Source organism: Acanthochromis polyacanthus, chromosome 5, assembly GCF_021347895.1.
Source record: "Acanthochromis polyacanthus isolate Apoly-LR-REF ecotype Palm Island chromosome 5, KAUST_Apoly_ChrSc, whole genome shotgun sequence".
Lineage (NCBI taxonomy): Eukaryota > Metazoa > Chordata > Actinopteri > Pomacentridae > Acanthochromis > Acanthochromis polyacanthus.
The window spans coordinates 41673852-41735904 of NC_067117.1; the positions used below are offsets into that span (position 1 = coordinate 41673852).

Consider the following 62053-nt stretch of genomic DNA (forward strand, 5'->3'; position numbering starts at 1 on the left):
GACTGCTCCACAAATTCCACCAGCATGTAAAGTGTGCTACCAGGGCAGATAACACACTGGACAAGGTCTACTCAAACATAAAACTGGGCTTCAGGGCTAAACAGCTACCACATTTGGGCCAGTCTGACCACATGTCTATTGCTCATCATACCAGCATACACCCCCTCAGAAAAAGTGCCCCAACCACATCCAGAACTGTTAAAACCTGGCCTGATAATTCCTCTTAACATCAGCAGGAGTGTTTGGAGTCAACAAACTGGGATGTTTTTGAACACCACAACCTGGAGCAGTAGACCACAGCTGTCCTGGGATGCATCAGATTCTGCACAGACCTCATCACCATGGACAAGCACATCCAGGTTTATCCCAACACCAAGCCTTGGATGACTAAAGAGGTGCAGAACCTGCTCTGGGAGAGGAACACTCTCTTCAGGTTGGCTCTGGTGCTGTACAGGACTGCCAGAGCCAACCTGGAGAAAGCATCAGAGAGGCCACCAAGGCTGCATGTAGAAGGAGGATCGAGGACTGCTTTCAGAGCAACAATTCCAGGAAGGTGTGGCAGGGCGTCCAGCACATCACCAACTACAGACCCAGCAGCCTGACATGGGGCACCATGGGGGCGCCTCATTAGCGGAAGAGCTCAACACCTTCTTTGTCCGCTTTGAGGTGCAGCCATCAGAGATGGATGTCCTACACTCACCAGCCCACAGCAGCCATGTCCTGATGTTGGACGAGCAGCAGGTGAGGCGGGTGTTGAGAGCCATGAACCCGAGGAAGGCCGTGGGTCCTGATGGCATCTCAGGACAGGTGCTGAGGGACTGTGCAGATCAGCTGGCTGGGGTCTTTACCACCATCTCAACCGGCCCCTATGCCAGGCTACTGTCCCTCCCTGCCTGAAGTCCTCCACTATCGTCCCCCTCCCTAAGAAACACCATTAGTGGATGAACAGCTATCGCCTGGTGACACTTACACCCATAGCTATGAAGTGCTTTGAAAAACTGGTCTGGGCTCACATCAGTTCCTGTCTCCCCTCTCTGTTTGACCCTCACCAGTTTGTCTATCGAGCTAACAGGTCCCTGGAGGATGCTGTACCTACAGCTCTCCTCTCTGCTCTGTACCACCTGGAGCAGCAGGGGAGCTACACCCAGCTGCTCTTTGTGGACTTTAACTCTTCATTTAACACCATCCTCCCCAGCAGACTGGTAGCTGAATTGTCAGGCCTGGGAGTGTCTCTCTCGATCTGCCTCTGGATTTTGGATTTCCTGATGGACTGCTCCCAGAGGGTGAAAGTGTTCCCCCACCTCTCCTCGGCCATCAGCCTCAGCACCGGCTCCCCCCAGGACTGTATGCCGAGCCCCCTGCTATTCACCCTTTTACTCACGATTGTGCTCCCCTCCACCACAGTAACAGCATCTTGAAATTTACAGATGGCACATGTGGTGGGGCTATCTCTGGGGAGATGAGACTGCACCTCCGGGATCAGGTGAGTCGACTGTCAGTGTGGTGTCAACAGGACAACCCGATCCTGAAACACAACCAAAACAAAGGAGAAAACAAAGGCATTATTGTGGACTATAGAAGGAAGAACACTGACATTCATCCACTGTCATCCATGGCACTCTGTGCAGAGGGTTTCCTGAAATTGGCTCTTTTGATGTGCACATTAAGGACAACCTGACCTGGACTGCAAACACAGCAACCACTCTGAAGAAAGCACAGCAGAGATTGCACTTCCTGAGGGTCCTCAGGAGCAACAACCTGCCGAAAGAGACTGCTGGTGGGCCTTCTATCGCCTGCTTCCATAGAGAGCATTTCCTGGACCTACTGCGTTGCAATGGCGATTTTAGGGGAGGCCTGGGGTGGCCGGGGGCCACCCCTGAAATCTCATTGGCCACCCCTGCGGCCACCCCAGATCTGATAGGTAGTTGGTCACATGGCGTAACGGAGCGGGGTACGCATGGGACATGTCCCCCGCACTTTCCACATCTGTCCCCTCTGTCCCCCGCACTTTGTTCAGCCGTTACAACAGCTAAACCCGTTATTAAGCATCCAGTAACGTGTTTTCCGAGCCGGTCTTTGAATGCACCATGAGCGCATGCTAACGCAGGTGTTCCACAGGAGACGTGTGCTGTGCTGAAGCAGTGCTGAACGTGCGTCCTGGAGTAATGTTAGCAAACCAGCCAGAGCCAGCAAGAAGCAAAAAACTTTACACAGTTCTTTCCAAACAAACCGTGTAAGTGTGTGTGACCTTGTTGGATGCAAACAATGTTAGACTTGTTAGCTCAATGATTGACAAGGTAAACGTGGCAATATATCAATATGGTTTAAGCTAGTTAATAATTAAATGTGGTTGCCTCTGTTATATTACTTGCTAATTAGTTATTCTTGGAATAAACCCAGTCCTCTTCATTTCTGGGCAGATGAATGTGCTCACAATTGCTCTCCATGTATTAAGTCTTTGGTCCCAAAAGAGGAGAGTCAGGGAGGAGAAAAGAATAGGCTATCTATGGTATAAATTTACAACTATTTTTTACTCCTTCTCTTCTAATTCTATCTCAGAATTTTGATTTCAGATTTTTTAATGATTATTTCCATAACAAAGAGCAGAGTCAGGCAGGAGATGGACCAGAGGCCAGCAGTAATGTTGACCATGCAGGGTCTGCAGAGATGAAAAAAATATGTATCTATGGGTTAAAGTGATTTTGAGGTTAAATTCTACTGCAATTTTTACTCTTCCTAATGCTATTTCAGAATTTTTCTTACCACATTTTTTATGTTTATTGCCATAACAGAAAGAGCAGAGTCAGGGAGGAGATGGATCAGAGGCCAGCAGCAGGGACAAGGATGTAGGGTCTTTACAGGTAAGGAGAGATTATAACGTCCTGAAAATAAGATATCTATTGCAGGGAGAAACCAGGCAGTACTGATCATTTCATGTTCAGTGTTTGGCACCTTTGGCTACTCGTCCAGTTCAAGGGACATTGTTGTCAACTCAACTAGAGTTTGGCCACTAAAACTTTAGATTTTATAGTTTAAAGTTTTATACTTTATAGTTTAAAGAACTAGCCTAGTTGGTCCCCTGGTATTGCACTGTGGTTGTTAGGGATTATGTGGTTCTTTAGCCACTAAGGACGGTGCAATTAAATGTAAGAGAATGATAAATCGCTCTGAAAAATTTGTCCCGCTCACTTCTGAGATGGTGGTTACGCCCATGGTTGGTCAAGTTCGTCAACACGAGAAACAAGAGAAATTCTGTCAATCAATGATAGAAACGTCACACGTGCAGCTACTACACAAGGTGCTCGGATATTTTTTTACAATGCTGGTTTTGCCACTCAACACTTAGATGCCGGACTTCTGTTCAGCCTATGGATGCTCTAATGAGAGCTGTAAGGAAACAAGAGCTCATGGAATTACTTTTCACATGTAAGATGTATGTAAGGAATAATATATTGTTAGCAGGTTGTCATAGCTAGAGTGAAATAAACGCCGACAAGACGGATAGAACCCCATCAGCTCCGTGTCTGGCTTCTACCCATGATCTAACAGCTCTCTACATCATACTGTGTATTACACAGCTGCTTACCGGTGAAATAACTAATCTGAGACAATTTTTTGTTTAAAATTCGATGTTATGAATCTAGCGTTCCTAGCAACTTACTGCAGTAATTGGTACAAGATGGCGCTTCAGTTAGTAAAGCAACAATACAGGTGACACAGCTGATGAGCTGATGACTGATAATGTTATTCTACAGGATGAGTTGAGAGCAGTTGAGTTTTGCTAATCTAATCTAATTTGTGAAGAGATGAGGACTTTAATCCAAGGAAATGGCTCTTAGAAAATTTGTACCCTATCCTGAACATATTTTACTGATTTAGAGTAGTTAAAATAACCAGATATAATTGCGGACTGTAATAATGGGAAATGGAATTTAAAAATAAACCAGAATAGACACCTTTATTCAACACTTATGAGACAGGAAATCATGGGAGAAAGAGGGGATGTCACATGCAGCAAAGTACTGGGATTTGAACTGTGGTCGGCTGCGTACATGACATTAAACTCCGCTATGCCATAGCCACCCCACACTAGCTTTGTGTCCCATCAAGGCCACCCCGGCAAAAAAGTCCTGGATACGCCACTGACTGCATGTGTGTTTGGTTTGCCAGCTGCACAATAGCAGACAGGAAGTCTCTCCAGAGGCTCATCAATATGGCCCAGAAAATCACCAGTTATCCTCTGCCCTCCCTCGATGAACTGTACAGCTCTCGCTGCCTCAGAAAGGCACAAAATATAATCAGAAACCCCTCACACCCTGGACACTACCTGTTTGAACTTCTGCCGTCAGGCAGACGTTACAGAGCATTGGAAAAAGAAAATAAACAGACTCAGAAAGAGTTTCTATGCAAATGCCATTTATGTACTGAACTCAGGACACATTAAATAACTCGAGTCTTTAGCGGGTTTTATTGGTGGTATGAATGTTTTTTAGGAATGTTTTTATATTGATAGTCTGACATGATTTTTTGGTTGATTTTGTTATGTTATGTATTTTATTTTATTTATTTTATTATGTACTTTAAGGACTGCACCTTCAATTTCGTGGTTCTCATCCAATGACAATAAAAACATTCTGACATTCTGATAGGTCAAATTCCAATATTATGTATTAGAGTACTTTCACACTGAAAAATTCCACCCTTTAATCTGATGTAATCTGATATTCAGTGCAGCACGGACTTTACTCTTGTCTGGACTCACTGTACACAGCAGATACTTTTTCAAATACTCTTTAAATGTCTTATCTCGTAGCCCGTACACTATTGGACTGATCAGCCTGGGGAGAATCTGGATGATGATATAGCAAACAAAGAGTACTTGCACATAATGCTGAGGGAACCAGGACACCAAACCCTTTCTGATCTCATGAGCCATGTAGGTTAACATACACAGCAGCAGCTGAAAGCCGTGAAGCAGGATCGTGTTCCTGGCCTTCTTTGTGTCTCCTCCTGCTGGCTTTGCTGTTTTAGCTGATTTGGCAGCAAAGAAGATCCTGAAGTAGATGAAGAAGAGGGTGAGCCAAACACCAATCAGGCACACTGTATAAGAAACGTCCCTCTTTTTAAGACTTACTGGGTGTCGGAAGAGGTTATTCCTTTCGCAAAATATTGTGGAATGAAATAAGCGTACAGGCTCTGTTGCCAGAGTGATAAAGACGTCTGGCAGAGCTGTGACTGCAGCCATAACCCAAATCCACCCTATCAGGACATATGTACTTCTGATGGTGCAGAGCTCAGCATGTCGCAGTGGGAAACAAATAGCAATGTAGCACTCAACTGCCATGGCGGCTAAATTTAATGGAGTGTTGAAGGTAGTGAAGACAGCAAAGGTAATAATAAGGCAGCAGATGGAAGCGTGGATTTTGTAGAAGACATAACTAAAGACAAACAGACTGATTGTTGTAGTGAGCTGGATCATGTCGTTTACCACCATGTGGATGAACAGGATGTAACGAGGATTCACATAAAATACCTGAAAGAGAGCAGAAACAGCTCGTCTTTCCATCTGTTCCTTCTTACTGCTGATAGTGCAATAATTTGGGTGCAACAACAAACACTGACCTGGTGTTTTCTAAAGGTGTGAATCAGCGTGCCGTTGATATAACTGATTGTAAGACCAAGAGCCACAACGATCACATTTTTGATCACAGCCGTGCTTGATGAGTCTCGATAGGTCAGACTGGTCGACACATTGGAATCAGGAGCCGAGGAATTCATGGAGATGATTGATTCTGATGCAGAACAGAGAATATATATGAATAACTTATATACACTATCAGTCATTTTTTATTTATTTGTATTATTTTCGACATTGTACATTAATCCCGAAGATTAGCACTTTATAGTTTTGATATCTTCAGTATTAATCTACAATGTAGAAAATAATTAAATAAAAACTACTGAATGAGAAGGTGTGTCCAAACTTTTGACTGCTAGTGTACATATATACTACCATTCAAAAGTTTGGGGTCACTCAGACAATTTCATGTTCTCCATGAAAACTTCCACTTTTATCCATGTGCTAACATAACTGCACAAGGGTTTTCTAATCATCAATGAGCCTTTCAACACCATTAGCTAACACAATGTAGCATTAGAACACAGGAGTGATGGTTGCTGGAAATGTTCCTCTGTACCCCTATGGAGATATTCCATTAAAAATCAGCAGCTAGAACAGGCATTTACCACATTAACAATGTCTACACTGGATTTATCATTCATTTAATGGTATCATCATTAGAAAAAAAAATGCTTTTCTTTCAAAAATAAGGACATTTCTAAGTGACCTCAAACTTTTGAACGGCGGTGTTTGTACAGGGTGTCCCAAAAACATGTATACAGCTTTTAGCAGCTGATAACTAACTAACCTCACACCATTAGACTTTTTTTATGGTGATGCCTAAAAGACAAAGTTTACGCAATGAGACCTGCAACAGTCACTGAACTGAGAGCAGCCATTGAACGTGAATGCATGCAGATACCAAAGGAACTGTTTCATGATGTGTGCTATTCCATCGCTTCACGTTGTCGGCAGTGTCTGGACCAGAACAGACATCAGTGTGAGAACAGGTGGTGACAAAACAATAGAATGATGTTTGTAAATTGTTTTACATGTTGAAAATTAAACGAATTATAATAAACACCGAGTTTACATTTATTTAAAGTGTGTATACATTTTTTTTTGGGACACCCTGTATGTATATGTAGTATACAACATGTACAGACAGTCAAGTGAAATCATTTATCTATCCTAAAAGTACTTTTGCAGTGATCTTATCTTTCACAGTCTTTTTGAAAAGCTTTGCTATAGCAGCAGTCCCTGTTTTTGTCTATGGTACATAACTGAGACTGTCACACTCTACTACCAAACAAATGGCTTATGTGACAAAAACAGAACATTCTTCTTATAAGTTTATTTTATTGTTATTCAAGTTCAAAAGTAGATTAAAAATGTATTACATATTTTAAAATTTAATTTGAAAAGTTTGATTCAGCTAAATTGAATCCAAAATTAAAAAATTCTAGAAATAGTGCATCCATGTAATACTGGATAAAGGATTACAGCAAGTTTAAGACGAGTAATTTAGTTCTCACACACGCGGTGGCTCGTTGAATTGTTTTAGAGGTGCCTAATTGAGGTTCTGATCACACTTACAGAAAGAAGCAATACATGCACATAAAAGGGACAAGATAATAGTACAGTAATATATTGTGACAGTAGAGAGGGATGAATTAGAAGGATAGAAAACTTGCCTACCTCAGATTGTACACTTCAATATTAACTTCTGCCAGTCACATGAGTGTGAATTGTGTGTGAGTGTATTTTTGTAAACTGGTATTGCATTGCCCCTCCTTGATTTCCATCTGTGGGCCAAACGGGGCAAAACAACATGGGACAAAAACAAATGAATTGTGATTTCAATAGATTATCTCTCATGCATGCATTCAATAAAAATAAATCATTGGTTTTTATGATCTAAATTTGCAGTAAAATGTTGCAAATAATACAAGAACTGCATGTTCTGCAAAACTTTTATGAATACACATATTTGTAAAATGAAGAATTTTTTTTAATTTTTTAAAAAGAACTGCCACTACCAGACGCTCTAACTAATGTATGCAGTTTGAGCACATTCAGAAACTGAAAGCTACTCATTTGTGCAACCAGTGAGTTAACACCAGATTATCAGTCAGTCATGTTTATTCAATTTTTGAAATTTTACACACATTTTGAGTTGGTGTTCAAGAAGTAGAAACTTTGGCATTGATGGCTTCATTCATGTTGCTTAGAATAAACATGTTGCTGCTCAAAATGTGGGACCTGCTAACAGAAAGTGAAAAGAATTTCTGCTCCGTACCATGTGGATGCTTCTAACTTTGTCCACCTTTATCATGCACAAAAACATCACTGTAACACAGTGATGAAACAGAAACTCAAAATCATACTATAGACTATAGAGGGCCTTTTCTGACCTTCTATCTTGTGTGTTTGTGATTATTTTGAGACTCTCCCTGTGGCAGGCCGCATGTTTGACACCCTGTAAACTGGTCTGCAGAGCTGATTAAGAACGTCTGAAAGACACGAGAAGTGTCACCATTAGCTATAGTCATGGAAAAAATGATTAGACCATCCTTGTTTTCTTCAATTTCTTGTTCATTTTAATGGCTGGTACCACTAAAGGTTTATTACCTGAAGAGTAACAATGAACACAACCAAAAAGGCAGCTGATTCCATCAAACTTTATGTCCTGTCTGACATGCTTCAGTTTCATTCTATTCCAGGGTATATAAGAGGACATTTCATTTCATAAGCAGCACTGCACATGTAAAGGTCTAGAATGGTTTCCTGCTGACATTCAAGTCGTAGCACAACTCAGAAGTTGTCAGCTCTCACATAACGCCTAAAACTAAAGAATTATGTGAAGACACAAAGACAGCCATCTTGGTACTGCTGGAAATTGGTCTGAGTGAGAGACAGGTAGCCAAAAAACTGAAGATCTCCAAGACAATCGTTCATTACACCAAGAAAAAACAAGCTGAGCATGGTTTTACCAAACTGCTAGTGTTGAAGAATGGTAAATGAACTGGTGAAAAAATGGTGAATTAAAATTAAAATTAAACTGCTACACTGCAGTAAGGAAAGAATTAAAACTGTGCCACAGCTCGAATTAAAACTGCGCCACAGCTCGAATTAAAACTGCGCCACAGCTCGAATTAAAACTGTGCCACAGCTCGAATTAAAACTGTGCCACAGCTCAAGTTTCAGAACTAGAGATAAAACTGTTAAATTAGAAGTAAAGTGTTACATAGTAGTGACCCAGCAGAATTCTGTGAGAATGATCAGGTTGATTATCTGGATGTCAGAGGGCAGTCTGCCAAAGCACATGGTGCTTACCGACAAAAACTGGTAAAAACTGGTTTTAGCTGGCTGTAACAGTGTGTCAGGCGAGGTCATGTCGGGGGGGGGGGGGGGGGGGGGGTTGTTACATGTATTTGCTGAAGTGTAAAGAGTAAAAGAACTGATCTGTTGAGGTTCCTCGTGGTAATTAAAGGCTCTGATTGGTTGGGCAGTGAGACAGTGGGAGGGATTTGGCACACCACCTGGTGGATCTGATCAACTTTTGATTTTTGTAGGAAAGCATCAGGAAATCAGATACTATTAATAACAGAATAAATGATGTAATGGTGTCAGACAAGTCCCAACTTGTCCCAAAAAAGAAGGATGGACCTGGGGCGTGGAACCCCAGAGCCAAAATGTATAAAAGACAGGCCATCAGAAGGCATAGTCAGATTTACCCCGGGGTATCTCTGAGTGTTTTGATCTGTGCACAAAATAAACACTTTATTTTTTTAATCTGAAGACGGCTTCAAGACTCTTCTCTGTTTTTTTCCTTGGTGAGACTACTACAACTATTATTTTTAACTGAGTATATTTTTCATTGATTTGGAACCTAAAATTGTGACAATAGATATAATTTGAGAAGATTCGGGATACACTACACTAGCTGGTCAGGAAACATCTTTCTACCCACCAGATGACCGTCACTCATCTGTTCCTGTGTCAGAAATCAGCATCAGATCTCCAGGGACCTTAAAAATGAGTGGACACTGTGGATAAATCTGACTTGTTTGGCAAGGACAGTTGGAAAGCAACTTGTTGAAGCTGGTCTGAAGTCACACAGGGCAGGAAGAAGCCCTTCATCAAGGAAAGGCAGAGGAAAGCCCGGTTACTCTTTGCTGGGATCACAAGGATTGGACTGTTGATGATTGGGCTAAGGTTCTCTTCAGGGATGAATCCAGTTTTCAGTTGATGTTCACTCCAGACAACTTACTGGTTAGGAGGAAGCCTGGAGAAGCTACAAACCAGACTGTCTGCCCCTACAGTAAAACATGGGGGTGGATCAGTGACCATCTGGGGTAGTTTCAGTCTGGGTGGAACATGGCCAATGAACCAGGTCATGAACAGGACTACTCTTGAAAACAGCCTTCTTCCATCAGCTGGAAAACTCTTTCCTGCCTCCAATGACTGGATTTTCCAAAAAGACAAGGTCAGTTAAAGCCTGGATGGAGAACCAGAACATTGGAACCATGCCTTGGCTGCTCAATCACCAGATCTAAATCCAACTGAAAACCTGTGAGAAACCATCAAACACTAAATGGAGAACCACAAACTCCAAAAACAAAGCAGATTAGTTAGAATTAGTGCAACAGGAATGGTCTGCTGTGATCAGAAGCTGGTAGAGAGCATGCCAAGACGCATGGCTGCAGTCATCAGAAACAATGGTTATGAATCAGTACTAACTCCTGTGTGGATCATGGGATTAAAACAGACAGAAAAGAAAACATGGAATCCTAAAAGCTGTTTTTGGCAGAACAATGCCATAGCTACTGATGGAAGAACTGAAGTGACTATAATTATTATCAAGAGAAACATAGAAAATGTCTGATATCAGCTCTGAAGTTAAATTCATGAGATATTTTTGTTGTTATCATTATATTTGTCCAAAGCAATGTACCTTTAGTTGTACCAGGCATTAAAATGAACAAGAAATTAAAGAAAATATGGGTGGTCTAATCATTTAATCCATGACGTACATTGTAATAAATTATTCTATAAATTCCAGTCATTTCACCAAAATTCAGTCAAATGCTATTTAAACAAGAATGGCCATTAACAGCAGGTTTCCATAAAAACTGATGGTGTGAATGCTGTATTTTTGTTTTTAGAATAACAGTCAGCCACATGCAACAGCTGACAGTTATCCTTCCTCCTGAAAAATATAAACCTAAACGGCAAATGTGTTGCTGAGTTTATGAGCTAGCTTTAATTCATGCTAACTTGACATCATCCTGGCAAGCATCAAGTCGTACACAAGGACGCATTTTCACATTTTAGAATTTGATTTTATTTCTGGCTCATACAGATGAAGGACACATTGTTATTTATGGTTTGTGTCTGCAGTTAAGAAAACTTTGGAATTCAATTTAAAACAATAAAATGTTGTAATTAGCAGTTAATTACAGTTATGATTAATTAAAGTGGCAACACTATGTAAATACAACATTTTACCTGAAAGTCTAGATACAATATTAAATGGTAAACTTCAGATTCCACTCTAGACTATTAATTACAATAAATTTATTGATTACACAGTAATTAACTGTTTTTAACCGTATTTTGCTTTAATTTTACAATTTTATGATTGACTAAGCTTTTCATTCTACAGTACAGTTCAGTAATACAGTCAGCTGTTTAAATCAATGTCACTGATAAGGCTGTAAAATAACATACAGTAATTACAACAAAATGTGAATTCACAAGAAATTTGTCACTTTATTCTGTCAGGAAAATTCTTCAGAGGAGTCCAAATTCTTCTCCAAATTAATACTCAGAGTCGTGTCTCAAGTCAAAGTGAATGTTTTACTGGCACAAAGAATCAGTCTGCACAGAACACAGTCTGGGCAAGTGACTGGCAATATGAAGAAACAGTTTGGCTTTTCTACAGGCACAGACACACGTTACATTACCATGAGTTAGAGGACGTTTGTGGTATGATCAGTAACTAACAAAGTTAATCATGTAAATTTACTGAGTACATTGGGTTCAGTGAGGTCACAGTCACAAAATTATGCAGTTGTTTGAAATCAGAAATAGCATTTACTCATTACATTATCATAATTTCATAATATATTCATACTAATAAAGACCTGTGGGTTATAAATAATTAGTAAATAATAATACACCTCGTGTCTGGTTTCTCCACGTAGTTTAGTCTCGCTAGAAATCTGTGAATTTGGATCTAAATTGAACCACTCTAACCTGTATTAAAGCTGTGGTGGGGGAAAAAATCTATTAGATGCTTTTATTTTTATTTTTGTGAACATTGCAATAGCTTGTCTTACAGCACAGCTGCTGTGTCCGGCAGGTTGGAGAAGCTGTGGTTATTATTCAGATACGTCCAGCTCTACGATGATGTGAACCTACGGTGCTTCTGTGGCCGTTATGTTACCAATGCACCACCAGAGTTCAGGAATAAAGTAACTTATAGACAATGACCAGCCGTCACTGTGTTTTACAACCCCTTAGAGCAAATGTGCCACAGCTACAAGTGTAACAACCCAAACCATAGTGACAGCTATGCTACCACAACACCTCATAATCTATAGTCCATGTCAGTGACGGCAGGTCAGAATATTTTTTCTAACTCTCCTGAAGGCAAACTGACTCTTGCTGTCATAACTGGTGGCAGTGTACTACATAATATATAACACAAACTACTGTATATTATGATAAAGTTCAGCCTTTCTTGATGGGTCAGTGGAAACACAAAAGTTAATGGGAAGTAACAAAAATATTTTTGCAAAAGGAGTCCAGAAATAAGCTGCCACCTCCATACATTACAGTTCAAGGACAGACACACTTAGTACTGTGCTGTGATTAACCACTGACCCCATTTTACATTGTTTATGGTTGTGAAGCTCCTGGATTCTGAGGTCTTCTTTGACCTTTTTCAACACTTCCAGTCAAAAGTTTGGGGTCACTCAGACAATGTCATGTTTTCCATGAAAACTGAGCCTGAACTAATAATGTGTAGTGTATAGCTGACCAAAAACTTGACCAAATCTAAGGTTAGAATCAAGACATTTCAGGGTGGATAAGCAGGTGTCCCATATGTCAGGGCTACATTCCTGGAGCATGGCTTGGGTTTTGGTTCATGGTGATGTGCTGCATGTCGTCCCTTCACTCTCCTCCCTCCTTCTGTGTCTCTCTAAAGCTCTAAAAAAATAAATTAAATAATCATTAGAAAATAAAACATGAGTTTTTTTTTTATCACATCCCTTTATTCTAAATATCTAAATTTCTTCTAAAAATAACCATTTGCACCAGATCCAACAGTCACATGGACTGTTTGGATGAACTGCATCTGACCACATGTACAGAGAGCAGAGGTAAGTGTGGAAACAAATTACAGAGAGTGAAAAAAAAAAGACAGACAGTCAACACAACAGATGCTGCATGATTCAAAAACTGCATCAAATGGAGCCAGCTGTTGGAAGAAACATTCAGCATGAAATATACTTCTGGAGTGGATGTATGAGTGCACAGTGTGTAGAGGCTGTAAAAATGTACGTCTTAAACATCTGTGGGCACTAATAGGATGTTAAGAATGGGAAAAATGTTTTTCGACTGATTTATGGCATCATGACTCTTTTACATTGCACAATAAACATGTCTGAGTTCCAGTCATTTCCACAGAGTTACAGGACTTTATGCTGAAGTGAAAAATGAGCCCACAGTGAGAACGTGAGAAAAAAAATCGATGAAAGCGCTTGTAGCTCAGAGGTTTAAGACGTCTTCGGTGCTGTCTTTGAATGGCTGTTAAATGTACACAGATACCTTTTCAAATACTTTTTGAAGTGCTTGTCGCGTAGCCCATAGATGATGGGATTTGCAAAGCGTGGAAGAATTTGGTGTATGATAAAATTAAAAAAGTATATGTACCGTGTCCCTTTAGGGAAGGAGTACGTGAGAACCCGAGTCAACATTGGCTGCACATAGACCGTCATGCACAACACAAGCTGAAATCCGTGGAGCACGATGGTGTTTCTTGCCTTTTTAGCATCTGCATTAACAGTTTTGGCCACAAACAAAATTCTAAAGTAACAGTAGAACAGCGAGAGCCAAACCACCACCAGTAACAGGATGTAAGACACGTCCCTCTTGGATTTACTGTAGCTGCTCCTGAATGTAGTGTCCCTGATGCAGAACACTCTGGTGTGAAAGAACTCCATCTGTTCAGTGGCAAACATTAAGAAGACATCTGGCAGGACAGAAGCAGAACTTATAGCCCAGATTATGCCAATTACAATATATGTTCTTTTGACAGTGCATATGTAGTCGTAGCGGAGGGGCATGCAGACAGAAATGCAGCACTCTGCTGCCATAAAAGCGAGGTTCAGAGGAGTGTTATTTGTGGTGATGATGGCTGGCAGGATGACCAGCAAACAGACGGTGACAACAATGGTGCCGAAGGCGTAGGAACAGATGAAAAGGGTAATGCTGGTGGTCAGCTGGATCATGTTGTTCAGCACTAGGTGGACGAAAAGGATGTAGCGAGGGTTCTGCTTGAAGATCTGAAGAGAACGCCAGAATTGGGGGGTTAGATGACAATAAATGACACATCTTTACCTGCATTCAGAGAACTATCATAGACCTAGTAATGACCATTATCCCTCTTTGTTTCCTGCAGTGACCTCAACATCTGTTGTACAATTAGTCATATGTTAGTTTTTAAAATCTTAAACCACAGTAATAGTGCCATGAAAAACACATCCAGAATTACATATGAAAGGAAGAAAGTGGTAGTTCCAATATCAGTGTTGTTTCACGTTTTTTTCTTATTTTCATTTATTTTATGATAAAAAAAATGTAAATAACAGAGCCAATTTTAGCATTTGAACCAGCAGAGGTTGTGTTACAGAATCAGAGTAACACTTTATCAGTTTGTAATTTCACATACTAGTCTTTAATGATTTAACAGTTATTATGCTGACTAGAATTTGACCACAGTTGTGAACTCTATAGAACCAAGGTTAGGAACAGTAGATACGAAAGAAGCATCACACATATTCTGCACTAATATCTGCTTCACACACATCATGCCTGGTGAACGTGCAGATCATGGCGGCGCTGATGTAGTTGATGGTGATGCCCAGGACCACAACGGTCACGTTCATGCTGACAGCTTGAACAAAGTCCCGATGATTCCAGACCTTTGTCACATTTCTGTCCCCAGGAGTAAAATTCATGCCAGCATCTGATGAACACATGTCAAAGGCAGCAAACAGAGAAAATATAACAAAATGCAGCAAATATCATATAAAAAACACTTTGCTTGCATGTTGTGTTTTTTTCAATAGAGCAGCTGAATACTGACCGATCTGATGTGGAGCTGAATCTGCCTCTGTGTGACTGTACTGATGTGAGCAGAGGACTTCTCATCTTATAGTCCCACTATGTGTGTGTGTGTGTGTGTGTCTTGCTATCATTGTGGGGACATACCATTGACTCCCATTCATATCTAACTCCTAACCCTAACCCTAACCCTAACCAAACCCTAACCCTAACTAAAACAATGGCTAACCCTAAAGAAACGTTTTTGCACTTTTACTTTTTTCAGTAACAACAACATGGCCAAGAAAACACTGTTTAAACTTGTGGGGACCGAAATGAGGTCCCCACAAGTGACATAGTTTTCGGTTTTCCTACAGTTGTGGGGACATTTGGTCCCCACAATATCGCAAAAACATGGGCACACACACACACTCACACACACACACACGTACGTGTGTGTGTGTGTGTGAGTGTGTGTGTTCTCAAGTCAACAAACACATTTTTCAGGTATATATTTTTAATAAATCAAAAATCCTTAGGAAAGTGATTTAGTGCAGAAATATTTGATTGAGAATTACAAATAAGCAACACTGCCTACTATGCTTACATTTATTTATTTATTTATTTTACAGATGTAGGAACATATTTGAAAGAAATACCAAGGCATTAACAGGATGTCAGTGTTAGCTCCTCTTATGCAGACTTGATCATGGTTCTGGTAGCCTTGGCAGAGTAAGGTGCAGGACATCTCCAAGTGCACCAGTAGAGGCCTGAAGCCCAGCCGATGTGTTGACCGGTGGGGTGGTAGTCGCCATTTCGGTTGGCAGAGCCACCCTTTCTGTCCCACCAGCCACCACCACCTTCTGAAGAGGAACAGTCACTATCATGTCACCCACGGTACATGGGGAGCACCCATCGTTTTCACAGTCAGTGGTGCTGAAGCCATTGCCATTCTGGTCAATACTTTGATGAATGCCACAGATGGCGTCACCTTTGGACAGAGGTGGAAACAAAGAAAGTTTTAGAATTCAGAGTTTTGCTATCGTTTTCATATTTACATCTGTCATGTGAAGCACAAATGAGAAATCTATCAGTCTCTTGCTGCTCTACATTTGAGGTTGGATTTGAAGCTGCTGGATTGCTTTGCAGTGCATAAAAGGAAGAGGGTGCTGTTGTTCCTGAGAAAAACACAGATACATACAAGTCTGTACTGACCAATGGTGGTGGTTCTAACATTACTGACAGAGCAAAGATCTTCCAGAGAAAACCAGCATTATCACTGGGGCCTGATAAAAGCAGCTTGGCCTTTTATAAAAATATGTTTCAACAAGTAACAGCAAATCTCCATCATATCAAGACTTAAAGTTGATTTGATAATGATACTGTGATGTTTCGAATTTCTGCACTGAACAGCTTTAATTTACATTTATGGAAACAATAAGTACAATTAAAAGTGAAAACAGACTGGTTTTAAAAGTATAGATCCAATGCATAGACACAGACTAACATTAGTGTGTGTATTAAAAGCAAAGGAAAAAGTAATATTTAAAAGAAAACTTCAGTACCTGCGTTTCCACTGTACGTCTCATCTTGCAGTTTTAAATCTGCTTTCTCATTTCCAGTCAGAAGTTCTTGTACTCTGCGAAAGCAGTCCCACCTTCATGGTCCCACAGATCCACCCTCATTGTCCACATTTTGGATTTGTTCTTAGAAAGAAAACCAAGCCAGTGGTCCTCTAAAGGAATCAACAGAGCACAAAGAAAAGGACTGACTTTTTTCTGACATCTCTGCACAGTCTGCACCAATCAACAGAAATAAATCAATTCATTCTTCAGTCCATTAAGCTATTTGATAGATATTTTAAAACTCAAAACACCTTTCCAAGCCTTTTTGGGGTAGTGCTTAACAAACTAATCCAGTTTCTCTCTTTTATAGTTACACACACAGCAGTTATCAGGGTATTTACTCATGGTCAGGGCTCCAAAACTGTTTGTGTGTGCATGGGTGGCTGTTTTAGGTTTTTATTGTCGTCTGTGCTGTTTTTCTAGGTGTTGTTGGTCCTTTGACTACTTTCACTTAAAAGCCCAACCAGTGACAGGAGTTGAAAATTAGCTCAGTGCGATACACTCTATATGTAATGCATCAGTCCTATGATAATTGCATGGTCCCTGATCAAATAAATGAATGAATAAATAAATTAAATGCTAAAAATTAAATATATTTTACCAAGGTAAAGTGAAATATGTGCAGTTTATGAGAATATCAGTGTTATATCTGCTTATGGATGTTAATGCCTGTCTCTGTGTTTCTATCAGGAGGTAATGAGATCAGAGATTTCACCGTGGAAGTCACAGAGATAATCTACCTTTGTGTGTTTAGCTTTTATTTTCATGTAATGTTTTTGTATAAAATAAATATAAATCTGCCTCCAGAGTTGTCCTTGTGTTTCACCTCTTTCCAACCTTTCAGATTGTGCTGTTTGAGATCCAGATTCCACAAAGGCCATTGCAGATGATTCCGTTATTATTTTACCTGATAATGACACAATTTGTCCAAATGCAAGTCTTAACAACCATGTTAAGATATTGTAATAAGTACTATTGGGGCAAATTAAACCTTTAAAATCTTAGGTAGGATATCAAGTAATACTTTGTGTGGAATAGTCAGTGTGGTGCTGAAAGTGCAGCCTCTGGCTCTGTAGACAAACTTACTGGGGCCAAAAAAGTGGAATACTCCTAATTTATAGTAGCAGAAGTAAAGTATGTTCAGTGTTGGGCAAGCTACTTGGAAACTATAATGAGCTAAGCTACCAGCTACTCCATGATAAATCAAGCTTTACTACACTGAAGCTATGACCCACAGAAATGTAGCAAGCTAAGCTACAGCAATATGGCCAAAGTAGCTTAATACATTCAAGTTACCTTTTTTCTTACCAAAAAATTTCAGGGACTAATGAAGCCAGTCAAACGGAGACAAGAAAATGCTGACTTGTTTATTATTAAACCATCATTTTTGTTCTCAGTGCTCCAAACTTAGTAAGTTGATACACTGAGGAATATGTGGAGCTATATTTAAAATGAATCAACCTTTTTACATTAGAAATCATTGTTTTGATTTTCTTTTTAGTTTGTATTGCAGACATAATGTATCTGATAATTAAGTTGCAGTAGCTTATATTAACACACCACTTACATTGGAGGGTATAACAGGTTACATTTGATATCATTTCCATATAAAGTAAGCAATATTATAGTAAGACAATTTTATACATAATTTGGGTATTCACGTTGGGTATTAAATCAAGTTTTATTTCTTAAGTCTAATATTGATGTAAAATCATTCAATGCTTTCCCAAAGTGCTGTATCCACTACTACTTAACTCAATTTTGGTCTTGAGTGTAAGATTAAGATATTTAATCATTTATGCCATCACTTTTGTTACCCTTTCTGTTATTTTTTTTTTCAGCCATTTGCTCATTAGTGTTAACAGTAATACTGAAGAAGACAGATTTTGGTTTTACTGTTACCTCGTTTTCTCCCATACCTCTTCCCTCCTATATGTATCAGTTTAATTATTTAATCCCCCAATTTACACATATTCACACACTGCCACCACAACCTTACACTTAATTTAATTAATTTACTGCCACACGAATTTTAGATGTTGAAAAGTAGCTCGTTGTGTGTGCATCTTATACTGCGGTTGACATGTGGTGGTTAGCTAACTGCTGCTGGTTGTGCATATTCGGTAGTCACCTGTATATGGGTTCTCACATTTGTATTTGACGTCTTTGAAGTTGACAGAAACTTCGTCTTGGGCTGGCATAGTAGGCATCTGAAAACAACTTTTCTCCGTTTTTCACAAAACTCATAACTATTTAGGTAGGGCCACGGTGACTCTGACTACTTCTCTGCCATCTCTCAGTGAACTGAAGCGAGCGTCTGTGTGGATCCAGTGAGTCGCAGGAAGGGATTGTTGAATGACGACATCAACAGTTCGTCCGCTTCTATTGGTCGACACAGACATGTCGGCGTTTGGAGAGGATGTCACTATCTGATCCTTAAAAGTGTGAGATGAGACTGCAGCAGAGCAGAAAGCTCCGCTTCAAGCAGTTCAACATTAATCATTTGTAATGTAGCTTTTTGCGTTCGCTACCGCGCTACATGACCAAAAGATCAGCTAAGCTGTTGAAACGTTTTTTGATTTTGTAACCAACGACGCTATCACATCGTTAGAGGAAAATGTAGTTAAACTACTAACGACGCTATTTGTAGTGATGTTACTGCCCAACACTGGCTATCCATGACAAACAAGAACAAATACGTGTGTTTTTTAGGCAACCCAGTCTCATGGCCAAATGTGAAATACCTACGTTTGTCCACAGAACAAAACGTAACAGTCTCACAATAAAGGTCTGAAAATTGTAAAATGTTTACGTTTTTTTCTCCCTAGTATTTTCTATTGGCCTGACGACAGGTCAAGTGACTGCTTGCTGCGGGCCTCTCGAAATGAAAACATGGCGGCCTTTCCTTTCATTCTCGGTGGAAAATGCATTATTTCAAGACAGTTTGGACTTAAAAAAGCATTTTGGTGACATTTCTAGCGAAAAATATACATTTTAATTTCACAATATTCGTTCAGTTTTGTGTATGATCTTGGGTTTGTTTGTTATTACGATGAATCTTTCACATCTCGGAATGGAATTGTTACGTTTCCCACCGTTGCTGTGGTGGTTGCTAAGGAAGCGTCCACGGGCTAAACCAAACGGTGTAGGCCTATATGTTATTGTATTTATTCGTCACATTGTGTCGTTATCTGAGCTCTTAACGTATTTGTGTAGTTACTGACGATATCTATTGTTAACCTTTCCTGCTGTCCGCTTCCTGACCGTGGTCGGAAAAACACAGGGGAGAGCAACGTGCAGCACTTCGGGCACCTTTCTTCTTCGGTGGTGTCTGTGTAAAACAATGTCCAACATGCAAACAGCACACCTAGCGCCATGAAGCACAAAATGCAGGTGTAAATCAATGACATCTTACAATTTCAATGTCCTGTCTTTTAACTAATAAAGACACATTGCCCACATGTAAAGAACTTCACATCAGTGATGAAATAAAGATACAACAAGAACCGTCTTCTCCAGGGCCGAAGTAGCTTCCTTCGGGGCTAACTCCCAAGACTCGACTCCACACTTGTTGTGGCACAAACACACCCAAAAGACAGAGGCCGTTTTGCCGAAGAGAGGGGCTCTTTATTAACTACTGCACTGTTATCAGCAACATGCCATTGCTCACTACCTGCCCTGGTCGCAATCTCAGTCGTCTCTCCTCTACGTCTCTCATACACACACCGGGCTCGTGCACCCGCAGCGCGGCTCGGCCACGCGCACACACACACTCACATTCACACACTAAGCTGCCTGAGCTACACTTGACAATCAGACACATCTCACAACACTATTCAATAAATAAACAACTTCAGATGGATTTTAGTGAGTTTAGTGATTTTACAAATATATTCTTCCTTGGAATCCGGCACCCCCGTTTTTGAGACAATCCGGATGTTATCGCTCGCTCCCGACAAAAGCATCAGTTTTTTTAATACTTTGGATTTCGATTAATTAGATAATCAACAAATTGACGTAATTTCCTGGTGGGTGTGTTTAAGCAGCCTTTTAAATACTTTTTTCCCCATGAAATAAAGTACAATCCATACATCACGGTTCGGTGTTCATTGTTTGTTTTGTTCACTGACAGTGCAATAAAGTTTTTTTTTTTTAAACCATCCAGTACCGTAATGAATATTGAATGAATATGGCATCTCGTTTACATCTCTTATTAATGAGGAGAGCAATAATGATATTTTTCTCTGTAGATGTTGTGGTATTTGTTGTTGCTGTAGTTGTGTTGCTATGCTGGTGTGTCATTAACTCCCTGAAGTAGTTTCTAGTTGCTCCAGTCATATTTTAACTCCCCCTGGGCTCATTGTTTTTACTGCAATATAAAGTTGTGTGCCTCTATGAAAACAGCACAACCATCGATAGAAGTGTAGAGAACTCAAAAAATGCACTTTGTGTGGGATGGATGGATGGATGGATGGATGGATAGATGGATGGATAGACAAAACAAACAATGAACTTTAGGACCCAATATCAAGCATGAGCAGGTTGGTCCAAATCGGTCAAAGAATCTGTGAGATTTTGCCCTTAATTGGCCTTTTGGACATTAAAGGGGCACACTTCCAAACTTCAACATGGCACCATCTGGCCCCCTGTTGACCTAGGAGGCTGAAATTGTATATACCGACTCACAGGGGGCCCTAGTACTTGTGGTTAAGATTTCGTCCCGTTTGGGTAAAAAATGAGGGTGAGGGTCTAATTCCACTGGTAGAAGGCTCTCAGGGTCTGATAGTTTGACAAGGGTTACGGTTTTCCTAACATGAACACTTGGTCAGATTTTTCTACTGGGACCCTGGGGCTGATCTTTTACTATGTTATACTAGGCTATATTTGGAGCTGAACTGTAGTGGTTTGGTGTCTCTATGACCTTCCTGTGACCCCTGGCGCAGGGTCAAAATGTCACATTTTTGGACATTGAAGCCCCATAAATTAGTAATTTTTGCATCAAATGAGCTGAAACTCATGTTGATGCATGGTGATTCAGGTGACCTTGGTGAACAATTGATTCGAAGCACAAGTCTCTATGTCGTTCCTGGAGCTATTTCTGGTTTGGGAGGGGCTAGCAAAACAGTTCCAGTGGATTTAGATTTTAGATGTTTCAGAGGTACCAGATCCCAGGTTTCAGCTCTCTGAGTGTAACAGAAGAGAAATGAGAGCAAAAGAGGGACATTTATGAAAAAACGTGTCTTTTTGGCCCTCATTCCTTCTTCGGGGCCCCTGGAGATCTGAAACGTGCATGAGCGTTCACATTAGCCTCTATATCTAGAACCTGTGCAGTTTGGTCCAAATTGGTTTAGGAATGTGTGAGATTTTGACCTTTTTAGCCCGTTTTGAAGCATTTGGACATTAAAGGGTTAATCGTGGAGTGAAAAACGGGGCCGTGCTCAGGCCCCTTTTGAGTTAACTCTGAAAAAAAATATGCAAGGTCAGGGGGTGGTCTAGTAGGAGTATGTCCGATTTGGTGTCGCTAGACCCAAAAATGACCGAGCAGAAATTTTTTTTACATGTCTGAAGGCCTCAGGCTTCATTACTACTACTAGGCCTCACTGCTGAAAAAAGCGGGTTCCCACGAGGCTAGACCCTTGAAAACAGATACAGTGCTTCATGTGACTGCTCTGAATAGTCCCACACAATATCAGACTTGAATTCCACTGGGAATGACTTTTATGATACTTGATATGTTGCACAAAATGTCTCCTTCGTTTGAAGTCTTCAGATTTAGTGACCCTTGACCAGGCGTAAACTAACCGTGACGTCACCCGTTGGTTTCAACGCCGAGGAAATGAAGCCCGGATTTTGCAACTTCCTGGTCGCCGTTTTGGATTTTTTGGAGCCAGTGATGTAAAAAGCGTCATCAAACAGACTGGACCGGAGAGCAACTAGGGGCAGGATTGGCTGAGGACTCTCTTATCCCGCCCACGTTTTACCGCAGAGGCTTCTGCTGCTGTCTATCAAGTATAGCCACGCCCCCTGGCTCCGCCAACTTTAACGATTTATTTAAAATTCAGTATTGATTTATTTTAAGATCGGCCACCCCCGATGGGAGGGGGATGGAGGCTATGAGAGGGATGGAGGCTATGCTGTGACTCTCGTGAGATTGCCAGTGAGATTTCGGAATACAACATGGCGGCGCCCTGCTGCTGAAATAGAATTCACTCGTCTTAGCTCTTTCTCGAAAGAAAATTAAATTTAATCACCGCATTACTTGCATTTAATTATTGATATTTCCTTCCTCGAACTGCGGATTTGGAGCACCACCCACCGTGGAGGACCTCGAGCGATTTATCGACGGATATTTTTACAACTGCGTCATGGAAGACCCGAACCGCGACAATCCGTCTAAGAAGAGGAAAAACGACTCCTCGACTGATACGGACGACCTAGCTACAACGGACGTCCCGGTTGATGTCCTGGAGTCAATAAATAAAAAGTTAGATGTTCTCAGCGTCCTCCGCGACGAAATTCGAGACCTGAAGGTAAGTTTGGAGAACGCCTATCAACAGGTAAGTGAGCTCCAACTGGACAACGCGGAACTACGTTCTAACTTTTCCGCAGTTACAACCGAGCTGGAAACGATTAAAAGGGAGAATAAAGCGCTTAAAGAAACTGTACTGGATGTCCAGTCCCGTAGTATGCGGGACAATTTAATATTTTCGGGAATCTCTGAAAGCACCACAGATAATCCGGAGACAGAAATTAGGAAATTTATGACAACGGCTTTAAAAATTCCCCAGGAAACGGTGAATAATATTTCCTTTCACCGCGTTCACAGGCTCGGAGCCCGTAGAGCCAATAAATCCCGTCCTATTATCGCTAAATTCGAACATTTTAAACAGAAAGAATTAGTTAAAAGTAAAGGACGGGAGCTTAAAGGGACCTCTTTCGGAATGAACGATCAATTCCCGAGAGAGATAAACGAGCGGCGGAAGGTATTGTTTCCCATACTGAAGCAGAACAGACAGAAGGGGAAACGGTCTACCTTGGTTGTAGATAAACTTTATATCGACGGCCAACTGTACCGGGACCCCAATACCACTCCCTGGCTGTTCTGATCAGCATGGTGAAACGAAAGAGCTTTGTTTATTTACAATAAAATAATGTATATATTGTGTGTATATATATGAAGGTATGTATATATGTATATGTATTTAATCCCTCTATGGCTACTTATAATAATGGCTCACTGTTTTATGTTTGACCCCCTTCTGTTCACCTTTTTGTCTACCTCCCCTCCCTCTACTTCCCCTAACCACCTAAACTCACACCTCCCCTCTCCCCCCACACAAACTCCCTATGTAAATCTTTTGTTTGTTATATATGTCGAGGCACCAGTGTTCTTTGTTTTTTTGTGCTCACGTTTGACATGTTTTACAGTCTTGTTATCCACACCCATCATAGATCTAAACCCTGCTGTACACCCATCCAACGTTATCAGCAGACTGAGTTTATTTCATAACATGCCAATATTAGTAAGCTGCTCACATAGCTATACATCCAAGGCTGAACTTAAACTGTCTATATGCATAAACTAACTCTGGTCTCCTGGAATGTGTGTGGCACTCGCTCACAGGCAAAAAGAATAAAAATCTTAGACCATTTTTCAAAATTAAAAGCAGACATTTGTCTCCTACAAGAAACCCACCTACAAAAATCTGAAGAAAAATTACTTACTGGCTTAAATTTCAATCAGGTTTATTCTGCCTCTTATAACAGTAGACAAAGAGGAGTCTCTATACTTATTCATAAGAGGCTACTTTTTACTTTAAATGACATAATAGTTGACTCAGAAGGCAGATACATTATTATCCAGGCAACTATATTTAATAAAGAATATACGATTGGGAATTTGTACGCCCCTAATAATGATGATCCGGCCTTTTTTCATTCATTTTTCTCTCAACTATCTGATTTAACAGCAAATTCAACTGTTATCATTGGAGGAGACTTCAACACAGTCCTAAATCCATCAGTAGATCGCTCCAATAACACAACACGTACAAGGCAATCTCAATCTGCTAAAGTAATAGAGGAATATATGGATGATTTTGGCCTTGGCGACAGCTGGAGACTAAAAAATCCAACAAAGAAGGAATTCACCTTCCATTCCTCGGTGCATCGATCATTTTCAAGAATTGATTTTTTTCTTACAAATAATTCTATTACCGAGAAAGCTTCTACAAGAATACACCCCATTATTATCAGCGACCATGCACCAGTCTCCCTCTCCTTACAAACTGACCTCACCTTTAAACCACCTCCTACATGGCGTTTTAACATCTCACTGTTAAAAGATGAAGAGTTCGATAAGATCATAAGGAGAGAGTGGGCAGACTATTTGGAAATGAATGACTCCCCAAACTCATCTCCATCTTTACTCTGGGAAGCAGGGAAAGCAGTACTTAGAGGTAAAATTATTTCATATTCATCGTATAAAAAGAAACAAGATCAAAAATTAGAAAAAGATCTAGAAGATAAAATTAAACAACTAACTGATGAATATACAACAAACCCAAATAATCAGATATGGACTGAATTACAAAATACAAAAATACAGCTAGATGAGATGTTATCCAAAAGGACCGAGTTCATAATACAACAACTGAGATACAACAACTTTGAGCATAATAACAAATCAGGTAAATTTCTTGCAAACCAACTCCAACGCAATCGGGAAAAATCTCTCATAACAGCGATAAAAGGGACAACTGGTGAGTATACGCAATCACCAGAAGAAATTAATCATATTTTCTACAATTATTATAGGAATCTGTATTCAGAAAATAACAAACCCAACCCTGAGCATATTGAGGCATTTCTCACTAGTTTAAATATGCCTCAGTTATCTACTGAACATAAAAATATCCTAGATGCTCCACTGTCCATAAATGAGCTGTCCAGTGCTCGAGACAGTATGCCTAATGGTAAGGCACCAGGTCCAGACGGTTTTCCGGCCGAATTTCTGAAGCACTTCTGGTCAATGCTGGCTCCACAGTTTTTTAGATTAGTAACAGAAATTAAAACCAGTGGTCACATACAGCCTCACATGAACACAGCAGCAATTAAACTTTTATTAAAACCAGATAAAGACCCGACCCTTCCGTCAAGTTATCGCCCGATATCACTAATTAACACCGACATTAAAATTATTGCAAAGGCCTTGGCATCTAGACTAGAGACAGTAATTTCAACAATTATTCATAATGATCAAACCGGCTTTATTAAAGGTCGACACTCTACCAACAACGTAAGAAGGCTCTTAAATTTGATTAACATGTCACAGCGGCAGGACAAAAAGGCAGTTGTCATATCGTTGGATGCAGAAAAAGCCTTTGACAAAGTTAACTGGTCCTTCCTCTTTGCTGTTCTAAATAAGCTTGGCTTTGGAGAGTCATTTATTCACTGGGTATCAGCACTATATGATTCTCCCAAAGCTACTGTCACCACTAATGGAATCGCCTCAAAGACTTTCACCTTACAGAGAGGCACCAGACAGGGCTGTCCACTCTCTCCTTTGTTATTTGCGATATTCATTGAGCCGTTGGCAACAGCTGTGCGCCAGGATGTCAGGATCCAAGGAATCCGCTCTGGGGCAACAGAACACAAAATTAATTTATACGCAGATGATATATTACTTTACTTAGAAGAACCGGCTATTTCATTAAGGGAAGTATTTAATTTAATAACTACATTTTCAGAGTTATCAGATTATTCCACAAATTGGACAAAATCAACATTACTTCCGATCACAGAAAATTCATGGAGTCCTGCAGACCAAGACCCTCACTACTCTTTCCCTACAGGCAACTTAAAATACTTAGGCATAAAAATTTCACCTAAATTATCTGAATTAACTCACTTAAATTTTTCCCCATTACTGGATAACATCACCAATGACCTACAGCGCTGGAACAATCTCCCTATATCTCTTATGGGACGAATAGCTACTATCAAAATGAAAATCCTACCAAAAATAAATTACTTCTTTGCAATGATTCCATTCAAACCAACGTCCAACTGGTTCCAGTCGCTGGACTCGGCTATCACAAAATTTTACTGGAATAATAAAAAAGCAAAAATCAGTCTATCTACTCTTCAGAAAAGTAAAGCCGAAGGAGGTCTAGAAGCACCAAATTTTATGCATTATTATTTAGCTAACCAGCTACAATATCTTATTCTATGGACACAACCTACCGGAGATGCCAACTGTTGGTTAGAATTAGAACAGAAGGATTGCAATAGCATCAGACTTTCAGACATACTCTTTATTACAACATCCATCAAACGACATAACTGTTTTAAAAACCCAATGATTTCCTCCACCTTGACCGCTTGGTGGAAGGCATTAGAAATTGCAAACTCTAAATTGGAGCCCTGTAAGTTTTCTCCCATTTGGTACAACCCTGATTTTCAAGTTAACAATCAGCCGCTCCATTTAGCTGTTTGGGAGCAGAATGGAATCACACATCTCCACCACCTCTTTTCAGATAATACGTTCATGTCATATACAAACTTGCTTCAAAAATACAAAATAAAAAACGGGAATTTTTTACATTATCTTCAAGTTAAAAATATTATTAAGAAACGAATCCCAACACTTCAAAGCACACTCCGGCCGCCGGCATTAGCTGAAGCAATCATAAAGCTCTCTCCGACAACAACTAAAACCCTCTCTAAAATATATAAGTTACTCTTAAGCACTGATACAATACATTTACCTATTTCTAAATGGGAGTCAGACCTATCTATATCTCCGGAACCAGACTTCTGGACTCAAATTTGCGATAATGCATTTAAAATGACAAAACACACAAACTTACAACTCATCCAATACAAAATCCTCCATAGAACACATATTACTCAATATATGATGAACAAAATGGGATTCTCCGACTCCGACATCTGTCTCCAGTGCTCCCAGAACACTGCTGATACTTATTTTCATGCTCTATGGCTGTGCACCCCCGTAAAAAATTTCTGGACCAACGTCTCAGAAAAACTTTCCGCTATCTTAAACTGCAGGATTCCTCTATCTCCAAGTCTGTGTTTACTTGGCGACTTAACAACAACGGACCTACCATGCAAACAATCTCAATCTTTACTTGTAGCCCTCGCCATTGCCAAAAAAACAATCCTTGTTAACTGGAAAAATAAGCAATCTCTGAACATTAATCTCTGGTTGAACCTCCTAATAAATCACATTTCAATGGAGAAAATCTCTGCTTCAAATAAAAATCAGTTGTTAAATTTTATACAAACATGGTCACCGTATGTTAACTACCTTAACTTAAACCTGGTAACCTGACTCTGCCTGTTAGCGAAAACCACCACATCACCCCAATATATGTTGCTGCTTATGTATGTTGGCATTGTGTAACTAATGATTGTCTTCAGTTAGGAACCCAGTCGCTGTCAGCAGGATCGAGCGGGCCGTATCGACGACAACTTACAGTCAACAACTCCCCAGGATCCTCTGTCTATATGCATGAATGGCTAACTTGGTGTTACTGCATGCTTGGCTAATCTTCCAGGTGCTGTCCCCTGTGGCTCGATGTGGTTGGCCTTGTTCCCCGGGCGGCGCTCGGTTTGGGCGGGCGCCGGGTCGCCTCGGGGGCTGGGGGTCGTGGGGGGCTGGTGGCGTCCTGCGGGGTGGCTGCTTCTGTGGGGGGCATGGTGGGCGGTTCGGCTCGGTCGGGTGCCTGGTTTGGGCGCCCGCCGGGTCGCCATCTGCGACTAAAAGTGTCGTGGATGGCGGCCCGGCGGTCGTCTGGGTCTGGCGCCCGGTCGGGCTGGGTCGCCTGTCGTGTTCTCTTCATGGGGGTGGCCGCTTTGTGTGGTGTCGTTGGCCTCCCGTGGTTCCCTTGGCGCTTGTGGTGGCCTGGCGGCCGTCTGGATCGGGCGCTGCCCCCCGGGTCTCTGCTGGGTCGCAATGCGTCTCGGCCGTCTCCCGGTGCCCGCGGCGGGTGCTGTGCGGGGGTGTTGCCCGGGGGCTCGGGGCGGCGCTGTTCCGGCATGGCCTGTTGCTCTTCGGCTAGGGGTTGCAGTTCCGGCCTGGTGGGTCTCTGGGTGCCCCGTGGTACCCTCTCCTCTCCCCCTCCTCCTCCTTGCCTTTTTCCCCCCTCGCCTCCCTCCTCCCGTCTTCCTCCGCCTCCTTGTCCCCTCTCCCTCGCCCCCTCCCTCCTCCCTCCCCCTCGTCTTCCCGCTCTGCTGCCTGTCCTCTCCTTTCTTGTCGTCTCCTCCTCCCCCTCCTTCTCCTGCCTTCCGCCCTCCCCCTGGGGGGTGGGGCGGGGGATGGGTGTGGGATGGGAGGGCGGGTGCGGGATGGGGTGGGGGGCTTGGGGGGCGGGGGGGAGGAGGGTAGGGGGAGGGGGACCGGGTGCGGTGCGCGGGGGCGTTCTGGCCTGGCCTGCGCCGTCTGCCCGCTGGGGGGTGGGGTGGGGGGTTGGGGATTGGGGTGGGGGGGCGGGGGTTTGGGGTCTGGGGGGCGGGGGGTCGGGTTGTGGGGGGGGACGGGGGGGAGGGCGGGTGGTCGTGGGGAAGTGGGGCTGTGGGCCGGTGGGGCGCCGTGGGGGTCCGCTATGGCCCGTTCTGCTGCCCGGGCCTTGGGGCTCTGGCTGTGTCGGGGGGGGGTCGCTCCGGGCTCCTGGGCTGGGTCTCCGCTTGGTGGCTCCTGCGGGGGGGCTGGGTGGACCTCCTTGGGCTGGAGGGGACAGCTCCCTCCTTTTGGTGGAGGTTTTCATGCATGTCAGACCCACCACACCGGCACCTACCAAAACTCAATAGTGTGTGTTCCTCCGGTTGCTGAGTCAGTGGAGGTTGCTGGGTTAGTGTCTGTGGATCTCACTCTGCTCTATCTATCCTTCTTGTGGCCTCCTGACATCTTCATGATTGATCCGTTGGGACTTTGTCGTATTAGGTGTTTGTGAAGGGTTTTAGATTTGTAAATGGTTTTAAGGTGTGAATTAAAGAGTACAAACAAATAAAATGCACCTTTTCTCTTAGAACACTGTCTATGCCTCACCTTTCTGTCTGTCCTGTGTTTGTTTTATGTTTCACTTGGGTGTGCACAGCCCTCAATGGCATAATGTAGAAAACAGCTTGAAATAAACATGATAGGTTAATTTGCCATGAGGGCCGGTGATGGTCACAGTCACAAAGAAGAAAAAAAATTGCACATGAAGCTTAAGCAGTGGCACCATGAGTGGTTGGTGTCATTTTTTGAGCGGACTTGCAGACAAACAAAAAAAAAAAAAAAAAAAAAAAAAGATCGGCCACCTGATCTCTCATTTTGACCATGAAAACTAACAGGAAAAAAATCCTGAGCTGTAGAACATCAGTCCATCAAATTTTATTTTCTCCAAAAATGAATTGGGGTCTATGGAGAAAAAGCTTTTTTGAGCCAACCCTAGTGGACGGCGTGATATTGCAAGTTTTTGACACTTCCGGGTTGGTTTCAATTCTGGAGCCAGATGCTACGTCCATTATATATACAGTCTATGCCCTTGACCCCTTCAAAGGTGTTTTCACTGCAGACTTGCTCCCAGAGCATTCAGCACACCCTGTTCTTTGACTTTATGCACTTTGGTGCACTTTGATTGATGTTGTCACACTGTTTTTCATTCATTTCACATTTCCATCTTAAAAAGGCACCTGTTCCAATGTCTTTTCTGCTCATACTTTGCCGTTGTAGGTCCTGGTGGTCTGAAAACGTACACCAGTATTGCTTTAGGACCCAATATCAAGCATGTGCAGGTTGGTCCAAATCGGTCAAAGAATCTGTGAGATTTTGACCTTAATTGGCCTTTTGGACATTAAAGGGGCACACACTGTGTCCTCTGCTTGTCTTGAATCATAAATCAACGTCAGTAAATTTCTCGCTCCTTAATAAGAGATGTAAACGAGATGCCATATTCATTCAATATTCATTACGGTACTGGATGGTTTTTAAAAAACAAAACTTTATTGCACTATGTCAGTGAACAAAACAAACAATGAACACCGATGCACTGATGTGAAGTTCTTTATATGTGGGCAATGTGTCTTTATTAGTTAAAAGACAGGACATTGTAATTGTAAGATGTCATTGATTTACACCTGCATTTTGTGCTTCATGGCGCTAGGTGTGCTGTTTGCATGTTGGACATTGTTTTACACAGACACCACCGAAGAAGAAAGGTGCCGGAAGTGCAGGCTTCACTGCACGTTGTTATGTTGTTGTTCAGAAGGATGTGTTAGCCGGTAAAGACCGCGCCAGAAGAAACTGTAATAAGAGGAACAATTTAATGCACCGTTCTTCAGTAAATAAGAAAGACTGAACGACCGTCTCCGCACATTTTATTTAAATAGAAGCAGTTAAACGTATCAGTTCTCCCCTGTGTTTTCCTGACCACGGTCAGGAAGCGGACAGCAGGAAAGGTTAACAATAGATATCGTCAGTATTTCACATTTGGCCATGAGACTGGGTTGCCTAAAAAAACGCACATATTTGTTCTTGTTTGTCATGGATAGCTCTTATACGTTTATGTCAATGGTTCAGGTTTTAGTATTAACAATTTAAACAGATAACATTCTAAATAAAGCTTCTAAACGGCGTGGGGGAAATGAGCTCTATAACGTACCTGCTGTGCCTACTGGGCATCAATAGCACTGGATCAACTAAATGATTAGATGATCACAACCTACAGTACCTACTAGTAGGTGCAGTAGGGACCTACTAGCCCATTTATGTGGGATGATTGTATCAGGACTGAGGCTATTCAATAGTATGACAGAAACCAGATTGGGTGGCTGTCTGCACATTGCATGACCATCAGTGTCTAGAAGTCACAGATATATAGTTTTAAAAACTGCCAAATGATGCCTCAAAACAGATTATAGTAAACATCACTCAAACAGGGGTATAGAGGATATTTCTTGGCGATTATTTTGAGTGGCGGAAAAAGCCACATTTTGTGTTCAAGACTGAATCTTTACAGCTTCTGGAATGTGAAGATTATTTAAAGTTTATCAAAGTACTCATGTTCTTTGTTGGTCATGGTAGTTTTAGTGATTTGGTTTGCATTTTGTGAATGTCTCTAAGAAACTCTGTGGCTCTTCAAACAGTCTGCCATTGACCTGTTTTCACTGGTTTATGGTGATGAATGAGTAAGTTGGTTTTCTGTGAACTGATTGGCTGCAGGCTCTGACCACACTCTGTCCCCGCCCACCTCCAGGATCCGCTCTTCCTGTTCATTTTAATAAGTACAACAGTAGCATGTTGTACTCTGCCTTGTTGGTTAAAATGTGCAGGCAGTACTGTCTCCATGCTTTGTGGTGGTAGTTGTTTGCTTTACATTCATTTTGTCTTGTTTTTGAGTTAGATTAGGTATACATTTGAAGTTTTCTTGACTATATTTTTGTATTTGGTAGACTTCGGTCACCAGTTTAGAAATAAAAATGCTCAATGCTGAAATCTGCAGCCATCTTGGAAATAGAGTGTGTCTCTTTGCATGCTGCATGAGGGTTTCCTCCTTGGTCAAACATTTGCAATGAGCAAAAGCAGTTAAGCAGTATAACTTTGTAGCCGATTTGTTTACGTTTTAATAGTTGTTTGAACAAGAAAAAAAGCTCTATTGTAGAAAGATATTAACCATCTCCAACAATCCTTTGCTATACATGTTAAGATCAGTTATGGTTTTGATCATTTAATGAGATCTGACAGTCAACTATGTCAAACAGATTTAAATGTTGGATTAATTTCAGGTTTGTTTGTTTTTTGTTTCATTTGGTGTCAGTACTTAGAAAATTTGATCTTTAAAGTGCCATTTTAATGTATCCACTGCATAAACGTTTCTCAGCCAGAGAACAGACTGGTTTTGGTCATTCTTTTCTACACTACCAGCTAAACATTTGAACACACCTTCTCATTAAATGGTTTCGTTTAACTCTGAGGAACTACGTCATCTCCAGCAAACTGTGAAACACGAGCGGAGAGTGAAGTAAACGATTTGGCCCTGTCAACTTGGCTAGCGTTAGCTGCCGTTGGCCCCAGCTAGCACTAGCCGTGGAGCTTACTTTTCGCTAGCAAAAGCAAAACAAGCTTCCTACTTACAACGGAGCATGCCACCACTCACCTCTCCACCTGGCCCCTGCGATGGCTGTTTTCGGCTCAGTCAAAAAGTCGCCGAACTGGAAACCAGGGTCTCCCTTCTCCATCAAATCGGAGAAGATGAGCGCCTCATTGACTCCATGCTAGCACAGGGATCCAGCGCTGCTGGAGCCGCCGGAGGGCCTCTGGACGACACCATGCCATGGACCGGCTCGCCCACCGGGGACTAGTGGGCACCTCGAGGAGCCAAGCCCAAGTCTCTCCGGTGCTCTACTCCGGGGCAGCCGGTCCCATGGCGCCCAGTTCACCGCCGCGGCGGATCACTGAGGCTCTCACCACCCTGTCCTCCTCCACCAGCCCAGGATATCTGCCTGTCAAACAGGTTTGCTGTCCTGGATGAAGAGGAATTCCCACCATTGTCTCGTGACTCGCTGCGGCCGCCCGGGCGAAGACGGTCTGCTCCCCCCTCGGCGCTGCACCGGAGCACAGTTTCGGCAGTGGCTCACTCTACTCTCCGAAAACTGGCAGCTTTTGTGTTCACCCCGCGGCCGAAATTTTACCTGCATCTTGTGATTTTATTGTTGACAATTTTTACAGCAAACTGAAAACAACACTGGACTCAGTTGCTTCACTTTTAACCAAAACCATAAAAACAAAACCTACACCACCGTGGAGAAATAATGACGGATTCAAAAAACTCAAAAGAAATTGCAGGAGTGCAGAGAGGAGGTGGAGAAAAAACAAAATGACAATTCACTATGAAATATTACGTGAACAACTGAAAATCTATAATAATACAGTCAAATTGGCACGAATCTCTCATTTCTCAAGACTCATCACAGACCATAAAAATAACACCAAATTCCTGTTCTCCACCATCGATCTTTTAACAAATAGTAATTTTAAAAAATCTTACAAACCCCCATCAGATGCCCTCTGCAAGGACTTTGCAGACCACTTCAGAAGTAAAATCGATAATATCAGATCCAGTCTTTTACCCCAACAGAATTCATTTTTTAACACACCTGTACCACCACTTTTACCTGAGGAAACACTGGAGAGTTTTGCCCTGGTGGACGCTAGGACACTTGGTCGAGTTTTCTCCCAAGTACACCCAACAACCTGCCTTTTAGACCCAATTCCCACATCACTTTTAAAAACATTTTATGGCTTCTTTGAGGAACAGATTTTAAATATTGTAAATTACTCTCTTCAGACGGGTGTCTTCCCCGCCGCCTTTAAAACATCAGTGGTGAAGCCCCTTCTGAAGAAGAGTAACTTAGACCCCAACATTTTTAATAACTACAGACCTGTGTCCAACTTACCATTTTTAAGTAAAATATTAGAAATGCTGATTTTTAATCAAGTAAATGATTTTTTAAATAGTATCAATATTTTAGAGAAATACCAATCTGGTTTTAGGATGAACCACAGTACAGAGACAGCCCTTTTAAAGATTTTAAATGACATTAGGTATAACACAGATTCACAAAAACTTACAGTCTTGGTACTACTGGATCTAAGTGCTGCCTTTGATACAGTAGATCACCACATTTTATTAAACAGACTGAGAAACCTTGTCGGCCTCTCTGGTACTGTTTTTAACTGGTTCAGCTCCTATCTCACAGATCGATATTTCCGTGTAAGTTTGGACACATGTTCCTCCAGAACACATAAAATAAATTGTGGGGTGCCCCAAGGGTCAATTTTAGGTCCAATTCTTTTTAATCTATATATGCTTCCCCTTGGGGACGTCATCAGGAGGCACGGCATCAGCTTCCACAGTTACGCAGATGATACACAGCTGTATATTGCCGTGTCTCCTGAAGACACAGGGCCAATTGATGCTCTTTCTAACTGTATTTTAGATATTAATTCATGGATGGCAGAGAATTTCCTACAGCTCAACCAGGACAAAACAGAGGTCTTAGTCATTGGTCCTGAAGGCAAGAGAGAGAAACTTTTACCAAAACTACAAGATTTTAAACCAACACAATGTGTAAAGAACCTGGGCGTCATTTTTGACTCTGAGCTGAATTTTATTCCACATATTAAAAATGTAACAAAAATAGGTTTTTATCATCTTAAGAATATAGCCAGAGTCCGCCCATTTCTCTCTCAAGCTAACACGGAGGTGCTGATGCATGCTTTTATCTCCTGTCGTTTAGACTATTGTAATGCCCTGCTCTCTGGTCTCCCCAAAAAGACCATTTCTAATCTGCAGTTACTACAGAACTCAGCCGCACGTGTGCTGACGAAGACCAGAGGGCGGGCTCACATTACACCGATTTTAAAATCACTGCATTGGCTCCCCGTGTGCTTCAGGATCGATTTTAAGGTTCTTTTATTAGTTTTTAAATGTCTTAATGGTCTTGGGCCCTCTTATTTATCTGACCTGCTTTTATCATATCAACCCTCGCGGGTCCAGAGGTCTTCCGGCACTGGACTTTTAATTATTCCTAGAGTTAATACAAAAACCCATGGGGAGGCTGCTTTCAGCCATTATGGCCCTCGACTATGGAATAGCCTGCCGGAGAGCATCAGGACTGCAGAGACTGTTGATGTTTTTAAAAGGAGGCTCAAGACTCACCTTTTTGGTTTGGCTTTTAACTAATTTCTTTTAAACTTTTAATTCTTCTATTATGTTATTTTTACTTCTTATATTTCTTATGACTTGTCCTTACTTCTGCATTTTATCAGTATTATATCTTAAAACCTTATTATTATTATTATTTATTTATTTGTCTATTTTATCTCTACATTTTTAACTTTCTTAAAGCTTTTAATTTTTATGCATTATACCCGCTTTTTTTTTCTTGTTAGTCTTTGAGTTTTTAGCTTCAGTGTTTCCTCATGGGAGGCCTCCACACTGGGATGTATGCCCGGTCTGCCCATGGGGGGCGTTGCCCTGGAGGCTTCCTGGGCCCGAGGGGCTGGGGCGGCTCTGCATTCAGTGCGGGGTCTGCCCCTGCCCATCGGCGTCTGGGTGGTCTCTGTGGTGGCGCTCTCTGTGGGCTGTGACGCATCTAGGTGTGGAGGGCTCCCATAGGTGTTTCCCCACATGGTTCCTCAGTGTCCTGCCGCGTCTCAGCACCGTGTTGTGTGTATGTGTGTGTGTTTTGTGAGTGTGTGTGTGAGCGCATGTGTATATATATTGTATATTGTGTATATATATATATATATATATATATATATATATTGTTGGTTATACTATGTTTTTTATTACCTCCGCTAGGAGGTTATGTAATCACCGGAGTTTGTTTGTCTGTCCGTCTGTCTGTCTGTCTGTTAACAGCATAACTGCCAGGTGGCCATCTCTCAATTGTCCTTCGACCTTCAAAAAATTCCTGGATCCAGACGGTGATCCGGATCACCTCCAAAATCTAATCGATTCTTACTCATGCTCTTCCGGACATTCTGTAAAAATTTGGTGAAAATCCGTCCATGACTTTTTGAGTTATGCTGTTAACAGACAAACAGACAAACAGACAGACAAACACACACACACACACACACACACAGACGGACAGACAGACAAACCGGATGGCGGAGGTATGCGCTCTCCGAGTGCTTTTCTAGTTCTCTCTGTTGTTTTATTCTTTTATTTTGTGAAGCACTTTGTGTTGCATTTTAAATGGATGAAAAGTGCTATATAAATAAAGTTTGATTTGATTTGATTTGATTTAATTATTTTATCCGCACTGAAGAAATCAATACTATAAATGAATACATATGGAATTATGTTGTAAAAAAAACTGTTGATCTTCATTATTAATGTACAATGCAGAAAATAATACAAATTTTAAAAAATGCAATTAATTGAAGGCGTGTCCAAACATTTGATTGGTAGTGGATGTATTTGAAGTTTGCACTTGTTTTCCTTTAGTTGAAGATAATCTGCGATCACAGTGATGATCAGTTTTTATGTCTACCTCCAGTACACACTTATTGGGTCAATAGTGCAACTCCACTTGGAAAATGAGTCAGGTAAATGAAATGTGGTAGAGTGGGTCGTCCAATGATCCAAGGGTTGGCGGTTCGATTCCCGCTCTGTCCTAGTCATGTGCTGTTGTGTCCTTGGGCAAGACACTTAACCCACCTTGCCTCCAGTGCTCTCGCACCGGTGTATGAATGTGTGTGAATGTTGGTGGTGGTCGGAGGGGCTGTAGGTGCAGATTGGCAGCCACGCTTACGTCAGTCTGCCCCAGCTGTAGGTGTGGCTACAAATGTAGCTTACCACCACCAGAGTGAGAATGTGTGAGTGAATGAATAATGATGGATTCATTGTAAAGCACTTTGGGTGTCTTGAAAAGCGCTATATAAATGTAACCATTATTATTATTAAAACAAAAATGATTGGCGTCATTGTTGTTTCCTCCTCCTCATATCTTTTGTGCAAATCAGCACTTTTTACAGCTTTGAAATTAATCTGTTCTTATGTGTTTCGCACAGTCGCTGCTGGAGGATATTTCTGTGTGAAACTGACTTCGAGGATTTTATTTTGCATTCATCAGTTCATCAGAAAAGACAAGCCATCTCCGTGGAAGTGAAATCAGATATAATAAAATGCTCAAGTTGTGAAAACAGTGTAACATATTCTGTTATCTTCTTGTAAAACAACTTATAAATGCAAACGCGGAAGTCAGAATTTCCCATTTGTGACTAGGAATGCCACCAAAAGTCACATTTCCTACTTGGTAGCATGGGTAGAGTTTCTCAGTTTCGACCTCAGCATTTGACATGATTCCCACAAAATTAAAGCCTTTACAGTGAGCAGTAAATGACCATAGCTTGTCTACTGATCATGAGTTTCATATCTAAATGTATAAAACTTGAGAAAACATACCTTTTTTCCTACTTTGTGCATCGATCCAAAGGAAAGAATGACCCAAGTTCAACTTCCATATCTGAGGTTCATTGAATGCAGCAATAGACAGCCCTGCCTTTGATCAGCACCTAAATCACACCATCAGTGCCAATTATCAGAACAGATTGATCACCTTTAAGTTCCTGTTATTTTGACTATGTGCCAGGCTGCAAGAGGCCCAAATCAAAACTCAGTTCTTTTCATCCCACTGAAATCCCTCATGTTGTACATCACTCTGTTCTGAAGAGCACAAAACACTTTTCTGGTCTTCCTTTTGTTTGAAGCATCTTTGTCATCATCTCTCTCTTGATCTTTTACCAGTTTCAGAAGAAGGAAAACCCCGACATCATCCCTCCAAGAGCAGTGCCTAAGAAACATCATGATTTCTGGACTGCCCAGCCACTATCCCCTGAAGAGGACCTTGAAAAAAAACTCCTACTAGAATCCATCGCTTGGCCAGAAACTCCACCTTTGCCGACTCCTCTTTCCCTGATGGAAACCAGTTGTCCAGCTAAGAGCTCCTTCACCATTCTTCCACAGAGTGGAGATGGACAGTGGCATGTAGGGGACAAGCTGAAGGTGCTGATCAAAATGTACGACTTCCAAGGCCATCCTAAGAAGTCTGGAGGAGACGTCTTATTTGCTCGGCTGCACAACCTGACTCTTGGTGCAGGTGTGGTTGGGAAAGTGGAAGATCATCTCAATGGCACCTACTCTGCTGTTTTCTCTTTACTCTGGGAAGGAAGCGCGTGGGTTGAGGTAATAATAAAATTTCCCATGTTAAATGGGGGTTGTAAATGCTGTTAGTCTATCTTCTAATTGACTGATAGCCAAGATCGGTGCTTAGTTGAGTTTAGAATAATAAGTGACAGAGTCCCCACTTAGAATCCTATTTCTAGACAGCAACTGCAAGTTTTACTGTTCTGTTTGTTTAAATGTCAAGAGGAGATTCATCTAATTTAGAAGTTGATTGAAAATGGACTTTTTAATGCTTAAAGTTGATTCGTTTTATAATGAGAGGAATGTAAAATGTTTTTGATGACTATATACATGATATGTTAAAAGACTCAGGCTAAAGAATGCTATTCCAGGCAAAATGTCAGCATCAAATCAGTATATAGTAATATCAGACTGTTGTTTCTTACAGAAACATTTTTTGGCTGATGAGTCTGATGCATGTAAACTTGTCAAACAAGTTTGGCTGAATTTGCTGCAGTATAAACATGCCCAAATCCACTGGAACAGAACAGATGCTAAAATTAGTCTATGCTCTGTTGGTAGCTTCCCACTGTTAAAGAAACACACAATGGATATGCCTGATGTGATATATACTGTAACCTGATTAACTGACATGAATTAAAATACTTCTTGGTCCTGGAAGTAATGCTAGGCTACGACTGTAGGTATGTTTGTTAGCTGGACATGCAACATTTACATGATGACAATCAGACAGTTTAATTGATTCCATCTTTGCTCTAAGTTTTTGATTTTATACTTAACAGACTGTCCTTCACATACTTGAATTGTGATTGTGCTGATTGGGTGTTTGAGGTTTTGGGATGGGATTTAGCAAACAGACTATTCTCCATCCATGTGTTGAATTCTGCTGCCCAAGAATAGCACCTAAAAAAGAACAAGCATCTCACAATTCTGCAGCCTTACTCTGAAAATAATATGCTTTGTGCAGTGGACCAATGGAGTTGTTTAATCTGTGGTACAGATTAGGGGCGGCATGGCTCAGTGGGTAGAGTGGCCGTCTTTCGGGTTGCCAGTTCGATCCTCAGCCTGTTGTGCTCATGTCGAGGTGTCCCTGAGCAAGACACCTAACCCCTAATTGCTCCTGATGGGTCGTGGTTAACGCCTTGCATTCCGCCATCAGTGTGTGAATGGGTGAATGTGACATATCATGTAAAGCGCTTTGGGTACCTTGCAGGTATAGTAAAAGCGCTATATAAATACAGACCTTTTACTATTATGCCAGGTTGCAGCTTCAAGTAATTCTTGAAGTTAAATCAAGTTGTGTTCTCTGTCCTATCAGGTGACACTGGTTCATCCCAGCGAGGCTGTCACAGTGCTACGCAGGTGGACCAGTGAACAGCCTATCAGGGTTTACCACAAGAGCCTCTTTCGCTCTGGCTCTGTCTCTGAAACTACCATCTGTACCATATTCCTGCGTTCGACCGATCAGCCGCTGTGCAACTACACTGACCTCCATACAGGTGATCCTTGGTTCTGCTTCAAGCCAAAGAATCTGACCTGTGATACCAGGATCAACCACTCCAATAGACAAGTCATACAATACCTCAAGGCCAACGAGGAGAAACTCTTTCAGCTGTGAGTAACTTATGGTTGTCTTTTGAAGGAAATTTCTGGAGTTATTAATGCAGTAAAACGTCATAAATCATACAAAATAAGATCATGATTACATGATCATGATTTGTAATGATTACACTATCATTTATATTTATTGAGGATTCCATCCTTCCAGAAACCGACAGATACGCACTTAATTTGTTAAAGCTCCCTTAAAGAGCGTATACATCCAGCAAACATGGAGGATCACCGATATTCATTTGTAGTTGTGTTAATTGTTGCCTGGTAAATACAAGTCTGCTGTTTCTATGTTTTTTTGGTTTGCTCTCCATCTTCGCTACAGGGAAATATCTGGCTCTTTAGCTGTAATATGGTCCAGTATGTTCACCAGCTGGATCATAACTTTACCAGCTGCTTATTAGTCTGTAGTGTTTACTCAGAGCTTTGTCTGCTGAAAACAGCTGGCTTCTATGTCAAATAAATGACACTGATGAGAGGTGAAACTGAACTGAAACTGCAAATTTAAGAATTATAAGCCTAACAATTACTGAAAAGACAATAAAATGCACATTTGTCACTTCGCACACACTGAGTACGAGAAAACATTATATAGCAGCTTCAAATTTCTAATTAGTTTTTCTAGGTTTAACCTCAAAATGCTTTCTGTTAGAGTTGAATTTGTAAATACATTTATCATAATCGAGCCTTAGAGCATTAACTGTGTGTGCATAGTATTTTACATGACTATTTTTATAGAATACCACTCACTCACTCCTACCTGCACATATCTCTCCCTCTCTCTCTCTCCCTAGTCTCCACATCCCAGTATATTTCCATTCTTTCAGCTTAGCACACCCCTTGTGTAACTCGAGCTATTTCTTATCTTATGCCATGTCTTCATTTCTGCTCATGTATAAAATAAACCTTGTATGGGAGCAGTCTTTGTGGCTCGCACTAATGTGTCTTGTTACACTGTGCTGTGTTACCCTTGCAAGTAAAATTACAGTCTCCGTGTTTTTCTGGTTCGGTGAATATCTTCTTATGTTATGTGGGAGCTCTCAGCGGAGCTTCTCTCTGACACTTTCCAATTTTTGCTTGTGTATGATTAAGATTTTATCATGTATGCTTTGCTGCAGCGGTGTCAACATGAAAGTCTCAATTCCAGCTTCAGGACCTGCTAGTGTCACTGTGTTGCCAAGACAGCAAGGTAAAGGATCTTCTTATTACTACAATCACCATAACCTAACAATAAAAATGAATGAAAACTAAACATCTGCAAAACGTTTGTTTAGGCAAGTTGGAGAAGTACAAACTGCAAAAAGTATTAATATCATGAATACCGTACATACAAATGTTAAGGGAGAAAAACTTCAACATATTGAATATGTATTGAATACGTTGAATATTTTTCAAGTACATATAGATCAACACAGCATATTAGAGTTACACTGACATGGAAAAATGAGGGGGCCATTGTTCAGGAACTTTCAATAATATATTTTAGTGGGAGGATACCACTTGACTCCAAACACTCAGCTGTGATGCTTACTCTGCTACATGTGCTGCAAAGAATTAAAGAAAGAAGCTGCAATGAAGTTAGACTGCTACAAAGTCTTTTTTTCCATAGGACTCAACTGTTGTTTCAAAATCATTAAACAACTGTTTCGAGTAAAGTAAGCATTACCAATACAGTAAAAAATGTGAAGAAAATAAGGTCATGAATTAACAATTTTAAATATTGAATTTAAGGCTATAAGGTGTTAATTACAGTGTCAATTTACCTGAGTAATTTTAACATCAAGGATTAAAACTCTACAAAAGTTATATAAAATACAAATTTGCCTGACAAAAATAAAAATTAAGGCTACAGCTCTTCGGTGTTAATTATGTAGATCAATCACATTCATGTAGAACTAAAGTTGTTCATTACCATAAAAATACACATTAAATGTTACATGTATGAATTTGTGACTCTGTTGTAATGAGTGAAATGTACTTTTATCACAATGAACATGGACTGATAATCAGTGGTCTAGAAGTTGTGTATGAAGCTATGGCCGAAAATAAAACAAAAGCAAATCCACTATACACTGCCTCCACAAAAACCAGTGTTTTTTTTTTTCCAGTTTTAACACTACATATCTGTGGTGTATTATGTGTTATTGTCCTCTCAAATATGTTCATGCAAGGACATTCTGGTAGATGGGTGTTTATTGTGAACAGGTGGGACCAATGAGGGTAGAAAGCTGAGTCCACAAAGATCCCAAAGAGATGTTTACCAGGGTCTCCAAGAGTTAAAAATTGATTTGGAATTTTTTGAGGGATTTATCAACAAAGTTATTGTCTTTCCTTCTTCTCAGGTCAAGTAGTGGTGAACAGCAACAATGTGGAGTCTGGACCCTCTGGTTATTACTACCACGGTGCATGGCAAACACTAACTGGCACCAAAGTTCAGCAGTTCAACACTCCCTCAGCCATCACTCAGTGTCTGAAAGGCAAAGTGGTCCACCTGCAAGGAGACTCCACCATCAGGCAGTGGTTTGAGTACTTCAGTGGAGCACTACCAGGTAGTTTCCTTTCAGAGATTGAAGGAAATGACTCATTTTCTTCACACTGAATTGGTTTCCTCTGTGATACTTTTAGGTCTCAAGGAGTTTGACCTGCACAGCCAGAAGAAAATTGGACCTCTCATGACCGTGGACATTCCAAACAACATCTTGGTGACGTATCGCTGCCATGGTCCTCCTATCGGTTTTCCCGATGTCCCAATCAGCGAGTTGCGTTACATTGCCAATGAACTAGACAATGTAGTCGGAGGCACCGACACTGTCGTGATCTTTGGCATCTGGGCGCACTTGGCAATTTTTCCGGTGGAAGTCTACATTCGGCGATTGCAGACCATCCGCAGGGCGGTGGTACGCCTGCTGAACAGATCACCAGGTACAGTGGTCATCATCCGGACAGCAAACCCCAAAGCTTTGATGTTAGAAAGGACTCTGACCAACAATGAATGGTATACTTTGCAGAATGACAAAGTACTCAGGGCCATATTTAAAGGATTGAATGTTTATCTGTTGGATGCCTGGGAGATGGTCCTGGCCCATCACTTACCTCATGACATCCACCCACCACCTCCCATTATTAAGAATATGATCAATGTAATCTTGTCCTACATATGCCCTATGAAGGGTGGCTAGTTTTTGTCTTCAGCAATCCGTGCACAGCCAAGACGAACTACAATTAGTTATTTCTCCACCAAGGAACACGGCGGAGTTATGTGACCATCGGTGTATGTCTGTGCCAAACATTAACTCAAAAACTGAAAAATTAATTTGGATTAAATTTTTAGGGAAGATCAGAAATGACAAGCACCACCTCAGATTTTGTCAGTGATGCAGCTTATAATCTGGTTCCATGGATTTGTTAAAGATTTCTGTATCATTGTGAGATAGTGGCACGGCATCACTGACTATGACAAACAAACACTATGTCAGGTACCTGCTGATGTTTACAGGATTGCCATGCTACTACAAATCCACCGCTGTCGACTTATCCATCGTAAAACATACAACTGAGCTGCCTTGGTGGAGTATTGTGCTATTTGTAAAGCGCTTTTGGTACCTTGCAGGTATAGTAAAGCGCTATATAAATACAGACCATTTACTTGAGAACTTTTGTTCAGTGCTTCCCTTTGTGGCCAAGTTTTGTTTTTTTTTAAACATGTGCTTATATTCGCATTAGATCTGACAAGTGCAGTTGTTTTTAATTTCATTCCATTTTTATCAAACAGCTTTTGTATATTATGCATGCAAAAATAAAGAAACAGATCAAGTACAGAAACAGAAAGGTGGATCAGCTTGTTTTGGGGTCCGAGAATACAGGCGCAGACACAGAAACAGAGAAACTAGTTTTGGCAGGGAAAGGAATCCTTATTAGAGCAAGCAAAACTACGGACACAAACTAAGGGGGAACTAGAAACAGGAAGGAAGACTGTGCAGGGAGGACGGGTTGAAAACTAACAAACCTAACATAATTCTTAAAACAGACTCGACCATAAAAAACAACAAAACTTACTACAGAGGGGAAAACCAAGAAACCTGCCGATGAAATAAACTAAAACCAATCCAACAGAACTGAATACTCACAAGAGGAAAACACTAGACCAGGGGTGTCAAACGCAGTTCCTGGAGGGCCACTATCCTGCATGTTTTAGAGGTTTCCCTCTTCCAACACACCTGATTCAAATGATCAGCTTATCATCAAGCTCAGCAGAAGCCTGATAACGAGCCTGATCATTTGAATCATGTGTGTTGGAAGAGGGAAACATCTAAAACATGCAGGATAGTGGCCCTCCAGGAACTGAGTTCAACACCTCTGCACTAGACAGAAGGGGCAGGAAAGAAGAAATCCGGGGGCTGGTGGAACAGAAGACAAAGTACCGCAAGGCTGAGATAGAACAAGGCAGGTCAAAATCCAAAGAAGGGGGAAAGTGAGTCCAGACGGGGAGACAAACAGGAACTGGCAGGAGTACGGGGCATAATTAAGTCCATGAACTGTGGTGGTTGAGAGATGCTGCAGGATCCAGAAGTCTATGGTCCAACAAGGAGTAAGTGACTGAGCTGGGTTTATATAGTGGTGGTGTAATTGAAGACAGGTGAGGTAAATGGCAGATGTCCTGAGTGAGCTGATTACTGCAGCTGACACTCATTGCAGTAATCAGCTGGGAGCAAAGGGCAGGCAGGTGACGCAGGGAGAGCGAGACAGGCAGAAAGACAGACCAACAGATGCAGACAGAGGGAGAAAGAGGTACAAGACAAAGAGAGAGAGGGACACAGGGGCAAGAGAGACAGAGAGAGATGAAGGAAGATGGACAGACAGATACAGAGACCAGCAGGTGCAAACAGAGGGAGTCAGAGAGAGACAGGTCAAAACAAACAGACGAGGAACAGTGGGCGAAAGAAGGGAAGGAAGAAGGACATTGACTGGAGCAGGGATCATAAAACAAAGATAACTTAACATCTACATCCTCATGTTTGGGATTCCTGGAGATGATACCAGGTGAGCAGCCGGGTGTGGCCACGCTATCTGCTCTCCCCCTCCAAATTACATAGTCTGGGTGATTACTACTCTTCAAATATGAAAGCATAGTACCAGTTAGGAATCGTTATGAGTGATTTGAGTATTATCTAATGTTTGATTATTTGTCTGGTAATTTCTTGGCTATTGCTTCTGCCCTGCTGAGATATATTTTAATAAAGCTTTATTCTGCAATTAAAGACAACAGATCAGAAGAGCTATTTATCCCTAATTCTACACACATACATCTAGTTCTGAATGTAAAAAGTCAGGTTATTGTGTGCATTACAACAGTAGAGGTTCTGAAAGGTTACCTAGTCATAGGGGCCAGGGTTGGCCAGGTATAAACATATCCTGGGGGTTGTCTAATTGTCCATAACCTCTGAATTTAACCTAGCAACTTACCAAGTGCACGATCCGATAAGAGGAAAAGCTGCTGTTAACAGACATGACTGATGGTTAATTTAACCATTCCAAATTGGCTACTCAGTTAAATTAATTATCAGAGGAGGCGGGATAGGCGGCTGGATGGAGGAAGTGAGAAGCTAGGCAAGTTTTCCTCAAATAACAGCTTAGACGTTCTTCAGCACCCCTCTGAGTTAGATCTCTCTGGGCTGTGGAACTGGACCCACAGGATGGAGAAGCTGGTCCAGTGATTCGCTGATAACTGATTACCGGTAAGTTAATTTAGGAGGTCACTGGCTCTGAGGATCAATAGTGTGTATGTGCGTTATTTAAATATAGCAAGAATAAAATACTGAAGAGTCCAATCCAATTTGATATCCTAAACCAAAGCACAGCTGTAAAGCTGTCTAGTACATGCAGTGGGTATAATAAAAAGACTTTTTTGTTCAGATGTTTAAAGAATAAAACCTTGGCAAATGTTATAGATTTACAAGTGCACAAGACATTCTAAAAAGAAAGACTGACTGGCTGTTTTAAATTACATAATTACAAGAATTTTCTTTGGGATTTTTGAAGTTGTAACTTAACCTAACTTCATTGTAAATGAACAGCAAACAATAGATAGAAAATTCACCACGGCTTAGCATTATTTGTTTTCAAAAATGTGCAATCCATGTAAAATGATGTGAAATTCTACTGTACACTGTATGTAAATTTACAGATGCTCTTACAGTAAAGATGTAAGTTTCTAACATTTGTCTGTGGTGCATACAACTGAATGTAGCTTAACCTCTCAGGAATTCCCTCAACAGTCACATGTTTTTCAAAATCTGTCAGAAGATTTCACAGATTTAAGAGACAGGACCCGAGCAGAGAACCTCACTACCAAGGCAGGAATGGGTATAAAAAGATTTCATTGCCAGGAAAAGGGGAGGTGGAGAGGGTGAGGGGAGCCAGGGAGCGTGTGGGAGAATGCAGGTGGAGTGAGTTCGAGTTGAGGGCTTCAGGGCTGGGGATCGGTGGTCGCGGTTGGTTCTGGGGGGAACCAGAATGCGGCGGCTGGTGATGGACTGATCCCTGGTGGCCGGAGGCAGGTGGAGGACGAGGAGCCGGTGGGGAAACGGACGTCAGAGGTGTGGAGACGTCAGACGCTGACGATCCGGCAGGGCCGAGGTGGTAGGCGGCCCGAGAGACGGCTGACGGTTCCGAAGCCTCGGGGGAGACGTTTAGGAGGGAAGCCGCAGGAGGGACAGGAGCCGGTGGGGGCCAGGAAACGAAGCGGAGCCGGGGTTGACAGATGAGTCTGGGGACGCAGGTGGGGGAGTTGACCAGGGGATCCAGGAGAGGAGGCTTGGTGCCAGGAGGGGTCCAGGAGGGAATCTGGGGGGAACACGGCAGGAGGGGATCCAGGAGTTCAGGAGGGGAAGCCGAGTTGGGGGTCCGGAGGGGGGAGACTTGGTGCCGGAGGGTTCCAGGAGGGGAGTCGGGGAGAACACGCCGGGAGGGAGTCCGGACAGCTGGATCTAGGTGAGGCAGTAGGGATAAGTACGTTAGTTAGACCCTCCAGAAAAACGCAGGCAAAAATCCTTGATTATGCGGGCTAAAATCCTTGATTATGCGGGCTAAAATCCTTGATTATGCCAATAAACATGCAGGTTTTTTATGACATTTTATGCGGGGAAATTGCGGAAAGTTGCAAAGTATGCGAATTGTTGTGAAATATGCAAAAATATGCGCGATTCACCTGCCGTCTGGCCACGGAGTGATGTGGGTCTCCTCTAATCAGACACTGGGACTGCTGCAGGGTTACTGGACTGACAGCCTGTGCTTTGGGAGGGGGAGAAGCTCACAGCAGCACCTGCTGCTTGTTGAGGACAGTAACTGCAGAATGATCCGAGTTTTCCTGTCAGTCTCCAAAACGGCCGAAAAAGTCGCTGGATTTGTGGCTAGTCGCTTTTGACAAAAAAAGTCGCTAGGACGCTTTGAAACGTCGCTAGATTTAGCGAGAAAGTCGCTAAGTTGGCAACACTGGTGCCAGCGCTCCGCATCAGCTGGTGCTTCTAGTGTGTGTGTGAATGCGTGAACTGATGACGTCAGGCCGGGCGTCATAAAAACTCACTCACAGCTCCACTTATATCGGTTATAGTTTTCTCATTTTATGCGGAAATTGTGAAATCAAGCGGGACCCGCATATTTCTCTTTTTTTCGTGGAAATGTGAAATTCTTGCGGGAATTATGCACTGTTTTGTGGGAATTATGCGGCCTTTTGGGAAATAATTGACCCCCGCATAATCAGCGGCATTTTGGTGATTAATGCGGGAATTCATGCGATCGCATAATCTCATTTTTCTGGAGGGTCTAGTTAGTACACAGTTTACAAGTAGAGAGCATGAGAGGTTACAGAGCGACTGACTGGTAAGTCGAGTTCAACAATCTGGCAGGGTGTGGAAGGTTCAGCCGGTCTTTATTGTGGTTGTTGTCATCAGTGGAATGAGATGCAGCTGTCCAGACTCCGGGGAGGCGGCTAATCTGAATGGAGGCAGCCGAGTGGCTGCACTCCACTCGGTGTAGCGCTGAGGAGAGAAGGGAGCAGGAGAAAGGGAGAGAGGAGCAGAGAGAGGGAGAAAAAGGGGGAGATAGGTGGGAAAAGGGGTTTTGGGATGCCAGGTAGGATGGGGGGAGGAGGAGGCCCTGACAGAAGAGCTATGTGTTGTTTAACTTCAGGAAACAAAAAAACACAAGTCATTTTCCTATTCATCATTTTTGAACAACTGTGGGTAACTTCAATATGACGCTTATGAGGATTTTGATGCAAAACTACTAAATTAAAAGTAATTTTAACAGGACACTGTGTTTGACAGAATGATGCATATTGTATAAAATGTTAACTGACTTACGTTTTTGGTTGTGAGTTAGTAAGTGGAGAAAAGAGCTTCTAGTTGTACTTTTCTGCTTTTGTTTTTGTACATGCTCAAAATCTATATTAAAAAGCAAAGTACAACAACTGTATGAAGTGGGGACGGTTTTCATAAAGGTTCTTAATACACATGAACTCTGAACAGGAACTAAAAATCTGAAAACATTACACTTTACACTAATAACTGCATATTATCTCTCTATATCTCTCTCTCTCGCTCTCTCTCTGTGTGTGTGTGCCTGCCCATGTTTTTGCTATATTGTGGGGACCAAATGTCCCCACAACGGTAGAAAAACCGAAAACCATGTCACTTGTGGGGACCTCATTTCGGTCCCCACAAGTTCAAACAGTGTTTTCTTGGCCATGTTGTTGTTACTGAAAAAAGTGAAAGTGCAAAAACGTTTCTTTAGGGTTAGCGATTGTTTTGGTGTTGGTTAAGGTTAGGGTTAGGGTTAGGGGTTAGATATGAATGGGAGTCAATGGTAGGTCCCCACAATGATAGCAAGACACACACATGTGTCTGTGTGAGTGAGTGTGTGTGTGTGTGTGTGTGTGTGTGTGTGTGTGTGTGTGTGTGTGTGAGAGAGAGAGTATGTGTTTATCTATACCGGTGGGGACTTCAACCTGACTATTGTTATATAGGTGGGGACTTGTCTAACGGTGGGGACCTAAAATGAGGTCCCCACGGGGGGAAACAGTAAACAGAAAAAGTAAAGTGCAAAAACGTTTCTTTAGGGTTACGCATTGTTTTGGTCTGGGTTAAGGTTAAGGTTAGGGTTAGGGGTTAGATATGAATGGGAGTCAATGGTAAGTCCCCACAAGGATAGGAAAACACAGTGTGTGTGTGTGTGTGTGTGTGTACTTGTTTCTGCTATACCGGTGGGGACTTTGACCTGACTATTTGCTATAAAGGTGGGGACTTAAAATGAGGTCCCCACGGGTGGCAACACCGTTTTCTTGGCCATATTGTTGTTAATAAAAAATGTAAAAGTGCAAAAACGTTTGTTTAGGGTTAGGCATTGATTTGGTGATGGTTAAGGTTAGGGTTAGGGTAAGGGTTAGGAGTTAGATATGAATGGGAGTCAATGGTAAGTCCCCACCGGTATAGAAAAACAAACATGTGTGTGTGTGTGTGTGTGCATGTGTGTGTGTGTGTGTGTGTGTGCGTGTGTGTGTGTGTGTGAGTGTGTGTGTATTGTAAGCTGTTATACTTATCATCTGATATACACTACTTGTCAAAAGTACGCCTTCTGATTTAATGGTTCTTCAAAGTAGCCCTTTGCTTTGACTCCTTTGATATATATATATATATATATATATATACAGTGTTTCCCCTAGGTTGAGAATTTACTTGTGGTGGTGGGCCGGGCGGTGGAGGGGGACTTCGCAGTGTTTGATAAGTGCATTCAAAATAATCTAGTCAATATATATATATATATATATATATATATATATATATATATAGATATATAGATATGTATGTATGTATGTATAATACTTTTCATTGCAGGAAAGCATTGACAATAAATAATCCTTGAGAGACGGCCAAGAGTGTACAAAGCGGGAATGTAAAACAGAAAATTTTACGGTAGCAGCTCTGGGGAAGAAGCTGTTCCTCAGCCTGGTAGTCTGTGTTCTGATGCCCCGGTGCCTCCTCCCTGATGGCAGGGAGACAAACAGGGAGTGTCCTGGGTGGCTGACATCCATACAGATGGTCTGTGCTCTTCTCTGCATGCGCTTAGTGTGCACAGAGTCCAGGTGCAGGAGCTCAGCTCCCACGATCCCCTGTGCCATCTTTACCACCCGGGACAGATCCTGTCTGTCTTTTGCTTTGCAGGAACTGTACCATACTGTGCAGCCCTGGCAGAGGATGCTCTCCATGGTGCTTCTGTAGAAGTTCTGAGCAATTGTGGGGCCAGACCAGCCTGCTTCAGCTTCTTCAGGAAGAACATCCTCTGCTGGGCTTTTTTCACCATTGTGGAGGTGTGAGCTTCATGAGGTAGAACCTGAAACGGTTTTTGCTTCACAGGTGTTCCTTATCCTGGAGCATACATCCATCCATACATCCATCTATCCATCCATCTATCCATCCATCCATACATCCATCCATCCATCATCTATACACCACTTAACCCTCAGAGTCATGGGGGGCTGCAATCTATTCCAGCTGACTGAGGATGAAGGCAGGGGATACCTGGACAGGTAACAGTCTGTCACAGGGCTACACATAAAGATAAACAATCACACTTACATTTACACCTACAGACAATTTAGAATAATCAGTTAACCTCAGCATGTTTTTTATGGCGTCAAATTTGGGTCAAAAGTCGCGCGTACGCAACACTCTCTCTCGTACCCTGCGCGAGCGGAAAAAGTCTCCACGGGCGCAAAAAACATTCTGCGCGCGCGTGGCAATGTCTCTGTGCACGAGGAGCCTCTTACGCGTGTGGAGACATTGCTACTCGTCCGTGTATGGTGCCGTAATTATCCGTGGAGCTCTGATTTACGCGTGCGGGGAGAAGACTTTTGACCCTTTGTGGGCGGATACCAGTGCTCGCCACAACCTCCCTATGATTAGCTGTCTGCAACAGCAAGAACTCACCCCCCCGCGCGCGACACTATCTGGCGCGCGCACGACTTTTGACCCAAATTTGACGCCATAGTTTTTGGACTGTGTGAGGAAGCTGGAGAACCTGGAGAAAAGCCACACATGTACAGGAGAACATGGAGACTCCATGTAGGAAGATCCCAGGAATGCCAGGACATAAGCAGGGATCTTCTAGCTGTGAGGTGACTGTGCTGAGCACCACTGCCAGGACATGAATGTGTGAAATGTTGTCAGCATGAGTATGAGGAGAGTATGTTTTAAGAGCTATGGGGTAAGCGATCACAGAATGTTTCGTACGTGTTTTGGAGTAAATGTGAATATTGTAGCACCGTTTTTTTTGTTTTAACTCTCTGATCCCCTGCATTATGGCCTTGTGTGCTGGTGCATTTTCAGAGCAAAAGAAAAGCAAAGTGAAGAGAGTGTTTGCATTAATGCATTCCTGGACGTCTCTTTGTTGGACCTAAAAGGATCCAGATATACATATGCAAGTTAAACACCACTTCCAAATGTGCAATTGTTGCAGCTGATAACAGAAGAATTTATGTGCTTTGTTCAGACCTGAAACATTATGGAGTTAGCAGAAGTATTTCTAGCAAGTAAATAAACCTGGTGGACTGAGAAAGCTGCTCATTCTGAAAGGCTCCACCTACAAACTAGATAAAACTCAGACTGGCAAAGCTTGGGGAGACTTAGTTGCAGGAGAGTACAGGAAAAGCAGCAAAGAACTTCTTCATACTTTATCATTTTATATTAAACATATTTTTTAATGAATGTTTACCGAATGAAACCTTTAATAATTGCTTCTTATGCACTGAAAAGTGCCACGAACACATTATTGTAAGTGTTGGAATCTAAACCCAGCCCTGACCTTCACGGATTATTAGTTAAACTTGATATTTGCCAGAATTTCTGTCCAATGTAAAAGGAGAGAAATGTTTTTAGATGTGAGGCAAAAAAAGATACCTAGCTTAAAATGTCAAAAGCGATGTGACCTTACTCTGCAGAACATGTGCCTTTTCAGGTACTTCCTATAAGTTTTGTCTCTTATGCCGTAGATGATCGGACTGATTGATCGTGGCAGTACCTGGACAGTGATATAAAAAGCAAATAAGACATCTGAAAAATTCTTTGGGAACCATTGCTGCACGGCTGTTAACACAAAGGGTATTGTATAAGCTGTCATACACAATAACACCTGAAAGCCATGGAGGAGGATTGTGTTTCGGGCTTTCTTAGCATCCCCGCTTGCTGATTTTGCGGTGAACACAATTTTGAAGTATGTGTAAAATATAACAAACCAAACCATGACCAGATACACAATATATGTAATGTCCCTCTTCTTGGTGAGGTGGGGATTTGGAAAGGCAGTTTCCCTGAGGCAGAACACGTAGGAACTGAAGTACTCCAGGGGCTCTGTGGCCACAGTGACGAAAAGATCAGGAAGGACGGACAAGACGGTGGTCGCCCAAATTAAACCAATCAACATTAGCACTCTTTTGACGGTGCAGATCTGACTGTGGCGAAGGGGGATGCAGATGGCGACGTAGCACTCCACGGCCATGCAGGCCAGATTCAGAGGGGTGTTCTCAGTGGTGAAGAGCGCTATCAGGATGATGGAGCAGCAGACAGAGATGTGTATTTTGTAGAGGGTGTAGCTGATGAGGAACAGTAGGACGGTCAGCGTCACCTGGATCATATCGTTGATCACCAGGTGGATGAAAAGGATGTACCGTGGATTCATGTAGAAGATCTAGAGGGTGGAAAGAAAGACAAGGGAGGGAAGTGCATTCACTGGTTTGTTACAAATGATTATGTTGAATAATAACCCAAACATGTGTTGTAAGTTAGGAACTCTGTAACACCTTTGTGAAATGAAATGAGCTATTTCTAAGTTTCTAAAGGTAAAAGCCACGTTAATCTTTCAAAGAAAGTTCTGCAGACAGTTGAAGAACTTCAGTAGTTTGGATCAACATGAAACTCTTTTCTTCAAGCTTTATTACCAATGATTAAGAATTAAGAAAAGCCTCTTTACATTGTTAAAAGCAATTCTTGAAAAAGTCTGACAGAAAAAAAATTCAGAAATTGTGGAAAGAGATGTTATCCATAATTTAACAAAACAAGAAAATTTCATAAAATAACCCTTTTAGAAGTAAATTCTTCTCAGTCCTCAATATGCAAAATGTTTCTTTAAATAAATGGAAAATATCTGTAGAATGAAGATTTTTCTTTGTCGATTTAAATACTGTATGCGTTGTATGTAAGCTATAGATGAAGGAGATGATAGTGGACATGAGGAAGGAGAGGAGACCTCAGCAGCCACTGTACATCCAGGAGCTTGAATTGGAGAGGGTGAGCAGCTTTAAATACCTGGGCGTTCACATCAGTGAGGACCTAACCTGGACACTCAACTCCACACAGCTGGTTAAGAAGGCGCAACAGTGGCTGTACTTCCTGAGGAGGCTGAGGAAATTTGGCATGTCACCTAAGATCCTCAGCAACTTCTACAGCTGCATCGTTGAGAGCATCTTGACCAGCTGCATCACCGTGTGGTATGGCAGCACTACTCCTATGGGCTGCAAACGTATGCAGAGAGTGGTGAAGACTGCTGAGAAGATCACCAGAACTCCACTGCCCTCTCTGCAGAGCATTTACCACCAGAGTCAACAGTAGAGCTGCCTCCATCCAAAGGGATCCCACCCACCCCTAGCACGGTCTGTTCACACTTCTACCCTCAGGCCGGAGGTACAGGAGTATCAAATGCAGGACCACTAGATTAAAGAACTCTTTCTTTCCCACTGCCATCAGACTCCTAAACTGCTGACCGGAGTTTACACCAGCAGCACAATACTGTACTGCCATATTTGCATTTGTATTGTATTGTATTTTTATATTTTAAATTTTACACTTGTGTTATTTGTTCTATTTTAAATTTAAATTTCTATTTATATTCTTTTAAATTTATTCTTACACATTAGGCATTAGGTGGACAGCAGAGTAAGAATTTCATTGTACAGGGAAACATGTTTCCATACTGTGTACATGACAATAAACACTTTGATTCTTGATTCTTGAGTCTATGACCACACATACTAAAAGCACATAACAGATTTTTGGTTTGGACATTATTTACAGTTTTAGCCTGTTTCTCTTTTCAGTGTGATCAGTGTGTAAATTCATATTTTTTGTGTGATTTTACTAGATAATATCTGGAATCTAACAAAACAGGAAATTATGCACAACAGTCTGAGAATTATTGATAATTTTTCAGTCCACCGGCCTCCTTTCCATGACAATGATGACACGGCTGGTGGATAGATTATGGAGCGTACTGAGGAGCAGAACATTCCAGAGCAACACACAAATATCCAAAGACCCTCTCCCAAAGCTGTAAACTTGGTAAGACACCATTTCAGGAGACAGCTAACCTAAAATTCACCTCCAAATAGAATATCTGCTGATCGGATGTTTACTACTAAAGGACCACTCATGATACCTTTGGAGACAACAGGATGTCTCCTACCTCCACCAGAATCTGATAAGAGTCATAAAGTGTCAACTGTGAGGAAAACCTCTGCAGGACTGGCATTCTGATCTTCTGATCTCCTAACCTAACACACAGAACTTTATACACAGGAGTGAATAGAACAGTTTAAATCAGAACATTAAAGAAATGCACCATCATCTGAATGACGATCTGGACTAAGTCTCTGATACCAGGCTGATAAGGACCAGCATGGAAGAAGAACACATCCAATCTGAGGTGTTTGTGAAAGATGCACACACATGATACACAAGCACAACACCCTCTCCTCTCTCTGTCACAGACCACAGCCAGAAAAGACACAGAGAGACTTTTTACTCTGAGAATGATAACAGGTCGGAGCTCGAGGTACAAGCTGTACTGGATGGGAAACCAGGATGGGATTGGTGGAGTTGTGATCTTCCTCGCAGTAAAGTGGATAGACAAGGTGTTTGACATCTCTCGAGTATCAGACAGGATCCTTGTGATGAAGATCTGTATCGACAGACTTGTTCTTAACATCATATCAGTATATGCCCCACAGGTGTGATTTTTTTTTTTTTTTGTCTGCAAGTCCGATCAAAAATGACACCAACCACTCATGGTGCCATTGCTTAAGCTTCATATGCAATTTTTTTTCTTCTTCTTTTTTTCTTCACCCACAGGTGAGACTTGATAGCAGTGTAAAAGATGACTTTTACAACAAGCTGCTCAGTGTGGTGTCCAGAATTAATGCACAAGAAAATCTATACATCTGTGGAGACTTCAATGGTCACATTTGCTGCAACCCTGACGGCTTTGAGGGAGTACATGGAGGAAATGGCCATGGGCAACGTAATCAGGAGGGAGAGCGTATGTTGGAGTTTGCGATTGCCCATGTCCTGGTTGTTGGCAACTCATTCTTCAGGAAACCAGAGCAGCAGCTCATCACATATCAGTCAGGTGGATACAGCAGCCAGATTGATTACATCTTTTGAGAAGGGGGGACCTGAAGCTAACCAAGAATGTCAAGGTCATTAACGAGGAGGAATGTGTATTGCAACACAGACTCCTTGTCTGTGACACCTCACTGAAGTTTTCCCCACCACAGCGCAGGCAGTACATTCCCAAGCTACGCACATGGAAGCTTAGAGACCAGGAGCATAGGTCTAAGTTTACCTGCGAGATAGAGACAGCCTTACAAGCTGCTAGCCCCCAAGGAACAGTTGAAGAAATCTGGCTGAAGCTAAAGTCAAGCCTCCTTAGCACCACAGAGAAGGTATGTGGCTGGACAAAGAAGGGACCACCAAGGAAACAGACCTGGTGGTGGAATGATGAGGTTAGCGCAGCTGTGAAGGAAAACAGAAGGTGCTGGAAAGCTTGAAAGCAGAATGGATATGGGAAAGAGACCTACGTTGTGGCTAAGAGACAAGCTAAGCTAAGCAGAGGAGCTGGAACTACAAAAACGTGCTTGATGGAAAGGACAACATCTTCTGCATTGATAAGCAAATGAGGCATCAAAACCAAGTTGTCATCGGGGACAAGTGTGTGAGGAATGACTGCGGTGAAATGGCTCTAGACGATGAAGTCAAGAAAGTAGCATGGCAAGAAAATTATCAGAGATTGTTGAACATAGAGTTCCCCTGGGACTCAGAGCAGTTGTCGGTGGCTGACCCTCTCGCCGGACCTGCAATACAGATCACCAAGAAGATGGTTAAGGAGGCTGTGAAGAGTTCAAAGAGTGGTAAAGCAGCTGGACCATCGAGCATCACAGCCGAGATGCTGAAGGCCTCAGGTGACAACTGCATTTCCTACCTCACCAAGCTACTCAACAGAGTCATCAGTGAAGGTTGTATTCCAACGGACTGGGACACGAGCTATGTGGTGAATTGCTACAAAGGCAAAGGTGATGCACTTGAGAGGGGCAACTACTGGGGCTTGAAGTTGCTGGACCAAGTGATGAAGATTCTGGAGAGAGTCTTAGAGAAGCTGATTAGAGGGATGGTCAACATTAGTGAAATGCAGTTTGGGTTTATGCCAGGCAGAGGAACAACTGATGCAATATTCATCCTCCACCAACTGCAAGAGAGGTACATGGAAAAGAACAAGGCTGTCTACTTCTGCTTCATTGACCTGGAAAAAGCATTTGACCATGTCCCTAGAGGGGTCCTGTGGTGGGCAATGAGGAAGGTTGGTGTTGAGGAGGGGCTGCTTAAGGTAGTTCAGGCTATGTACAGACATGCCAAGAGCAAGGTCAGAGTGGGTGACACTTACAGTGAGGCGTTTGACATCAGGGTTGGAGTGCACCAAGGATCCATTCTCAGCCCCCTCTTGTTTATCATTGTGCTTGAGGCCATCTCCAGAGAGTTCTGTATTGGTCTTCCATGGTAGATGCTGTATGCCGACAACTTGGTTATCATCGCAGACACCATGGAGGAATTAACCAACAGAACAAAGCAGTAGAAAACAAACCTTGAGTGCAAAGGACTGAGAGTGAATATGGGCAAGACCAAGGTTTTGTGTAGCGGCAAAGATATGAACGTCCTGGTAGACACAGGTAATTGGCCATGTGGGGTGTGCAGGAAAGGCGTTGGGAGAAGCGCCATCCACTGCCAGGGATGCATGCACTGGATCCACAACTCCTGCAGTGGCATCAGAGGAAGACTCCAGGGTGATCCAACTTATAGATGCTCTCGCTGCCTTGGAATAGCTAGGCCTATAGATGGACGACCTCTTCAACATGTGTCTGTGGATGACCAACAGCTTGACACGGTCGGCAGCTTCTGCTACTTAGGAGACACAGTCTGTGCCGCTGGAGGATGCGCAATCAGCATTACCTCCAGATGCAGAACTGCATGGGGTAAGTTTAGAGAACTCCTCCCCATCCTCACCAACAGAACTGTCTCACTTCAGACACGAGAAAGTATCTATTCTGCCTGCGTAAGGAGTGTACTACTGTACTCAAGCGAATGCTGGCCATCAAGAAAAGAGGACAGTGTACGGCTGGACCGCAATGACAGAACAATGGTGAGGTGGATTTGCGGAGTGAAAGTGGAAGATCAGATTAGCATGGATACATTGTATGAAAGGCTTGGCATCCCATGCATTGAACAGGGCATGTTCATAGAAGTACATCCTGGATAAATAAATGTCAGCTGCTTCAAGTAGAGGGGAGCAAACCTAGAGGAAGGCCTACAAAGTCATGGAAAGGGACCATCAAGGAGGATCTGCGTGCCTGGAATCTCTCTATGGACATGGCAGATAACAGGGATGATTGGAGAAAGAGACTGCGAGATGCCAGAAGACCGTCCAACACCCTGGAAGGGGTCCAACGGACGTAAAATGCATGATGATGATGATGATGATGATGATGAATATTTGCTGCCTATGTCCTCTTTTTCTTATTATTACTGAATGCATATGCTTGTATGATTAAACATGTTATAAGTTCACTTCAATGTAGCCTAAACTCTACAATTTGTAAGTTTATTCTTATGTTTACACATTTTATTATTATCTCAGGAGCCATATGAGATACATGTGTTGTGTTTGGTGTCATTTTAATCATTTATTTGGTGTTATTTCAGATCTGTGATCATCATAAATATTGAACAACTGGAATTCTACATTTAAGAAATGAACTAAGAGTACATTTTTATTTGGCCTCTGACCTCTCCTGGACAGTAAAGCCCAACACCGTCCCATGAGAGGAACACATCCATGATCGGTTAGATGCTGATTTGAATTTGGCTCCATAAACTTTGTATATAGAGGAAATTCATTTGAATGCAACTCAGTCTCAGTTTGAGTTTGTTTGTTTTTTGTTTGTTTTTTTAGTTTCGTTTAGTTTTCCTTTATGAAGAATGTAACTTGGACTTTCAGAAAAATTCAACTTGGGTTTGTAACTGGGCTTGAAACAAAGGACCATAGGAAAATTGACTCTTAGAAGAATGCAACTGGACTTACAAATTATTTAAGAATTACAACAGCACGAATATTTCCTTGATAACTCTGAGCTTTGACTCTTAGTGTTTTTACTTTAGCATACTTTTGCAAAGCAAACCTGCCAATGTTCCTCCTTGTCTCTGCGTTCCTGAAACAACGCATCCATCAGATCATCACAGCAGCCTCTCTCTCACTACTACAAAGGCTACGCTAGTATCACATTCCATCTGCTAAATGAGTGAATTTACAAATTACAATTTCTTTTCCAATTACAAAGTATTTCTGAATTCATCACTTTTTCTACCAACTGCTTCCAGTGATGATCACAGTTCATTACTTTATCTGCATTTATTCACTGTCTGTTGTTGTCATGTCGTTGTAGTTTATTGTTTGTTCGCAGAATTAGTTATGTTTTTATATAATTATCATCAGTTCTACTGTGTATTTCTTTGTTTTGGGAAATGGAGGTCAGTGAAATCAGAGTTTATGACTTTCATAATGAGAGTGATCAACTTCATCTTAATCAAAGTCTCTTTGGAGAACCTGGAGAAAACCTGGCAGGGAGAACATTTAACCTCCATACAGAAATATCCCAGGGAGGCTGGGACATGAACTGGGGATCTTCTAGCTGCAAGGTGACGGTGCTAACCACCAAGTCACTGTGAAGGCCCTTAGAGGCAGTATGAAGAATCTAAAAAAACCCACTATATTTTATTTGAAAAAAAAACCTGTTATATCATCCAGGAGAATCCCATATTTTCTCATTTCAGTGCTCAAATGGAAACTTTCAAATGGGTAAAACATAAACTAAATGTATTCATATTTAAACAAATTGGAATTAATAGTTTTCACATTTGTTTCCAGCAACTTTAGGAGTGACTGTAGGTAGAGTCATCTCATGCAAATAAAGGAGTGTCAGACCTGGTGCTTGCGAAAGGTTTGAATGAGCGCAGCATTGATGTAGTTGATGGAGATGCCGAGGACCACAACGATCATATTCTTGACTACAGCTTTGGAGAAGGAATCCCGGTACTCTATAACCACGGTCACATTGGCAGATGACACGTTCATGTCTTACAGGCTGAAAAACTACCACAGAAAAAAACATGTTAAAAACTGTATGTTGTAATGTGCAGAAACATTAAAAAAAAAAAAAAAAACTTAAAATCTGTTTCACACTGCAGTCTGACACCACACACTATTAGACTCCATGAGAGCATGACTACACAGTTTAAAGTGTTAAATGTGGTTAGCTATACACTTGAAACTGCACTATGATAGTTTTTCACGATAAATTATCCATATTTACACTATCGTTCAAAGGTTGGGGTCACCCGGAGAATGTCATGTTCTCCATGTAAACTCCCACTTTTATCCATGTGCTAACATAACTGCACAAGGGTTTTCTAATCACCAATGAGCCTTTCAGCACCATTAGCTAACACAATGTAGCATTAGAACACAGGAGTGATGGTTGCTGGAAATGTTCCTCTGTACCCCTATGGAGATATTCCATTAGAAATCAGCTGTTTACAGATAGAATAGTCATTTACCACATTAACAATGTCTACACTGGATTTATCATTCATTTAATGGTGTCATCATTGAAAAATAACTGCTTTTATTTCAATAATAAGGACAGACTTTGAACGGTTGTGTTTGAGATATTTAATCCTACCATTGTTGTGCTAAAAAGTGTGCACATTTACATCTTTCTGAGAATAAGACAAAGGAGTTCTCACCTCAGGACCAGGATCACGGCATCAGCCTGAAAGATAAAAATCAATGTCTTGTTATTTCAAATTTATTTAAAAGTTAGCAGCTAATATGTAAGAACAACAGAACAGATAAGCTCAGTCACTTCTGTTGCTACTGATTTAAAATGACAGCATGTATAACTGCATTTGTTAAGACAATATTCATAAAATGAGATGATAGGTGTTTTAAATATCGTCATAATTCAGACTGTTGAATCAGTCTTGCTGTTTCTGCTATCTATCACATAACGCTTCATTCAGACTCCACATTGTGGTGCGGAAATCTGAATGAAAGAATTAGAAGTCTGGTAACAGAAAAAAAGAATCACGTTTAGCTTAGAGCAAGAAAATACCCCCATAAAACACAACCTGAAACACCACAGAACACCTTAAAGCCATTAAAACAACAAGAATGATCTCATAAAACAGTTTGTTTTAAAACTTCACAAACAATTTCTGCTTTTACATATCTCAGGTCACATGACTGTACAGTGCTCACCTTAGCTGATGCATCCAGACTACGACACGAATATTACATCAGGCTTTATATGGCTCACCGTCCAAAGATTCTCCAAGGAATTAGGAGTGTGTGTGTGTGTGTGTGTGTGTGTGTGTGTGTGTGTGTGTGTGTGTGTGTGTGTGTGTGTGTGTGTGTGTGTGTGCGCGCGTGTGTGTGTGTACTTGTTTCTGCTATACCGGTGGGGACTTTGACCTGACTATTTGCTATAAAGGTGGGGACTTGTCTTACGGTGGGGACCTAAAATGAGGTCTCCACGGGTGGCAACACCGTTTTCTTGGCCATATTGTTGTTAATAAAAAATGTATAAGTGCAAAAACATTTGTTTAGGGTTAGGCATTGATTTGGTGATGGTTAAGGTTAGGGTTAGGGTAAGGGTTAGGAGTTAGATATGAATGGGAGTCATGGTAAGTCCCCCACCGGTATAGAAAACAAACATGTATGTGTGGTGTGTGTGTGTGCTGTGTGGGTGTGTGTGTGTGTGTGTGTGGTCTGTGTGTGTGTGTGTGTGTGTGTACTGTATGTCTGCACATGTATGGACACTATTGGTTCTAAAGTTTTTAAACTTTAAAACGGTGATCACCTACATGTGTTCATGTTTTTATCAGTACACTGTAACAGATTTATTTGTAAAACGATAGCAAAATGCCTGGCAGATGCGGTTGCCAGTATTTTTACAGTGATTCTACTGTAATTGACTTAAAACAGTTACTTAATGTAGAACTGAGTCCTCTACAACAGTTTGGGATTACATTGTCACTGACTCACTCTCCACGCATTTTCTTTGTGTTTTTACTTGCAGCACATGCTGTAGTTGTCTTTAGTAAGTACTGATGAATGCAGCATGAGTACAACTGGAAAGGTTTTGTAGCGTCACCACTCAGCAGCCATCCTGACTGTTACTTCAGGGCCCGTCCTAAATGAATGAAGAGGCAGTCAGAACTGCATTTGAAAGGTCAAAGGGACATAAAACTTGCATGTCTAGAATCACCAGTCAAATCTGGTAAAAAAAAAAATAAAAAAATTTGAAAGTTTGACAACTTTGCCTCAAAATAAGATGTAAAACCAGTTTTCCCCCACAAATTATGATTCTGCTGCACATTCACACAGTTCCATGACACTGGGCTTCACTGGATGTTTCCTGTTTCACCATCTTAAAAACCCCTGATGGTCAGAACAGCCTTAGAAACATGCTGACCACAAAATCCATCTGCATGTGCTTGGACATTCTGCCCAGCAAGCAGAAAATGTTCCCACAACGTTGACTAAAATGACCAACAAGTTCTAATCGTGTTTTAGAGAAAACATATAATTCTAATGTTCAGAGAATGTTCTATGGCATGTTTTTATTGCAAATAATGTTCCTATGAAGTTAAAGTCAACTGAGACAGACAGTTTTAACATCCAGAGAATGTTTGAAGGATGTTGTC

At 41.7% G+C, this 62053-nt stretch overlaps 4 protein-coding genes across 4 annotated transcripts; 1 reads left to right on the forward strand and 3 right to left on the reverse strand.

Annotated features, from left to right (window-relative positions):
* Positions 1–1506: 1506 nt before the first annotated feature.
* On the reverse strand, positions 1507–5778 carry LOC110969602 (odorant receptor 131-2-like). Its single transcript, XM_051948716.1, has 4 exons — positions 5623–5778; positions 4763–5533; positions 1680–1684; positions 1507–1525 (listed from the first exon to the last, which is right to left on the reverse strand). Exons 1-4 carry the CDS (start codon positions 5776–5778, stop codon positions 1507–1509), a joined length of 951 nt encoding a protein of 316 aa, XP_051804676.1.
* A 7177-nt stretch (positions 5779–12955) lies between these two features.
* Positions 12956–16641, reverse strand: LOC110969605 (odorant receptor 131-2-like). Its single transcript, XM_051948717.1, has 5 exons — positions 16595–16641; positions 16067–16134; positions 15804–15947; positions 14719–14879; positions 12956–14196 (listed from the first exon to the last, which is right to left on the reverse strand). The coding sequence occupies exons 1-5, from the start codon at positions 16639–16641 to the stop codon at positions 13408–13410; spliced, it is 1209 nt and encodes a 402-aa protein (XP_051804677.1). The 3' UTR covers positions 12956–13407.
* A 16370-nt stretch (positions 16642–33011) lies between these two features.
* On the forward strand, positions 33012–43463 carry LOC110968359 (NXPE family member 3-like). Its single transcript, XM_051948718.1, has 6 exons — positions 33012–33101; positions 37908–38345; positions 39625–39920; positions 41036–41106; positions 42260–42466; positions 42543–43463. The coding sequence occupies exons 1-6, from the start codon at positions 33012–33014 to the stop codon at positions 43094–43096; spliced, it is 1656 nt and encodes a 551-aa protein (XP_051804678.1). The 3' UTR covers positions 43097–43463.
* Positions 43464–51740: 8277 nt separating this feature from the next.
* LOC110968360 (odorant receptor 131-2-like) lies at positions 51741–59420 on the reverse strand. Its single transcript, XM_051948087.1, has 2 exons — positions 59271–59420; positions 51741–52655 (listed from the first exon to the last, which is right to left on the reverse strand). The coding sequence occupies exons 1-2, from the start codon at positions 59418–59420 to the stop codon at positions 51882–51884; spliced, it is 924 nt and encodes a 307-aa protein (XP_051804047.1). The 3' UTR covers positions 51741–51881.
* Between the last annotated feature and the right edge of the window lie 2633 nt (positions 59421–62053).

Bases quoted from the DNA above. Each gene is read 5' to 3' on its own strand.
- LOC110968359 (XM_051948718.1), top strand. From the start codon at position 33,012: ATGGCGCCCAGTTCACCGCCGCGGCGGATCACTGAGGCTCTCACCACC. The intron at 33,102-37,907 runs GTTTGCTGTCCT...ATCTTTTACCAG, and splicing joins GATATCTGCCTGTCAAACAG to TTTCAGAAGAAGGAAAACCC. The intron at 38,346-39,624 runs GTAATAATAAAA...CTGTCCTATCAG, and splicing joins AAGGAAGCGCGTGGGTTGAG to GTGACACTGGTTCATCCCAG.
- LOC110969602 (XM_051948716.1), bottom strand. From the start codon at position 5,778: ATGAATTCCTCGGCTCCTGATTCCAATGTGTCGACCAGTCTGACCTAT. The intron at 5,534-5,622 runs GTCAGTGTTTGT...GCTCTCTTTCAG, and splicing joins ACACCTTTAGAAAACACCAG to GTATTTTATGTGAATCCTCG.
- LOC110969605 (XM_051948717.1), bottom strand. From the start codon at position 16,641: ATGAGGGTGGATCTGTGGGACCATGAAGGTGGGACTGCTTTCGCAGA. The intron at 16,135-16,594 runs GTACAAGAACTT...TGTTTTTCTCAG, and splicing joins GGTGGGACTGCTTTCGCAGA to GAACAACAGCACCCTCTTCC. The intron at 14,197-14,718 runs GTGTGTGAAGCA...CGTTCTCTTCAG, and splicing joins GCACGTTCACCAGGCATGAT to ATCTTCAAGCAGAACCCTCG.
- LOC110968360 (XM_051948087.1), bottom strand. From the start codon at position 59,420: ATGAACGTGTCATCTGCCAATGTGACCGTGGTTATAGAGTACCGGGAT. The intron at 52,656-59,270 runs GTCTGACACTCC...TCCACCCTCTAG, and splicing joins AAACCTTTCGCAAGCACCAG to ATCTTCTACATGAATCCACG.